This window comes from Clarias gariepinus, chromosome 11 (assembly GCF_024256425.1).
Source record: "Clarias gariepinus isolate MV-2021 ecotype Netherlands chromosome 11, CGAR_prim_01v2, whole genome shotgun sequence".
Taxonomy (NCBI): domain Eukaryota; kingdom Metazoa; phylum Chordata; class Actinopteri; order Siluriformes; family Clariidae; genus Clarias; species Clarias gariepinus.
In genome coordinates, this window is record NC_071110.1 from 15,305,748 (window position 1) to 15,377,836 (window position 72,089).

At 39.7% G+C, this 72,089-nt stretch overlaps 2 protein-coding genes across 2 annotated transcripts; both read right to left on the minus strand.

Moving 5' to 3' along the window:
- Positions 1 to 36,441: 36,441 nt before the first annotated feature.
- On the minus strand, positions 36,442 to 37,395 carry LOC128533528 (olfactory receptor 52K1-like). Its single transcript, XM_053507812.1, has one exon. It carries the CDS (start codon positions 37,387 to 37,389, stop codon positions 36,442 to 36,444), a length of 948 nt encoding a protein of 315 aa, XP_053363787.1. The 5' UTR covers positions 37,390 to 37,395.
- A 29,210-nt stretch (positions 37,396 to 66,605) lies between these two features.
- On the minus strand, positions 66,606 to 67,562 carry LOC128533529 (olfactory receptor 52K1-like). Its single transcript, XM_053507813.1, has one exon. It carries the CDS (start codon positions 67,548 to 67,550, stop codon positions 66,606 to 66,608), a length of 945 nt encoding a protein of 314 aa, XP_053363788.1. The 5' UTR covers positions 67,551 to 67,562.
- Positions 67,563 to 72,089: the final 4,527 nt, after the last annotated feature.

Genomic DNA, 72,089 nt, shown 5'->3' on the forward strand with positions numbered 1-72,089 from the left:
GAAAAGGCCCTATGTTCTGCTCCAGCGCTGGGCCTGCCCAACTATCAAAAACCGTTCCATCTAAAGGTCTGTGAGCACGGGGCACCGCTATTGCTGTATTGGCACAGGAACATGGGGGGGAGTGAGACCATGCGCTTCCTTATCTAAAACTTTAGATGCTGTGGCACAAGATTTGCCTGCCTGTCTCAGGGCTGTGGCCACCTGTGGGGTGATGGTACAAGATGCTGAGAAGATTGATCTCTCTTGTCCTTTAATTTTGTATTCTCTATATCAGGTTAAACAAGTGCTACAGAACCTTCAAACACAACATATGAAGGCTTGGGTCTGGGTATGAGATTATCCTTTGTCCTACAAGTAACTTAGAGATAAAATCCACCTCTTCTTTTGACACCCTCAGATATGCTCTGGCACGCTTGATCAATGCACAAGATGGCAGGCTAGTAGAAAGAGATCATGACTGCTGCTTAGAGATTGTTCACTCCACTAGTATACGTCCTGATATGTCTTCTACATCAACAACTGGTGAATCTATGGACATCCAAGGTAATACGCTAGCTTATAGTGTTGCTAAAGAAGCAGCCTGAAAAGAGATTTTCTTTCCTGACTCTGGTTCTGATTTGATCAATACATCCTTTCTTGCTAGCTCTTTGATTCCTGATGTAGATTTATTTTCTTTACAAGCTTCAGAATGATTCCTCTTTTTGGCAAGCTCAAGGTGCCTACGTTGCTTCTGATAGTTTATGGTATTGTGCTGATGGTTGTTTGTGCCTGCCGTCTCATTGTCTTCCGTTTCTCGTGCGTGAGTTCCATGGTGTTACACATCGCGCGCGAAGGGGGGTTAAGGAAGATATGAAAGAACTCTTTTACATAGCTAACATGCTTGGAACAATTGATTCATTAATATCTAGATGCTTGGTGTGTGCTCAGAATAACGTGACAAAGGGTTTAGGTAAACACGAAAGTCTTCTATTACCTACTGCCCCATTTGCAGAGTGGCAAATTGATTTTACGCATATGCCTGCATGTGGCACATTTAAATATCTTCTGGTTTTGGTAGACAAGTTTTCTAGGTGGGTGGAAGCTTTTCCGTGTGCTCGAGAGAATGCAAAGGTGGAGTCCTAGTGAAAGAAATAATATCTCGTTATGGCGTGCCTTATGCTATTGACTCAGATAAAGGAACACCTTTTACATCACAGGTAACACAGAATTTGTGTAAATATCTTTCACTGTCCTGGTATTCTCACATTCCTTATCATCCACAGTGATCAGGTATAGTAGAAAGAACAAATAGGACACTGAAAGAAAAATTGACTAAAGCAATGCAAACTATGGGAGTAAAAACTGGGTTGATCTGTTACCTGCTGTTTTAGCTGAAATAAGAATGACACCATTAAAAGACGTGCACATGTCACCATATGAAATTATATTTGGCAGACCCTTTCCCGTGCCATGGAGGAAAGGTAAACCCGCGATAGGAACAACTGATCTTGATGTACATATTGCTGAATATTCTGCTGCTCTAATAGATACTCTAACTAAACATTATGAACAAATTGCTGATGTGACTTTAATACCCTCAACAAAACCCACACATCCTTTTAATGTGGGAGATACTGTTCTGGTAAAATCTTTGACCCCCAGAAAACTGGGAGATTGTAAATATGACGGACCAGCAGAAATAATCGCAATTACTCGTATTGCTATCCTAACTGATCTTTTTCCACAGTGGATTCATGCTACTAGGCTGAAGAGATGTCCTGTCGGCGTGAGACCAAAAGATGAATAAATGCGTGTGTATTATTATCTTTCTGTCTCTGTGATTTTTGTTTCCTAGACTAAAGACGTGCTGCAGTGATGTCCAACCCATGACATGACCTTGATGGAGTGACGTGACACAGAGGGATCGCCTTGGATTGCCACGGGTCGACTTTTTACTTTTGCTATTAGTGTACCATTCCTGGTGGTGTCTTAGCGCCTCGTGAGGTGGGACGAGTGCAGATTGGGCGTGCCCGCACTCTGAGCACTGTAGCGTCAAGAAAGGCAATAGTTCACCACTAGTAGTTATTTATGAGTTTGACATTGTGAACAAGGTTTTTTGACACACACGAGTTTGCACTCAACCTGTCGTTTCTGTGTATTTTTCGCTGTGTGCAAAATTCTTTGTATGAGTATGTTTCAGGGTATGTTCCTGCGCCGCGTCCGATGGCCTATTGTCCGCCGGCGACTTCTTAAAAGCTCTGAGTTTTATTCAACGATGTTTCTTATGAATAAAAGGGGGGAATTGTAGGAAATATTTAATTCTTAGTGTGTTTCATGATATTCTGTGTGCGTGAGAACAGATTGTCTTTCTTTTACCACGACACAAGCTGCACTTTCAATAAACAGATTCTATAGTAGTTTATGTTAAAGGTCGTAAAACTGTTGAACGCTCGTAAATGCAGAGCTACTCCTAAATTTATGTTCTTCTTTACCTTATCTTTTAAAAGCATTCCAGACTGGATGTAAACATTCCCACATCCACCTTTTCTTTGGTTCTTTGTGTGTGTGCGTATATATACTCCTGTCTCCCACAATAAACTTTGAACGTCTCACTGAACACTGACTTGTGTGCTTCATTGAGGGGTTCCCTGAGCTCAGGCGGGACAGCAGAATACAGGCGGAGCACTGAGTAGACCAAAGGGGGTCTACCAAAATTCAAGAAATCCTTACAACAACTAAATTGTTTCTCTTTTTAAGAGTTCTTGCAGGAATTATAAAGAACTACGCTACAAGTGAAACGGTCATAACAGAAACCTGAATTGACTATGTCACCAGTAAAGTCTTCAATAGCCAATCTGCAGCACAGATGTGGTACCTTTCTTCGGGCAGCCAAAGCCTCTTACTTTATCTTGAAACTTCTTTGACTTTTGTGTTAAGCCAGATCTACTTTGGAGCTTGTCCAAAAAATATCTGTATGTTTTCATTAGCATGTGCCATTGTACTCACTGCTCTTGCTGAGAGAGCCCTCCACCTCGGGAATCTCTTAACACCTTGATCTAGCAAATGCCTTGTTCCATTGAAAAACTTAAGCAATGTTCCATTAAATGATTCGAATGGAAATGTGGATTGCCCACAGTGGTCCCCAGTTGCGGACACTTGCTGCTAAATGCATTAATAAATACACATTGAAAGAAACATTAGCAGCACCATAAAGTTCCTTAAAGTTACATATAAACTTTCGAAGAGCTCGTTCTGCCATATTCACATGGTTTCCTTTAATGGCATCATGAAGAAGAGTGTGCATTGAAAACACTAATAAAAAAGATGATTCCAGTACTTCTTTTTCAAAATACCACTTAAGACAGGCAAAGAGTAAAACAGCAAAAAAAGACCTCCATTCAGATACTTTCCAGAGTTTTCGGCCTTCCTGATCTTGCGGCCCTTGTGACTTCCAAAGGTGGGTTAATGGCCATGAGTCCCTAGTCTATGTCATTGATCTTTAAGCCTAAGTACCAGTCTTCCTTATGGTGTTTACTGTCCAGCCACAAAGATGTCATCTGTTTAGTTACACCAAGGCAGACACTATGCTGGTACTCTGGAACAAATCCTGTGATCATGTTAAAGCTCTGAAGTTCCATCAGAGGTGATGGTCCTTTTACACTCATTACTGCTTCAGCAGGTGTTGCCAGCATAGCATGGCGGAAATGATCTGTCTCTGTCCTTAAAGGTGGTTCTGGTGTTTCCCAAATATATGGGCCACCACCATAGTGGAGGCAAAAGTCACATCCATATTTTCGATTAAACTGCTTCGTGTTTCTCAGGAGGGGCCGGGCAATTGAATCAGAAGAGCAGAGGAGTGAATGAATTTTGCTTGTATGTTCTACGTTTTTAGAGTCCCTCCATTTGATTCCAATATGTTGTAGTTTCTTGAGTTGTGCCACAAAAGCAGTTAAAAATGTCATCATATTTGGCTTGCTGTTTCCAACCCATAGGCATGGTATGCATATGTTCCTTTGACAATCACTTGGTGACAGCTCAATAATTTGACACTGGATTGGCCATATCTGAACATTATTACTTTTAAAAACAGGAATTCCATCACAATTCCACAAGATTGCTATGTCATTAGGCCCCATTTGTCCACTCTGCTTGATCTTTTGATATTCTGCCCCACACTGAATATCAGAAACGATGTCTGGAATTGATTCTGCTTTATTCAAGCAAACGTCTGTTTTTTCCAAAATGTCAATTATTTGGGCTGATAAACTAAGTAGTAGAAAGTAACATCCAACCCTTAGGTTTTTCTCTGCATCAAATTTAGCTCCACAAGAAGTACATTTTTGTTGTGCCGTCCCAGTAGGTCCCAAGTAACTTTCACAGTTGATACAATAGAAATGTGGCACATACTGACCAAATTGTCCATATGCTTTATGGAAAAGATATGAAGTTGCTGGCACCAAGCCAGGAAAATGTTCATTAAACATAGTAAGAAGATCCTGAAGAGCCACTTCTGTCAAATTATGACAAAAAAAAAAAGGTCAGCGGCCAAAATAAATCAGTTGCATTTCAAAGTCATTCGTAAAATGGCCGCCAGGTGGCGCAAAGTGACATTTTCGCTCGTTGCCGTAAATACAACAGTGACCGTTATACAGCGTATCTCTGTATCGGTTTATTGTTATAAGGGTTCTGAATTATTTCAGGTACTTTAAACACATTGTTGGGTTGCTCATGTTGGCTCATATGAGATGTAGTTTACAAATGAACACCTGGTTGGGTTATTTTGACCTAACAACTGGTTTATTCATTATTCTTTCCTTTCTCCAAATATCAGCCTGCAGGATGTTTGAAATATTACTGTTTATTGTGTTACAGGTGTAGTTTTAAGAGTTGTTTAGGCAGGAATGCGTGTGTATACAGCTCAAAACCTCCATCAGTTATTAAAGATAGCGGCTATTTAGAAAACATGCCCAGTGATTTTTGAGCTTCAGGAAATCTCCCGGCGCTCTGCGCATAACACCGGGCCAACTCATGTCGGAAAAGAATTTATAAACGGTTTCTAAACATGGGCTATTGTTTTTTTACTTATAATATTTGTTAATTTAATTTAAATGAGGTTTGGGCTCAGGATTTCGACTCGGCATCGTGATTCTCCTCTTTAATTTACTCCATAGTTTTAATCAGCGCTCAGCGCATGCATGAAGTTTTCCAGAGCGCACCGGCAGAAGTAGACTAATGATTATGAACGCGTCGGGAAAACAGCAAGCAGACTGACTCTGACCATTTATAAAAACGTTTGCGTTCATTTTCTGACGCGCTAAAGTTCACCAAAAACAATACAGAACAGCGCAGCTTACAACACTTACAAAATCACAACGTTTTCGTTATTGTGAGTGCGCTTAAATAAAAGTTGAGTCTTATAAAGGCATGTAGTCTTATATAGTTTTATTATATAGTTTTTGCACATTAATCTGACACAGTTTTTTCAGCCTGTCACGGCGTGCGCCCAAATCAATATCGCTCCTCGCTCACTAGTTAGGCGGCCTCCCCTTCAGACATGCGAAGCAGCGGGACCGCAGAATTACACATGACTGGTGAGCTATCGTTGCTATCGTTGCCCGGGCTTGCACCCCGCGCTATAAAATACTTAGGGTTTGTTGGGCTACAGTGGATTTTACTACGCGCTGTGTATGCAGCGCGCGTGCAACAATGCAGAAGTGCGGCATGCAAGCAGGGCAAATGGAACGCGCCCCAGGGACTTCAATGGAGCGAGAGGTGGGAGGGGCCGAGCCGGCCATTTGCGGAGAGCAGAGTCAGTGCGAGCAGACGGATGGCCATTGCACTCACACCGCGTAGTAAAATCCACTGTAACCCAACAAACCCCAATCATCACCAGCCGTGCCTTATTCCGTCATGTCATGTGGGCATTATAAGCTTTGTATTGAAAACTTCTAACTAAAAAGTGGCAGCTGGCACGCCTTATTTTGTTAATAGTCTAAATAAAAACCCTCCGATTTAATTTCCTATAGTCTAACCAGCGCTCAACCGCACGCATAGTTTTCCCGAGCGCGAGGAATTTTTTTGTGCTAAATAATGTTTATGCAGTATAAGAATTCCTATTAGTCCTGGGTTGTTCTTTTAGTGTCACTATAGTGCTTTACAATGCCAGACAACATTCAAATACAAATTATTCACCCCTTCCCAGGTGTGAATCGGCTGTTCTCACCTATACATTCAAAGGAACTGAAATGCACTTCTCCCCACTTTAAAAACCTCTTGAATCTGAGGCTCTTCTGAAGACTTTCAGTGATTTCAATTTGTGTAATTTTAATCTCCTGGATTCTAGATTCTAAAGTTGACATTGTTACCTTTTTTAATCATTGGAATGGAAGAACTTATTTTCCTTATGATAGCATAAATTGCATTGTTTTTAATCAGTCTATACACAACAATATTATTTGGTTTTTTTTTTTTTTTTAAACGGGTATGGGGGCTATCTTGGTTCATTAATCTCCGTGCCTGGTTTAGGTTTAGTATTCAGTGCGCATCTGTTATATTACAACTATCATAACACTCAAATACCTTTTATTGGGGGTTGAGTGACTGATGTGCCTAACATTTTTCAGCTGAGCCTTTGTTTAACTGAAAACGACCGCGACACCCCTCTCTCTCTCACACACACACACACAGAGCCGACCAAATCATTAGCACGTCCCTCCCCCAAACAGCACAGACATTTACTTTCTATCCATTTACTTACACCTGAACTGAGTTGTTTGAGTAACATGGGTCGAACCCGTTACAAATCATAACAGTCTACTGCATTTCATTCTTATAATAACGCAAAAACACAAGCGGGGCTGAAAGACCGACATCTGCTGACGCAGTAGAACGTCCTAACACTGTTTTAATTTTATGGTAATTTATTTCAGTTAATAAATCTACTATAAATTTAAAGAACACAAGAAATAAGATGACACAAATCCATACACGCTTTTTTTCTAATTACAAGTGATAAAATCAAAAGGCTCACTGCCTCACTGGCTCACACATTTATTGTGCTTAAATTTGATCCTAATAAGATTTGATTTAATTTGAATTTTAGAACAGTGGCAGCTGGAACACCTAAAACAGATGCAGGATTATTTTTTTATAATCTAAATAAAAATGCTTTTTTAAACGTGGGCTATTGTTATTTAAATGCAATATTTGTTAATTTAATTTAAATGGGGTTTGGTCTCCGGAATGTTGAGCATCAGGATCCTCTTCTTTACTTTCCTATGTAGAATCAGCGCTTAATCGCACGTATAAAGTTTTGTAAATTCGTTTAATGTTTAATAGCAAATAATGACCCCCGTTGCGCTGTACCATCGCTCGGAAAACCTTATGAAATACAAGTTTAGGACAATTATGATGATCTGCCACGGCGTGCGCGTGTGATGGGTGTACGCCCAAATCTACTATAACTACTCCCTCACTCCGTAGGCTCCCTGAATAGGCGGCAAAGGGACGGGGCCGCTTATTTGTGCCGGCTGGCGATAATTAATGTTAATATGATCTCGGGCTTGCTCTGCATTATAAAAGCAAGGCGCGGAGGTTTGTCTGCGGTCTGGGAAGTACGTGATGTAATGGAAAATAAAAAAATTAAAAAAAAAGCATGTCAGTGGGGAGATGTGACGCGGCCAGGCACTTTAAACAAGGACACTAGAATTCCGCCCTTTGATCTCCGCGCTGAGGACAGCGCGAGAAAGAGCTGCGCGAGCTCCCGCGGCATCTTCACTCCCGCACCGTGCCCGCCCTCGCAGCCCCGCTGCCGAAGAGGAAAAGGCTGCGAGGACGTTTGTGTTAAGTTTTTACGTCAGCGAGAACTCGCGCCGGCCATCGACAGCGGGAGAAGCGCTGCCTCCGCGTGCTCAGTTCTGCCACTCCGCGCACCGACACTTATTGTCAGCTGTGTGCCCGCATGCCAGTGTGGCACAGCCCCCAGAACTGCACATGCACAATCTTTATCCCTTTCTTTCCTTTCTCCCTCCTTCAACACTTTCCTTCCCCATTTTACCTAAATAAATTACCCTTTTCCCGTAAGACCTCGCCTCGTGTCCGTGCTTTATGGTGCCGCCCGTGCAACATGGGTCGAATCCGTTACAGATCATAACAGTCTACTGCATTTCATTCTTATAATAACGCACAAACACAAGCGGGGCTGAATGACCAACATCAGCTGACGCAGTAGAACGTCCTGACAATGTTATAATTTTTATGGTCATTTATTTTAGTTAATAAATCTACTATAAATTTAAAGAACACAAGATATAAGACGACACAAAACCCTACACGCGTCTTTTCTAATTACACGTGATAAAATTTAAAGGCTCACTGTGTTAACATTTATTTTGTTTAAATTTGATCCTAATAAGATTTAATTTAATTTAAATTCTACATTTGTATCGTCATTTTAGTTCTGTGATTATAAATTTGTTTAACTACAATGTTTTACTTGATTTTATCCGCTACTACGTGTTGTTCTAAAACTCTGTGTCTCATTAATCCAGCAGAGAATGAACTAAGGCATGAGGCGTCAGCCTGTAGTTATATAGCGCCACTCAACGGTAAAAGCCAGCAAACGCACAAAGCCAAACGGTACCGCCGAGCACGGCGACGGTAGGACCTACATTCCGATTGATTAACCACTGTATAGGTGAAAACAGCTGATTCACACTTGGGAATAGTAAATAATTTGCATTTGAATGTTGTCTGGCATTGTAAAGCACACACACACTAAAGAACAACAACCCAGGATTAATAGGAATAGGAGTCACTAAAGAGGAGGATTTTTAGGCGTGCCAGATGCCACTTTTTAGTTAGAAGTTTTGAATACAAATCTTATAATTCCCACATGACATCAAAAATTCCCCTAATATTTTAACTATTACCATCCGTGCCTGATTCCACGGTCCCGCTGCTTCGCATATCTGAAGGGGAACTAGTGAGCGAGGAGTGATATTGATTTGGATGCATGCCGTGACAGGCTGAAAAAACTATTGTCCTCAAAAATGTAACAGATGTGGACTTAGATTAATGTGCAAAAACTATATAATAAAACTATATAAGACTACATGCCTTTATAAGAATCAACTTTTATTTAAGCGCACTCACAATAATGAAAAAACGTTGTGATTTTGTAAATGTTTAAAAGCAAATAAGGTGTGCTGTTCTGTAATGTTTTTGGTGAACTTGAGCGCGTTAGAAAATGAACGCAAAAGTTTTTTTAAATGGTCAGAGTCAGTCTGCTTGCTGGTTTCCCGACACGTTCATAATCATTAGTCTACTTCTGCCGGTGCGCTCTGGAAAATGCTACCGAAGATGGAAAAAAAATACCGAAGATGCTTTGGCTGCTTTAGGAGAACAATTTGTAGCTACTAGTACAATGACCTGGCAAAATAGACAAGCATTAAATTGGTTATTGGTCGAAAAAGGAGGTGTATGCATTCTGTTTGGTGATCAATGTTGTACATATATTCCTAACAACAAAGCACCCGAGGAAACTTTTACTAAAGCCATGAACCAACTAAAAAATCTAAGATTGGAAGTAACTGAAAATGCTGGGAGGGATAATAAAATATGGGACTGGTTAGATCTAAAACTGGGAGCTTTGGGAGCATGATTTGCTATATTAATAGGAGGATTGTTGTTCTGTTGTGTACTTCCTATATTAAAATCTGTGATCATAAAAGCTACAGTTCAACAAATGGGGGTATTAAAATGGCAAGATGAAAAAATACCCCTAAACAATGACAAAGACATTTACGGCTCCGACTGTGATTCACAAGAATCAGAAGAAGATTCAGGCACGATTCGAGGACGAGGACGAAGAAGATGATTAACGATGAGCCATGCCTTGGGTGAAAGCACTGGCCGGGCCTCTCCCCAAAAGGCGATCCTCTACAAAATATCCTCTGCAAAGTATCTGGGTTGAAGATCCATATATTAGGACACAGCTGTTTAAAATTATATCTGCTTTTAAAATTGTACTGTATTATGCATGCTTCAATTTAAACTATATATATGTTATTCAGGTTATTTAGCTTAATGTAATCCTAGAAAATCACTGTATTACTCATATATTCATGTCATGTTATATCTTCGCTAGAGTACAAATACATAGGTTGGTCATTGATAAAAGGCCAGTGATTTAAATTAATCACTAGCTAGTGTAAGAAGGGCTAGCACATGGATTTGCACTCTAGATAACCATTGATATGGGACTTATAAGCCCCAGAGGGGGGGATATGGAAGTAAATTTCATTTGATTTTATGTAACTTTACTTACTTTTAAGAAATAAATGGTACCCCATATGAAAGTACACAGAGATGTGCGTGCGAAGCTGCACGTATAGGCCTGAAATTCTGCTTGCATAAGCGATTTGATATATATGTTGAGGCCCCCTAGACTGGGGAAGCTTAATAAACCCCAGATGTTTAGGATGACATCATTGCATGTAGAACGAATTCTTTTGTCCTGGTTGACTATATAAGGGGAGAGCAGATGGGACAGTGTGGCGATTCTGCAGTCTCCCCCGGCCATTATTGCATGATAAATAAAGGTCGAGACCTTCTGAAACCAAAGCCTGGGTCTTCAATCAATTTCCACAACAGCGGGAGGTAAATCTGACATCCGAGGAAGGACTGGGTGAGCTCTCCATCTCTGACATTCTAAACAGGTGCATTGCTTTTTCCGAACAGCTTCCCGCCCCCGAAGTATCCAGTACTTGGGACGTAGCTCCCCAAAAAGTCTCTCAGAACCGGGGTGGTTTAGGTTACTGTCTACATGCCAAATGAGCATCCTGGTCACAGGGTGCTTCGGATCCAGAACAATTGGGTAAACTTTTTCTGATTCTAGCTGGCTACACCTATGTAGTCTACTTTCAACACGAATAATGTATACCTCTTTGTCCAGTTCAGGGGCCAGCAGTGCCAGACGGCTTGATGGTGGTACTGGTTTACCAGCAGTAAGACAACAGGTCTCTTCTGGGAAACTCTCTCTCTGAGAGGCTCTGAAGATCTCTATTTCTGCTTTCTGGTAAGTTTCAGCTGGAGGGCCTTGTGAATCAGATGAGGTTGCATCATGTAGGTACCCGGCAGTGGCCTTTATTAGGTCTGTGAAACCAAGGAACTCTGTAGGGTCAGGAGGTGGCGGCCAAGTAACAGTGTTGAGGCAGGAAAGGGGTTTACGTAGCTCCTCTGCTTCCACTTTCCTGGGGATTGTTGGGGTACTCAGGCAGTGCTCACGAGATAGCCGCAGAAATGACGGCCCTTTGCTCCATCGATTTTCACCTGCCAGTTCCAACAGGGTCTTTCCCCTTGTGATGTCGTCAGCTGGGTTGTTTAAAGAGTCAACATAATACCAGTCTTTGTTATTAGTCAGCTCCTGTATTTTGGCAACTCGTGTCCCCACAAACACCTTGAAGCGGCAGGAATCTGACTGGATCCAGTGTAGGGTAGTAGTTGAGTCTGTTCACAAGGTAACGCGGTCGATAATTATAGTAAGTTCTTTCTGCAGTAACTGAACTAATTGAGCACCAGTGAGGGCCGCACACAGCTCCAACCGGGGCATTGAAAGCTGTTTCTTTGGCGCTACTCGTGATCGAGCTGTTATAAAGGCCACCTCGACTTGACCATCTGGATTCTCGGTATGAAGATATCCGACACACCCGTAGGCCCGTTCTGATGCGTCACAAAATATGTGGACCTTTTTGTTGCAGCTAGGGTGATCTAGGGCAAGGCTGACATACAGATCTGGCCTTTAAAAACGCACGTTTTCGGAAAAGGGATCCCACGACTTGCCGCGGTTGCGCACGGCAAGCTGTGAAAATGCCCTTCAATACCTGTAGGGAGCAGTCGTGTTTCAGTCTAAAGTATTGTGTGTCTACTGAATCAAAAAATGTTTTGTCTCTTAGGCGCCCATTGACGGCAAGCGACAGAACTCATAAACGTGTCAAGCTCAAACTGTTATGTATTTATTCATCATTTTCATTCAGAATTATTATTATTAGTAGTAGTTCTCAGAATTTATTATTATTATTATTGCAACGCACCCGCGCGTGTGCAAAAGGACTACAAAGATGTATGATGTTAGCCTATAACAGTATTTATGCGCTTTAAACGCAGACGGGTACTGGTGGCTCAGTGGTAGGTGATTCGCCCGCCATGCGGGAGACCCGGGTTCGATTCCCAGCCAGTGCTCAATATGCTGGTGCTATTCGCTAAAATGCCATAGATATAGCCATTACATTATCAACTTATGCTTCAGTACTAAATGCATGTTTGCAATTGAGAATTTTTTTTTGCTTAAGCTATGAAACACATTAGCACTCACCTCACAGTTGCTATAATTTAATGATTATCATAAGCAAAAAGTGTAAAACAAAGGATTCACATTTATTACATTTTCACCCAGAGCGGGATTCGAACCAGGGTCTGGACGATTTTATAGGATATACGGATATTATACGGATTTTATTTAAGCAACGCCACACCACGTGGAAAGCAGCAAAAATGCTTCAATTTCATTGGCTGTCACTGAGTGTCAGCTATTCACGACTGGCCCCCGCGGAACACAGAATCCCCGGGCTTTGACTGCACTTTCTCCATTCGTTATTACTGGGGCGGACTGGGACCAAAAAGTGGCCCTGGACTTCCTGGCCCACAGCAGCCCACACCATAATACATTGGCTTATTAATGTAGAGATACATTTTTAACACCAGTTACTAGTATAAAAATATAACACAATACAGAAATCAATGCTATTTAAACATGGTATTTGAAGTATCACTGAACATATATTGGGTCAAAGAAACAAACAAAAAAAAGAACATCAAGACAAACAACATATAAATCTATAAAGACAATATTTTTTATTTTATTCTTTAATTATTATGGTAGTCAATATTAACACGAAATAATGCTGAGAAACATTATTTCAATTAATATTGACCACCATTATAATAACTAGCACAAGTTAATGCTGCTACTAATTTTATTCTGTTTGATTGCCATTCTTTTTACTTGGCTCTGGTAGATCAGGGGAGATGTGTTGGTCATCATCAGCATGTATTATGATGTGGGATGTGGTGCGCTGCTGGGTCCAGCCTCACTGTCCCTGACCTGTTATAGGCAGAATCTGTTCATTTGAAGCATTTCACAGCATTTACCTCTAAAGCTTTTTCTTATTTTCGCGTAACCTTTTCTTCTTCCTCCTTTTCATTCATGGAAATTATTATTAATTTGCTCAGAAAATTCGCTGCATCGAGAAAGGATCAATATCTAAAAATTGCCCACGTGTGTGGACAAAGAATACAAAAATGTATAATCTTTAATAAAGTTAATCTATTACAATGTTGTTTTTAATGCTGAAGCAAACATGATTTAGTTTTAGTCTATTCATTGAATACAACGCGACAGCGCGCTCCGGGGTGAAGCGCACCCACAGTTACTGTAATCCCCCATCTCACCTTTACAACAGGTGTGAAGTCATCAAACCGGTTTCGCTGCTGGGGGAATTCACAGAATTGGGGGTTTTAAAACAAATTAACAAGACCGAGCAGACTTCAGACAGGGGGTTTGGTTGGTTAGAAGTGGCGCTGACGGGGGTGGGGCGGGAGGGAGTCTTGCCCACTGCCTATTTTCCACCACATCACGTACTTTCCTGATCTCCATCTCCGCGCTTTGCTTTTATAATGTGGAGCAAGCCGGAGATCATACAGTGGTTAATCAATCGGAATGTAGGTCCTACCGTCGTGGCGCTCGGCGGTACCGTTTGGCTTTGTGCGTTTGCTGGCTTTTACCATTGAGTGGCGCTATATAACTACAGGCTGACGCCTCATGCCTTAGTTCATTCTCTGCTGGATTAATGAGACACAGAGTTTTAGAACTGCACGTAGTAGCGGATAAAATCAAGTAAAACATTGTAGTTAAACAAATTTATAATCACAGAACTAAAATGACGATACAAATGTAGAATTTAAATTAAATTAAATCTTATTAGGATCAAATTTAAACAAAATAAATGTTAACACAGTGAGCCTTTAAATTTTATCACGTGTAATTAGAAAAGACGCGTGTAGGGTTTTGTGTCATCTTATATCTTGTGTTCTTTCAATTTATAGTAGACTTATTAACTAAAATAAATGACCATAAAAATTATAACATTGTCAGGACGTTCTACTGCGTCAGCTGATGTTGGTCATTCAGCCCCGCTTGTGTTTGTGCGTTATTATAAGAATGAAATGCAGTAGACTGTTATGACCTGTAAACGGGTTCGACCCATGTTGCACGGGCGGCACCATAAAGCACGGACACGAGGCGAGGTCTTACAGAAAAAGGGTAATTTATTTAGGTAAAATGGGGAAGGAAAGTGTTGAAGGAGGGAGAATGGAAAGAATGGGATAAAGGTTGTGCATGTGCAGTTCCGGGGGCTGTGTCACACTGGCATGCAGGCACACAGCTGACGATAAGTGTTGGTGCGAGTGGCAGCGCTCCTGCACGCTCCCTCGTGACGGCGCTTCTCCCGCTGTCGATGGCCGGCGCGAGTTCTCGCTGACGCAAAAACCTAACCACACTTTTCCTCTTCGGCAGCGGGGCTGCGAGGGCGGGCAAGGTGCGGGAGTGTAGATGCCGCGGGAGCTCGCGCAGCTCTTTCTCGCGCTGTCCTCAGTGCGGAGATCAAAGGGCGGAATTCTAGTGTCCTTGTTTAAAGCCCCTTGGGCGCGTCACATCTCCCCACTGACATGCTTTTTTATATATTCTCCATTACATCACGTACTTCCCAGACCTCAGACAAACCTCCGCGCCTTGCTTTTATAATGCGGAGCAAGCCCGAGATCATATTAACGTTAATTATCGCCAGCCGGCACAAATAGGCAGCTCCCGTCCCTTTGCTGCCTATTCAGGGAGCCTACGGAGTGAGGGAGTAGTTATAGTAGATTTGGGCGTACACCCATCGCACGCGCACGCCGTGGCAGATCATCATAATTGTCCTAAACTTGTATTTCATAAGGTTTTCCGAGCGGTGGTACAGCGCAACGGGGGTCATTATTTACTATTAAACATTAAACGAATTTACAAAACTTAATGCGTGCGATTAAGCGCTGATTCCACGTAGGAAAGTAAAGAAGAGGATCCTGATGCTCAACATTCCGGAGATCAAACCCCATTTAAATTAAATTAACAAATATTGCATGTAAATAACAATAGCCCACGTTTAAAAAAGCATTTTTATTTAGATTATAAAAAAATAATCCTGCATCTGTTTTAGGTGTTCCAGCTGCCACTGTTCTAAAATTCTAATTAAATCAAATCTTATTAGGATAAAATTTAAGCACAAAAAATTTTAACACAGTGAGCCTTTTGATTTTATCACTTGTAATTAGAAAAAAAGCGTGTATGGATTTGTCATCTTATTTCTTGTGTTCTTTAAATTTATAGTAGATTTATTAACTGAAATAAATGACCATAACATTAAAACAGTGTTAGGACGTTCTACTGCGTCAGCAGATGTCGGTCTTTCAGCCCCGCTTGTGTTTTTGCGTTATTATAAGAATGAAATGCAGTAGACTGTTATGATTTGTAACGGGTTCGACCCATGTTACTCAAACAACTCAGTTCAGGTGTAAGTAAATGTCTGTGCTGTTTGAGGGAGGGACGTGCTAATGATTTGGTCGGCTCTGTGTGTGTGTGTGTGTGTGTGAGAGAGAGAGAGAGAGAGAGGGGTGTCGCGGTCGTTTTCAGTAAAACAAAGGCTCAGCTGAAAAATGTTAGGCACATCAGTCACTTAACCACCAATAAAAGGTATTTGAGTGTTATGATAGTTGTAATATAACAGATGCGCACTGAATACTAAACCTAAACCAGGCACGGAGATTAATGAACCAAGATAGCCCCCATACCCGTTTAAAAAAAAATAAATAAATAAAAATACCAAAGAATATTATTGTGTATAGACTGATTAAAAACAATGCAATTTATGCTATCATAAGGAAAATAAGTTCTTCCATTCCAATGATTAAAAAAGGTAACAATGTCAACTTTAGAATCTAGAATCCAGGAGATTAAAATTACACAAATTGAAATCAATGAAAGTCTCCAGAAGAGGCTCAGATTCAAGAGGTTTTTAAAGTGGGGAGAAGTGCATTTCAGTTCCTCTGAATGTATAGGTGAGAACAGCCGATTCACACCTGGGGAGGGTGAATAATTTGCATTTGAATGTTGTCTGGCATTGTAAAGCACTATAGTGACACTAAAAGAACAACCCAGGATTAATAGGAATTCTTATACTGCATAAACATTATTTAGCACAAAAAAATTCCTCGCGCTCGGGAAAACTATGCGTGCGGTTGAGTGCTTTTTAGACTATAGGAAATTAAATCGGAGGGGTTTTATTTAGACTATTAAAAAAATAACCTGCGTCTATTTTTAGGCGTGCCAGCTGCCACTTTTTAGTTAGAAGTTTTCAATACAAAGCTTATAATGCCCACATGACATGACGGAATAAGGCACGGCTGGTGATGATTGGGATGATTGGGAGGAGTGGATTTTACTACGCGGTGTGAGTGCAATGGCTCGCGCTGACTCTGCTCTCCGCGGATGGCCGGCCCGGCCCCTCCCACCTCTCGCTCCTTTGAAGTTCCTGGGGCGCGTTCCATTTGCCCTGCTTGCATGCCGCACTTCCGCGTTGTTGCACGCGCGCTGCATACACAGCGCGTATTAAAATCCACTGTAGCCCAACAAACCCCGAGTATTTTATAGCGCAGGGTGCAAGCCCGGGCAACGATAGCAACGATAGCTCACCAGTCATGTGTAATTCTGCGGTCCCGCTGCTTTGTATGTCTGAAGGGGAGGCCGCCTAACTAGTGCGCGAGGAGCGATATTGATTTGGGCGCACGCCGTGACAGGCTGAAAAAACTGTGTCAGATTAATGTGCAAAAACTATATAATAAAACTATATAAGACTACATGCCTTTATAAGACTCAACTTTTATTTAAGCGCACTCACAATAACGAAAAAACGTTGTGATTTTGTAAGTGTTGTGATTTTGTAAGTGTTGTAAGCTGCGCTGCTCTGTATTGTTTTTGGTGAACTTGAGCGCGTCAGAAAATGAACGCAAACGTTTTTTAAAATGGTCAGAGTCAGTCTGCTTGCTGTTTTCCCGACGCGTTCATAATCATTAGTCTACTTCTGCCGGTGCGCTCTGGAAAAATCCATGCATGCGGCTGAGCGCTGATTAAAACTATGGAGTAAATTAAAGAGGAGAATCACGATGCCGAGTCGAAGTCCTGAGCCCAAACCTCATTTAAATTAAATTAACAAATATTATAAGTAAAAAACAATAGCCCATGTTTAGAAACCGTTTATAAATTCTTTCCGACATGAGTTGGTCCGGTGTTATGCGCAGAGCGCCGGGAGATTTCCTGAAGCTCAAAAATCACTGGGCATGTTTTCTAAATAGCCGCTATCTTTAATAACTGATGGAGGTTTTGAGCTGTATACACACGCATTCCTGCCTAAACAACTCTTAAAACTACACCTGTAACACAATAAACAGTAATATTTCAAACATTCTGCAGGCTGATATTTGGAGAAAGGAAAGAATAATGAATAAACCAGTTGTTGGGTCAAAATAACCCAACCAGGTGTTTATTTGTAAACTACATCTCATATGAGCCAACATGAGCAACCCAACAATGTGTTTAAAGTACCTGAAATAATGCAGAACTTAAATAACAATAAACCGATACAGAGATACGCTGTATAACGGTCACTGTTGTATTTACGGCAACGAGCGAAAATGTCACTTTGCGCCACCTGGCGGCCATTTTACGAATGACTTTGAAATGCAACTGATTTATTTTGGCCGCAGACGTTTTTACGCGGCGGTGAGCGCGACGGTAATAACCATTCCAATTGATCAACTACTGTATTAACGTAGCATTCATCATTCAAAGTTATTCATATCAGTGTATAGTAAGTGTGATTTGAAAAGTGCTATAACTCCACCTGCTACAGTTTCAGCCCAGTGGAACAATCTGATTACACGTGAAGTGCCATGAAAAAGTATTTGCCCCTTCCTATTTTTTTTCTTTGCATATTTGTCACACTTGTATAGGTGGAATTTTACCTAAACACTTTAGGTGAGAACGTATAGGTTAATATGTATAGGTGAGAACAGCTGATTCACACTTGAGGAGAGTGAATAATTTGCATTTGAATGTTGTCTGGCATTGTAAGCACACGCAGTGACACTAAAAGAACAATAGGATTAATAGGAATAGGAGCCACTAAAGAGGAGGATTTTAATTTGGACTATAAAAATTTTTACCTGCGTCTATTTTTTGGCGTGCCAGCTGCCACTTTTTAGTCTTATAATGCCCACATGACATGCTGGTACAGAGCTGGACATAGCTCATCCATGCCAATGATCCCGGGTTTTCACCCTGCGCTATAAAATACGAGTACGACGGCCATCCGCGGACAGCAGCTCCTGCCTCTGTCCGCTCGCGCTGGCTCTTCTTTGAAGTCCCTGGGGCGCGTTCCATTTGCCCCGTTGGCATGCCGCACTTCCGCGTTGTGTGCGCGCGTCTCACTCACACTGCGTAGTAAAATCTACTGTAAACCAACAAACGCCGAGTATTTTATAGCGCAGATAAACCCGGGATCATTAGCAAGGAGAGCTCTTCTTCACTATTCGTGCTCAATTCCGCAGCCCCGCTTCGCATATCTGAAGGAGAGGCTGCCTAACTAGTGAGCGAGGAGCGATATTGATTTGGGCGCACGCCGTGACAGGCTGAAAAAAAACTATTGTCCTCAAAAATGTAACAGATGAGGACTCTGATTAATGTGCAAAAACTATATAATAAAACTATATAAGACTACATGCCTTTATAAGACTCAACTTTTATTTAAGCGCACTCACAATAATGAAAAAACGTGATTTTATAAATGTTTGAAAGCAAATAAGGTGCGCTGTTCTGTATTGTTTTTGGTGAACTTGAGCGCGTCAGAAAATGAACGCAAACGTTTTTTTAAATGGTCAGAGTCAGTCTGCTTGCTGTTTTCCCGACACGTTCATAATCATTAGTCCACTTCTGCCGGTGCGCTCTGAAAAACTCCATGCATGCGGCTGAGCGCTGATTAAAACTATGGAGTAAATTAAAGAGGAGAATCACGATGCCGAATTAAAGTCCTGAGCCCAAACCTCATTTAAATTAAATTAACAAATACTTTAAGTAAAAAAAAAAACAATAGCCCACGTTTAGAAACCGTTTAGAAATTCTTTCCGACATGAGTTGGCCCGGTGTTATGCGCAGAGCGCCGGGAGATTTCCTGAAGCTCCGAAATCACTGGGGCATTTTTTCTAAATAGATGCTTTAATAACTGATAGAGGTTTTGAGCTGTATATACACGCAGTTTTGAGGGGTTTAAAACTAATTAGTCTGAGCAGACCTACATGAAAGGTGAGAAGTGAGTAACTGCACGCGCTGTCGTGCTGTATATACTGTACAACACACATTTATCAACCTTTTGATAAAAACGCTGCCTTTTGTAAAGGGAAAGTACTTTACAAAAGACAAACTGCTTTATTTTAGTCATGAATTCACAATCACATCACATTCCAGCTATTATTTCCAGCCGTGGTTAAATAATGTATGAAATAATTATTAAATGCTGGACACAAACAGCAAATATGATGATTATTATAAAAAGCCCGAAAAAGTTTGTGGTCATAAGATAATATTTACTTAATAATTTTTTTACGTTTTAAATAAGATATGTTGGCATATTCACGAATCAGGACATTCGCATAGTTAAGACTATCAGATAGCCTACTATCAGGAAATTAAATTAATTTCAATACCATGCAAACCGAGACATTGCCATGTCTTTCACTGTTTTGTCCCTGTTAAAACATTACAAAAAATATATAAGAAACTTATTAAGAATTTTAAAGCACGAATTTGGGCACCTCATTTCATCATTTTGAAAATAATATGAAGCACATATACACACATTTATCATGAAAGATCTGTTGTAAAGCAAAATAAAATTCATGTTTGCTTCAGCATTGGGAACAATATTGTTTTAGACTAAGTAATTATACACAATTCTTCGTTGTACAGTACTTGGTCCGGCGTTTAAATAAAGTCCTTCCATGCGCCATCTGGCGGATATTCAGTGAAGCACAACACATTTATTTAAATTCCCGAATGTTGCTTACGGCAAGTCGCGGCGCACCACGCACTAAATTGAGGCATCTCGCGGGAAAACACGCGCAGTCTTAATGACCACATCTGTAACATCGCGGCAAACTGATTTTCTCCAAATGCTGAAGTTCGCCCTCCCATGCCTTCCAAGCTTTAAGAATATCATTAGGGAGTAGGGGGGTCATCCCATTCTTTCTTATTATTCCACAACACCTGAACGAGAATTTTGGCCCTGGTTATGAAGGGGGTGAGGAATCCAACGGGGTCATATTGGCTGGCTAGCACTCTATAGATATTTCTCATGGTTGGAGGGCTTGCTTCTTGTAGATGGGCCTTATATGTCAGTGTGTCTGATCTACATCTCCAGCGTAGCCAGAGCAGGTTCCTGTGGGTCCATTTGACTTTGGTTGAGCCACTGATCACTTTCTTGTGACAACAAGTCTGGAGGAAAGTGTCTTATGACATCTGGAATGTTGCTCGCCCATTGCCTTAGTTTAAATTCTCCGCTAGCCAGCAGTCCGCTCAACTTATAGACCATTGCTTTGGCTGCTTCTGGGGAAGAGAAACTTGGGAGCCATTTATCCACATAAAAGTGTCTTTTGACGGCATTCCGTACGTTCTCTTCGTCCAAATAGTGGTCAGTGACATGTTGTTAAAGCGCATATGTTGCACAGCATGGGGAGCAAGTGGTCCCAAAGGGCAAGACTTGCCATTCATACACACTAGGCAGGGTGTCTCTCTTACTGCTTAATCTGGCCACATGCGATCTGCACTGAAGTTCAATGAGTCCCTCCTGCTTCAGCTGTTCTAGCATCCCCACCAAAGCTCTGACTCTAAGCGCAAATTTGCGGAATCCCATGGAATCTCCTGGACGGATAGGGGGTCCATCCATCAACTCTCCAATTCTCCGCAAAGCTAGTTGGTGAGGTTGACCATAATGCTGAATGAGAGATTCCATTGTGTCTGAGTAAGGGTACGGAGAGTTACTGTAAGAGTCAGCGATAAAGAGGGCTTCTTCGAATTTGAGGTGGTCCAGCAAGATTTGGTATTTGAACCTCCATTTCATCCATGGGAAGAATATTTTCTAAGGATATTCGTAATCCTGCAAACTCTCTGGGGTCGTCACACGTAAAGTCTGGGATGGACGGCTTGGGACCCCTATATGATCTCTCCTGGCTACGTGGTTGTGCACCAGTGGGACTATAGTCCCTTGGAGGTTTCAATGGAGGAGCGGCAGTATTAGTGAACTCAGACCCTGAGTCTAACTGTTGATAATTGCTATATTGCTGTTGATAGTCTGGCGTGGACGGGGAGGCTGGCTGATTCAGTTCTAGTTTAAGGATGCTATCCTTTAGCTCCTCCAAAACACCTACGATCCTGTGATCAGGATTGAGCTGTCCTGCTCTTTCATCTGAGGTCACAGGTGGAGGGGGTGGTGGCCAGTCTTCGTCCTCTACTGCAATAGCTAATTGATGAGCGGGCTGAGGCAGGGTACCAGCTACAGTTAGCTGCTTTGTTGGGTCAATGGGAGTATAGTTTGATGCTAATGGCACAGAATGTTGAGATAACAAAGCATAATTCCTGTCTATTTGCCGTTGCATATCCAATACAATATGCTGTAGCCTCCTGTTAGCCTCCTGCAGCTGTTGAAGTACTTTTAACATAGGCGATGTAGGCTGGTATGATGTTGGTGTGCTCTCATAAAGGGGAACAGGAGCGGGGGCAGAGGGCATTCCTTTTGTGCCTTCTATGCTCCAGTTATGTGGAACGGAGTGCAGGGGGAGAGGCGTCATCTCGAGGGTCTCTCTCTCTGTCTCCTGCTATCTATAATTCCCGCAACATGCTGTCTCGGCTCGTCCAATACTACTGGGTGAGGGAGATCAACCTCATATTCCTTTAACCAGAACGGAGGTTTCCTTTGTCGGCGAGAACGAACATGGTCTGGTCTGAAATCTTCGTCTAATGGGGCATAAGCCATCTTTATCCACAGTAATCACCTAATCCGGCTCGGAGGACCAATTTGTAATCTGGTATTACGTTTGAGTTGCTTAGGTTAGAGTTATGATCACTGTGGGGCATCGGTTAGAATGCACAAGGCTTGGTTCTGTCACGGAGGGGAAAAAGGCAGGAGAGAAAAAGACCCAATAGCAGACACAGATACTCTCAAGGGAATTTATTAGGGGATTAAAGGGTTAAGTTACAGCCACAGGGTGTGTGTGTGTGTGTGTGTGTGAGAGAGAGAGAGAGTCAGCGCGCAGCAGGGGGCGGCGCGAGTATGTGTGTGTGTGTGTGTGTGAGAGAGTCAGTCAAGGCGTGCACATGGGTGCTTTGGGGAATACCTTGTGACGTAGCGGGAGTCCGGGCAACGACGTCAGGGGATCCTCCGTGAACCCGGAAGTGGGAGCGCACGAATCATCCTCGGATGTAGCGCAGAGAGCGGCCAAGCGCTATGCGGATTCCTGACGTGGGTCCGCTTTGCGGTCGAGGATAGAGGTGCAGGGGTTTCCGACTTACGTCCGTGAGAAGTATGAGCACGGCGCGCATTGAGGGGGGTTCTCCAAAGAGGCAGAAGTCTTCTTGCGCCGCGGCAGGGTGCGTCACTGGCCGTGGACCGAAGAACACAATCGGCGTCTTTAACCAGGTAAGAGTCGATAACCAGTAGATCCAGCCGCATGAACAAACAAATCCAAAGGGCGAGTCTGAAGTCAGGAAACGAATACAGGCAGGGTCATACACGGGAATCAGTCCGAGAATCAGGCAAGGTAAGCAGAAGGGACGAGACAAAAGAGGAATCCAAAGGGGAGCTGGGTCGGCAACGAGACAAAATCCAAGGAATCAATAATATACACAAAGACGTAAGGCACACGAGCGAGACACTGCGGCACCAACAGGTGTGCTCAGCTTGCTTTTAAAGCCTAGGGGTGATCCGTAATCAGATCCAGGTGTGCCGTGATGAACGCTGGGCGTGCTGAAAACTCCGGGGTGGAGTTAGGATTGCAAGGTGCTAGCAGGAGGTGGCTGGCTCGTGACAGGTTCTCCTTGAACCACTCTCTTTATTCCAGCATTTCTTATGTTAATCAACAGGTGGACAGATATGTGGTTCTATATAAAGAAATAAATAAGATATGCCATATGAGTCACTTAAACAGTAACAAGAACAACAATAGTTACTAACCAAATTATACATTCCTAGATACTGAACAACAGATATAATGCAAACACCAATTCTAGCATTATCCTTCTTGCATCATTACTAACGACAAACAGTAGGTGGTTAGAATTACAGTAAAGTCCTATCCTCCCAACATATGTAAAAAAATTAATGGATTAATACTCACAATATTTGCACGCACAAATTCACCAAAACAAGATTAACTGCATAAACAAACAGTTAAAGAGCTGGTTTCTTTCTACCCATCACTACACCAAACAAACAAACAAACCTCTGTGTTAAAACACGATGGAATGTCAAGAAACATCTAATAACGGTCTATTGGTGACCCCTGCTGGACTGACCCACACTTTCCTTTACAACAGCTACTGTAGGTCATATAGGTGTTTTTAGCTAGTAAACACGGACACAAAATGCAATCTAGTAAACACAGGTGCAAAACTCAATATACAAAAGTAGTTGTTCCTGACATAAATCATAAATTTGCTCATGGAAGAGATACATTTAACATAGAAATGATATGAGTTTGCTTTCTTACCTGTTGTTTTCTTTGAAAAACTATGGCTGCCAGCAGAACGTGATTCAGTCCGCAAAAATACTACGTCATGAGGTCACGTGACATGGCAAACTTTTGGTTTGAAGCACAAATGTCCTTTGAGTGAACGGATACATTTAAGTTAAAACAGGGGCTTCGATGTTTGCTTTTAAGCAGCTTAAAAATATTAATTTCGTATAGAAAATCAAAAATTTCCATCAGATCAATGTAGAAACATACTTTGTATCAATGACACAGCAGTTTCACTTTTTTCAGTGTCAGCTAAAAACAGCTAGACTGAAAAAAATTATTTTTGGGATTTAAGAAATGAAATAAAAATGATTTAAGAATTTAGTATATAATATATTTATATAGTATATAAATATTAAAGAAACCAGCATACTTACATAAGCATATATGTATAATTATAACTTACCAGGATTTATATGATTTTATTACAAATATATAACAGTATGAATTGTGCAACAACAGTAAGTACTTCTGCAGACTGGTAGTTATTGTCAGGTGTATTTCCTGTTATTTTTGCTATGCTTCCAATAGACTTTTTAACATCTCTCTTTTTTGACTTCTTATAAAATAAAGTACTTCTCTTGTATACTCCATTTGATTTGTGCGCTGAAAGCAATATTGGCATGAGATACATTCATGATGTACTTTTATTAAATAATTTGGGTTTAATACATGTTCATTGTCTGATGAAATGCAAAGAATAAGTTGTATGAACATGCCCTCTAACCTTACCTCTTTTACTTTAACAGATGCTGTTCTTGTGGAGTTCCCAAACACAAGCGCATCTGATGTGTGAGCTGCCATAAGACGCAAGTGCAACAATGAGCAGTTCAGAAAAAAAATGCTGAAAAAGCTAAAAAAAAGTTTATTTACTGAAGTTTATGTGGTTTCAATGTTCAAAATTTTTTTGATGTTTGATTCTTTCACCTTAACTTTTATGTAAAAACATGGTGCATTTTGATTGGCAGTGAGATTTTAATAAACGCTGTTTGAGTTGTTTATTATGTGCATCTGTCTGTTATTGAAGTTATGTATTTATTGTAATGACCCTGATAACAAGTCCATTCAGCATTGGGGGTTAGCATATTTTTACTTACAAATAATATATTAATATTTTATTGCTAGTGTGTTTTGAAGACACTCATAATTAATTCATAATGTTTTTTTTAATACAAAAAAATACACTTTATTAGCACTAATTAAGCATGCAGGCATATCTTTAAAGTGTACTAAGTATACTTAAAATTGTCTCAATTCAGCACATAAAAGTACACTAAATACACTTAAAGTTGTGCTTTACTACAACTTTATTACAATTAAAATATATTTAGCACAAAATTAGTATGTCAAAAATAGCACACTTTAAGTATACTAAACATTAGTCTGCTGCAAGCATACTTAAATATGCTTGGATTTATTCTACTTAGTATTTTTTTTTGACAAGCGATGACTTGAATTAATCACTTTACATCAGGTCCCACTGGCATGTTGGAAAAGCCAGCGTTTATCTAGCGAATAGACTATATATTTGTGTTTGTTGTATTTCTGGGTGTGTGTGTCTGCATTTTAATCGCTAAATTGCACCCGTTTGATTATCCTTTTGTTTAAAGCGCTGCCTTTTGTTAAATGAAAGTGCGAGCCACAGGTTTACACATGCCAATGAATGAATTTTAGATGGATTTTAAAGCACAATAATAATTTTATTATTATAAACATAATTTATGAATTACACTCAAGTGGGCGGTAGAGCTCTTACGCGGTGGAGATCATTGTCTGGAAATTAAATCTAGATAAAACACACTACACCTATCCATAAATTTAAAAAAAAATGTGTTTTTTGCATTGAGTTTAATCATGTAGCACTTTTAGTATTCATGGCAAAAGCAACCCAACAGTGCCATTAAAGTACCTGAAATAACAGAATTTTGACCCAGCATAAACAACCCAATGATGTGTCTACAGAAACCCAGCATTTTTTTTTGTGTATAACTACAATTTGTTTTGTGTATAACTAATAATGAATGGAGAAAGCACAATCGAAGCCCAGGGATTCTACATGCTGTCGCGTTGTATTCAGCAAGTAGCATTTATTTTTTGTGTTTGTTGCAGTTCTGGGGAAGTATGTCTGCAGTTTTATCAATAAATCTACTCATATCTGTGCACGTGTTTATCAGCCTTTTGATCAAAAAGCATGCACATGAAACTCACATTCACTTTGCAAAAGACAGTGTTTATTGTTTAGTGTACATTTAAAGCGCATATACACAATAAAACAGTATTATTTTAGCCTAACTTACCAAACATTTTCGTATTCTTTGTTGTACCTCGTCTTTTTCCACATGCGCGGGTGCGTTACAATAATAATAAGAATAATAATCAATTCGGAGCACTACTACTAATAATAATACTGAATAGAGAAAGCACAATCAAAAAAGTTTTATCATTGAAGGGGAAAAGAAAATAAAGAGTTAAAACATATTAGTATTTACAGTTTGAGCTCAACACATTTATGAGCTCTGTCGCTTGCTGTCAATGGGCGCCTAAGAGAGATAACACATTTTCAACTTCAGCAGACACACAATACTTTCGATTGAAACACGACTGACGCCTACAGGTAAAGAACAGCATTTTCACAGTTTCCCATGTGCTGCCGCGGCAGCTCGCAAGATCCCTTTTCTCAAAACGCGCGTTCTTAATGGCCAGATCTGTAGCTCTGCATTAGGCCAAGCATTGAGATGACCAATCAACAAGGTCATCCATCTTCGTCAGCAGGTACGCATCGAACGCCAAAGTGATAGCACTTCCTGTGTCAAGCAGTGCTCTGTTCTTACAAACATAAGAACCATGAGAATAACTTGTGGGCACCGGCATATGAAATTATGTGATTCTCTAAGCATGGGCTCATCACATGGCATTTCCAACCATGGCACTCACCTGAGCCAAATTTGCTAGTTATCTTTGTTAAAAATAGTTGTGTCCTCAATTTAGTTCTTTGTCTTGCATCTGTTCTCCTCTATTCTGTTGTGTTATTCTGCTTTAATCTTTTTTGTCCAGTCTCAGTGATCTGTATTGTTTTGTTACCTGCAGTTATTATTTTTTATTTTTTTGTGGTTATGTTTAAATCTTAATTCAAATCTTAACCTCTGCACATATGGGTTATCGCACTGCAACAATGAGCAGACTAATGCATTAAAGAGGTGAACATGTGTTGTGCTGTGCAAGACTGGGAGCATATGCAGACTCTGCTGGAGAAAAGTGGAATGCAACCCATTCAACCCATTTAAGGAGCAGAGTTGTCCAACATTCAAAGCCCAGTCTGAAAAAAAAAATGAGGTTGATCTTTACCTGTTAGCTTTAGTGTATGCCCTGAAGTTCCTGTTAGCCTCAGTGTAGGCCCTAAAGTTCCTATTAAGCCTCAGTAGGCCTAGAAGTTCCTGTTAGCCTCAATATAGGACCTAAAGTTCCTATAAGACTCAGTGTAGGCCCTGAAGTTAACAATGCTCCAACCCTATAAACGCTGCCCCGCCCCATGCGCTTTCTAAAAAGATGGTTGCAATGCTGTATAATCCGGTCAGATGGAGCACTGACTGCTTCAGTTAACTGCAGTGTCCAAGCAGCCGTATACTACAGTATATTCAATGTATAACATAACTTACGTCAACATAGTTTCATAAATAGATGATGTGGTAAAAAAGAGGGAAAAAAACAATTAATAAGATTTAAATCACTCAATACACAACCCATGATGCTTATGCTATTTTTAATTAATTAATTAATTAATTAAATACTTATTGCAATATTTTTCATGACATCCTTAATTATCCTTGAAGGCATGGTACTGTAACATGTGTAATTTATCTATACCGGGTGTTGTAGGCACGGAATACAAGTGCGGGCAATATACAGTATACAATACAGTATTTTACATTACAGTGTATTTTATCTATTTCAAATTATATACTCTGAAACGTTCAATTAAACATTTAAAAATATATACAAAAACATAAATATAAAAACAATCAACTATTACTGTTAAAGTCAGCCCGTGGCTGTTCAGGGTCAAGTTTATGGGACTTTTCAGTCTTTTGTTAATTTTACTTCTGACTCGAAACCAATGTGGCTTATTAAAGATGCATTTTTGTTGGACATGGCTGTTTTGTAATGTTCAGCTAAATAAATACTGTCTACGGTTTAAATGTACTATGGACATCTCACGATGTAATAAAGACAAGTCTCATTAGATCCTTCTGCACTAATGTTATCGTGGTGTAAATTATTAACGTATTGATGTATTCCACTTGCGGACAAAATAGACCATGTGTCGCAATCGCTATCTTCAAAGAAAAGCCACCGCCCCTTTTCATTCAAACGCATTAGCGAGTGTTTTTATTTTCCTACGTTCGGTTTTGTAAACACAGATGCGTTCAGTTACACGATGGAACCAATTACCCTAACAGGAGCAACAACAACTATTATGACCAGACTTTGTTGAATTTATATTGCTTGAATATTTCGCAGCTTTGTCCTCTTTTCATTGCTACGTGTTTATTTACTTCCTTTTCGCATCACACGTACAGTAGTTACTCAATTGGAAAGGTTATTACCGTCGCGCTCACCACCGTGTAAAAACGTCAGCGGTGTGAAGTTGCATTTCAAAGTTATTCGTAAAATGGCCGCCAGGTGGCGCAAAGTGACATTTTCGCTCGTTGCAGTAAATACAATAGTGTCTGTTATATAGCGTATCTCTGTATCCGTTTGTTGTTATTTAAGTTTGTTATCTTATTTCAGTTACTTTAAACACATTGTTGGTTTGCTCATGTTGGCTCATATGAGATGTAGTTTACAAATGAACACCTGGTTGGGTTATTTTAACCCAACAACTGGTTTATTCATTATTCTTTTGTTTCTCCAAATATCATCCTGCAGAATGTTCGAAATATTACTGTTATTGTGTCACAGGTGTAGTTTTAAGAGTTATTTAGGCAGGAATGCCTGTGTATACAGCTCAAAACCTCCATTAGTTATTAAAGATAGCGTCTATTTAGAAAAAATGCGTCGGGAATAAATACGTCGGGAAAACAGCAAGCAGACTGACTCTGACCTTTTAAAAAAAACGCTTGCGTTCATTTTCTGACGCGCTTAAGTTCACCAAAAACATTACAGAACCGCGCACCTTATTTGCTTTCAAACATTAACAACATCATTAAGTTTTTTCGTTATTGTCTTATAAAGGCCATGTAGTCTAATATAGTTTTATTATATAGTTTTTGCACATTAATCTGACAACAGTTTTTTCAGCCTGTCACGGCGTGCGCCCAAATTAATATCGCTCCTTGCTCACTAGTTAGGCGGCCTCCCCTTCAGACATGTGAAGCAGCGGGACCGCAAAATTACACACGACTGGTGAGCTATCCTTGCTAATGATCCCATGCTTGCAACCCGCGCTATAAAATACTCGGGGTTTATTGGGCTACAGTGGATTTTACTACGCGCTGTGTATGCAACGCGCGTGCAACAACGTGGAACGGCGGCATGCAAGCGTGGCAAATGAAACACGCCCCAGGGACTTTAAAGGAGCGAGAGGTGGGAGGGGCCGGTCCAGCCATCCGCGGAGAGCAGAGTCAGCGCGAGCGGACGGATGGCCATTGCACTCACACCGCATAGTAAAATCCACTGTAACTGTAATATACTATAGTGCTTTACAATGCCAGACAACATTCAAATACAAATTATTCACCCTCCCCAGGTGTAAATCAGCTGTTGTCACCTATACATTCAGAGAAACTGAAATGCCCCACTTTATAAACCTTTTGAATCTGAGGCTGACTTTCAGTGATTTAAATTTGTGTAATTTTAATCTTCTGGATACTAGATTCTAAAGTTGACATTGTTACCTTTTTAATCCTTGGAATGGAAGAACTTTAAATTTTCCTTATAATAGCATAAATTGCATTTTAAACACAAGCGGGGCTGAAAGACCGACATCTGCTGACGCAGTAGAACTTCCTGACAATGTTTTAATTTTATGGTCATTAATTTCAGTTAATAGATCTATATATATATAAAGAACAAAAAAAATAAGATGACACAAAACCCTACATGCCTATTTTCTAATTACACGTGATAAAATCTAAAGGCTCACTGTGTTAACATTTATTGTGCTTAAATTTGACCCTAATAAAATTTTATTTAATTTGAATTCTAAAACAGTGGCAGCTGAAACACCTAAAACAGATGCAGGATAATTTTTTTATAATCTAAATAAAAATGCTTTTTTAAACGTGGGCTATTGTTTTTTACTTGCAATATTTGTTAATTTATTTTAAATGGGGTTTGGTCTCCAGAATGTTAAGCATCATGATCCTCTTCTTTACTTTCCTACATAGAATCAGCGCTTAATCACACGCACAAAGTTTTGTAAATTTGTTTAATGTTTAAGAATAAATAATGACCCCCATTGCGCTGTACCACCGATCAGAAAACCTTATGAAATACAAGTTAAAGACAATTATGATGATCTGCAATGGTGTGCGTCTGTGATGGGTGTGCGCCCAAAACTACTATCGCTACTTGCTCACTCCGTAGGCTCCTTGAATAGGCGGCAAAGGGACGGAGCGCTTCAAGCGCTCCCTCCCTCAAGCGGGGCTGAATGACCAACATCAGCTGTCGCAGTAGAACGTCCTGACAATGTTTTAATTTTATGGTCATTTATTTCAGTTAATAAATCTACTACAAATTTAAAGAACACAAGATATAAGACGACACAAAACCCTACACGCGTCTTTTCTAATTACACGTGATAAAATCTAAAGGCTCACTGTGTTAACATTTATTTTGTTTAAATTTGATCCTAATAAGATTTAATTTAATTTGAATTCTACATTTGTACTGTAATTTTAGTTCTGTGATTATAAATTTGTCTAACTACAATGTTTTACTTGATTTTATCCGCTACTACGTGCAGTTCTAAAACTCGTGTCTCATTTATCCAGCAGAGAATGAACTAAGGCATTAGGAGTCAGTCTGTAGTTATATAGCGCCACTCAGCGGTAAAAGCTAGCAAACGCACAAAGCCAAATGCTACCGCCGAGCGCCGCAACGGTAGAACCTACATTCCGATTAAGTAACCACTGTATAATGCACTCTAAAATCAACACTATCAAACCTGGAAATGATATAACATCCAATCAAACATCACGTTATAAAAAGTAACGAATTCGTCACTACTCTTCGCTTATGCAGCACGGCTAAAAAGATAATTATTGTCACGCTCTCAGTGCCTTCGCGCTAATCAAAGACTTTTTGACATTTTCTTTCACACGCTGTCAGGCTCTCATCATGTTGTCATGTTTTTCCACGCTGTCATCACCCCTTACGGACAGCCCTGCCGGTACACCGGTTTCTCATCTGGTGCTGATTTCATCCAGCTTATAAGGACGTGAAGCGCGCTGTCTTGCCGCTGAATTATTTTGTGTTGTTTTACCGCAGTTTTCTTGCGTTTCTGTTCATTTTTTTTTTACGTTGCCGATTTCGCTTTGTTTCTCGTTTTGCCCCTCGTCTCACGATTTGGATTTATCGCCACGCTTGGATTTAACGGCTTTAAACTTTCGCTTTCTCGACCACGGTCTTGCTTCGCGTTTGTTTTAGCTCGACGCCCTCGTTGACTGATCACACGGCTTTAAACTCTCGCCCTCACCTCCTCGACTACGGCTCAGCTTCACGTTTTGGCACGACAACATCGCAGACGGACTTCACGGCTCTGATCTAACACTTCCACCTTCACGACCACGGCTCTATCTCACGTCCCGGCGGCAATGCGATGCTACGGATCTCGCATCTCACTACAGCGGCACCACAGAAGAACTGGGAGACTCATGACCCGCACATCCACCTGCACCTGGGTCCATCTTCACAGCCCACGATCCGCTACATGCAAACAGAATAATCCAGCCATCACTATGGACCCAGCAGGGTTAAACGGGATGAGACGGGCACTGGAGAGCCAAGGCATGCTCCTCGAGAAGAACCAAGAGAAACTCATTGCCACTAGACGGACTCTAGCTGACGTCATCTCCCAAGTACAGCTTCTCCAGGTACCTACAGCTCGGACCGCAAACTTTGAAACCCAACGAGAGCCACGCCCCTTCCACTTATGGGGAAAAACCAGGAACTTGTAGGTCATTCCTCTCACAAAGCTCACTGATTTTCAAGCTACAAGGGTTTTTTTCTGGAAGGGCTATAAGAAGCTCTTAAGGATGAGCTCATCTCTGATGAACCTCCCACGGACCTCCACAAGTTCATGGATCTGGAACTCACCGGGGGGGTCGACTCACATCTTTATTTAAGATAACCATCCAGAAGGGTACCCCCCGCCAGGAAATCACCCCAACCCAGAATAGGGCACGCGCCTCCTAGTCTGCAGCAGATGGATCAAGAGGAGCCCATGCAGCTAGGCAGGACTTGCATCTCTGAGGAGGAGAGACGCCGACGCCGTCTATTGTTTTTACTGTGGAGGTTCAGGACACAGGCTTAAAGACTGCCCATTAAAAGGGAGGCGCCCCCTAGTCTGATTCAATTCAATTCAATTTTATTTATATAGCGCTTTTAACAATGGTCATTGTCCCAAAGCAGCTTCACAAAAAAAAAAAAAAAAAATTTAAAGATTTTTTTTTTTTTTTAGAAAAGAAAAGAAAAGAAAATATTTGGAAGTGTGTATGTGTGAGAAAAATGTGTCTAGATAATAATGAAATGAATGAATGATGAATGAAATGTCTCTGATGAGCAAGCCAAGGGGGACGGCGACAGTGGCAAGGAAAAACTCCCTGAGATGGCAATAGGAAGAAACCTTGAGAGGAACCAGACTCAACAGGGAACCCATCCTCATCTGGGTGATAACAGATAGAAATAACATCAAGTGTGTTGTGCAGGTGAAAGTTCAATATATCAGAAGTTGTGTAGATTCAGTTCAGCAGTAGGTGCAGAGGGCAGATGGGGTCAGGATCACTGGAAGCACAGGAGCAGGATGTGTAGCTCCAGCCATCATAAAGCAGAATCTAGCTGGAGCAGGTCCTTCTCAAGATGCCTTAGAAACCTCGCAGGGTTGGCCTTTGTCTACTGAAGCTGGCACAATCTCCAGATGTCTCAGGATGGGTAGAAAAATACAGAAAAGATGGAGAGAATTAGCGTAGTTGCCATTCAGGATAGGTGTACTGGAGTATGAGATTATGGGATGAGTTACGCGTATGCCAGATTAAAGAGATGCGTCTTGAGCCTACTTTTGAATTGGGAAACCGTGTCTGCTCCCCGAACAGTGTCTGGAAGGCTATTCCAAAGCTTTGGAGCCAAATATGAAAATGCCCTGCCCCCTTTTGTAGATTTTAAAATTCTGGGAATTACCAGAAGTCCGGAGTTTTGTGATCTTAAGGGACGTGGTGGATTATAGCGTATCAAAAGACTGGTTAGGTATGAGGGAGCTAAACCATTTAAAGCCTTGTATGTAAGTAGTACTATTTTGTAATTAATTCTAAATTGAACAGGTAGCCAGTGCAGGGATGATAATATAGATGTTATATGATCATATTTTCTGGATCTAGTGAGAACCCTGGCGGCTGCATTTTGGACTAACTGTAGCTTGTTTATTGAGGATGCAGGACAACCACCTAGTAATGCATTACAATAGTCCAGTCTGGAGGTCATGAATGCTTTCATAGCTTTTCTGCATCAGATACGGATAGGATACTCCTAAGTTTGGCAATATTTCTAAGATGGAAAAAGGCTGTTTTTGTGATATTGGAAATATGATTTTCAAAAGACAAGTTACTGTCTAATATCACGCCCAGGTCTTTTACTGTTGAGCTAGTAGTAACAGTACATCCTTCTAAACGCAGGCTGAATTGTGAAAGCTGTTGTGTGCTGGTTTTTGGGCCGATGAGCAATATCTCTGTCTTATCTGAATTTAGTAAAAGAAAGTTATTGGTCATCCAATCTTTTATGTCCTGGACACACTCTGTTAATCTAGACAACTTGGGTATTTCATCTGGTTTTGTTGAGATGTATAATTGGGTATCATCAGCATAACAATGGAAACTAATCCCATGCCTTCTAATGATGTTTCCCAGGGGAAGCATGTAAATTGAGAACAGGAGAGGTCCTAAAACTGACCCTTGTGGGACCCCATATTTCACTGGCATTACATCAGACGGTACTCCATTTAGATCTAGTCAGACTGGGAGCACTAGAGGGCTCTCCTCCTGATAGATTTCCACAATCATGTCCCCTACTTCCCGTAAACCAAATCATCGGTGGTCAGGCCCACCCGATTTAGGCACTCATTGACTCTCAGAACTTGATCAGCATTAAAAATCCCTTGTGTACCGCTAGACACTCCGCTCGCCGCTCAGGCCTTGGATGGGAGCCGGCTTCCACCCATCACACATAAAACTCCTCCGTTAACTTTAAGGACGTCAGGGAACCACCTCTCGATGTGACCTCCAACAGTTCCTGGGGTTCGCGAACCTCTATCGCCACTTCATCTGGAGTTTCAGTTCCATTGCCGCCCCCTCATCTCCTTGACTTCCTCCAAGACGCGATTCTACAAGAACGAGGAGGCAGACAAGGCCTTCACAGACCTCAAGAAGTGGTTCACCTCAGCCCCCATACTCACCATACCTGACCCATCTCGCCATTTTGTGGTAGAAGTGAACGCCTCCAACACTGGCATTGGGGGAATCATCTGCCAAAGATCTCCACAAGACAACAAGCTGCACCCCTGCTCATTCTATTTCCGCCCTCTATCTCCAGCTGAGAGGAATTACGATGTAGGAGACTGAGAGCTCCTGGCCATCAAGGTAGCGCTGGAGGAGTGTAGACATTGGCTGGAGGTGACCGAGCTCCTCTTCATAGTGTGGACCAATCATAGGAACTTAGAGTACCTGCGCACCGCCTAAAGACTCGATGCCGTCAAGCTCGGTGGTAGTTGTCTTCTCTAGGTTCAATTTCACCCTGTCCTACCACCCAGGTTTTAAGAACACTGAGCCTAATGCCCTCTCGCATCAGTTCTCCCCCGCACAGGATCCCACACCATGCAACTTTTCATCTTTATTCAAGCAATGTTCCCCCAAATCGCCTCTTTGTTCCCCTCTGTCTGCGCCCACAGGTCCTGGAGTGGATTCATGGATCCAAGATAGATAAATATTAAGTTAAAATGCATGATACTTAAATTAGCAAATTTATATTTATACTTTGTTCCTATCGCTTCACAACTCATGAGAACAGACCGAAACCAGAACCTAACCGCAGATTAAGCATGCGCATATAACCGTTGGTATTTTAAGTGTGAATAAAAATACAAGAAATAGCTTAAACCAAAATATCATGACTAAACATCGCTAAACAGCAGGTGACATGTTTAGTATTTCATTTCTATTTATATTTAGATGGGAATTAATTTCTGCTTATCTTTTCCACACGCCTGCAAAACGTTTTCAAAGCGATGTTTGCTCTTATAGCTGATGCTGCAGCTTCTTATTCACATACCAGCAAATTTTGGATGATAAAGATACGTCGTATAGACGTTGTATAAATGTAAAGATGATGTATCACTTAACAGCTCAAACAGGTGATCTACAGACAATCAAAATACTACTATTAACAAAATGTGATGTTTACCAGAGGACACTCTTTGGCAGATGTCTCCGCGACGTACCTGTGCTATCTGGGTATGTCCTAGGTTTGGTTCTTTGTCTTCCATCTGTTTTGTTCTATTCTGTTATGTTATATGGTTTTGATCTGTTCTATCCAGTTTTAATAGTCTGTGCTGTTTTGTTACAGTATCTGCAGTTATTTCTGGTTTCTTTTTGGTTATGTTTAAATTTTAATTAAAATCTTGATCTGTGCATATATGAAACGCCTGGTATCCTCAACCCGTGGGAGTAGATCAAGATCAAGTCTGAATAAACAAAATGCCATAGTAAACTGTCATCAGGAATTTAATATCATATTTACAAAAAAAATACTCCATCTGTGAGCTCATGTATGTATGTATGTATGTATAAAAAGGCAGATATTCACTTCATTAATCTATTCAAACATTGTCATTTAATTTATTACGCTGTATAAACAACAGTTTGAAAAGATATAATGAATTAAATACTTTGCCCTAGCTAATGTATAATTTCTATGAAAGTAATAGGGATTAAATTTGGAGGTTACACATGAATAGCCATAGTCACATAGAGCTGCAACACCTGTTGAAATGTTAAATCTGTTGCAAACAATTTAATGTCTATATTATAGCCACTAAATGAAAGTCTCAGTTTCAGTACATTTTCAGTTTGTTGTAAACTTCTAACATTCATATGTTTTAATTTTAGTTAACTCTATGTATACACACCCACAATGCAATTACATAAAAAAATGAACTTTATTATAAACTAACTTAAATGTTTATGTGATGCCATATACATTATATGGTTACTTTGGAAAGACCTTAAAATGGTTAATCAATTTCAGAAACTGTTGTCTTATTTCTTTGGTCCTTACTCCATAAATAATTGGATTGAAACAGCTTGGAAAAAGTAAGTACATTGTACTCAGGAAGACACGGCTGGAGGGAGAGAAGTTGTTTCTTATCCTGTATGACATAAAAGCAACTAAAGCAAAAGTCAGACTAACTGTCATGACAATTATATGAGTAAGGCATGTATTAAAAGCCTTTAAACTTGTTTTACCAGATCTCAAAATAGAAAAAAGTATTACTATATAGGATATGGTAATGAAAATAAAATCAGCAGTCATGGTGAGGAAAATAACTGAAAGCCCCAATATATTGTTAATGGTAATATCTTCACATGCCAGCTGCACCAATGCCATGTGTTCACAAAAACAATGATCTATTTCATTTATTGCACAAAAAGTTAATTTTCCAGCCCAAAAAAACATTATAGTAATTAAGAACACATTTCTGATAACTGGGAATATTATGTATTTTAGAAAGTTGGTAATTGCCATGTATTTGTGGTAATTAAGAGGTTTACATATAGCAAAAAAACGATCTACAGCCATCCAAAGCAGTATAGTACATTGAAATGTACCAACACAATGAATGCAAAACATTTGCACCAAACAGCCCACAAGTGAAATTTCTTTCCAATTGAAAAATAAACTTATCAGCATATTTGGTATAAAAAATATTGGCAAAGAAAGGTCCACGACTGCCCTAAGACCAATTAGAACACACATAGGATTGTGTAGAGACCTCTGAGATATTATTATGTATATGAGTATAAGGTTTGAAGTAGAGGACAATAAAAACATGAGAAGATAGGGAATTGATAGAAATGGCCCCCATTCTCCCAAATCATGAAAACCAGTAAGTGTAAATGTTGTAAATGAAATATTTTTTAGAGGAGCCAACATCATCTAAAGATTTCTAAAGTTTTGGATTTGCTCTAATTTCGCTAAGTCTGTGGTCGTCAAAAATGTTAATGCTTTATACATGAATGCAAATTTAAATTAAATATTTGTCAACATTTAAAATTATTTTAACAATTTACCATATTTTGTTAAAAAAAAGACCTTGCAAGCTGGACAGTTCCTTCAGGGTGCAATTATTATCAGAAAATATTACGTTACGTTATGGTTGCCAAAACTACTACAAAAGCAATTATGTTGTTCCCAATTACATAGTATAAAGGTGATATATAAACCTTTTTAACTTGTTCATAGAATAATTATCAATATAATTATTAATAAATAGATAATAATTTTCAGCTGAAAAAAATATTATAAATACACAGCTAAAGATAAATTACACTCCAAACTCACACTGTGCAAAAACAAACAATCTGGAATATGCTTTTTTAGTTTTTTTTTGCAAAATTGATAAATAGACTTTCTTTGTTCCTTCTGGACATTCCAGAATCTTATTTCTCTAATCTTGGTCTCTTTATATACTGTTCTTGCAGTCCCTTGTGGATCCATCATTTGTTTAGAATATTATGAGGCAACATGATGGATTAGCCCCTTCGCTCCATACTAGTGCTAATGAATTTTTTTGGTGGTTGTTGTAGATATTTTTTTTAAATAATAAGATGCTTCAAAAGTCAAACTCAATGATTTTCAAAAAAAGATGGAATGCAGCCAAGACAGGAACCACAAGGAAAAATCAACATTAATTAAACAGGTGAAATCAACTTCAACCTAATAAACAAATAAATAAACAAACAAAAAAGTGTGCAACAAAACAATAACACAAATACATAGCCTTTTAAGCTAAATTGAATGAAAAATAAATAAATTAATTAATTAACTAAAAAATATACCCTTAATTGGCCCAACTTATAAATACAGTAAAATTTAAGATAGTGGGAGCTATATGGTTAGACAAAACCTGTGTAGGCAAAGCAAAGTTAAACACTGCCTAAGCAGACAAATCAATGTTTGCTAAAATCCATCTAGGCAACTAAGAATAGATAAAACGATTGGGGGGAAAGCAGAGTTACATTGAAACAGTGTTAGTTAAACACTCTAAGAGAAAGCAGACAAAGCATGAACAAAGCATGTGTGATATATGAACTTTTTCAATAACAAAATCATAAATATTAGGCAAAAGATTTTTTTTTTTAATTTAAAACCAGACAATTTAAGTGATACAGATGATAAATTAATCGCATCACATCAGAACCTAGAATACTTTACTCTCCTTAATGCGAGAGAACTAATTTCACTCATCTCCCCGTCAACCTGTGAATTAGATTAAATACCGACACAATTTCTCAAGCAGATAGTTCCAGAAATAACAGAACCCCTTTTGAAAGTAATTACTTGTTCACTCAGCGGTGGATTTTTTCCTAAATCCCTTAAATTAGCAGGTATTAAACCAATAATCAAGAAACCGGACCTTGACCCCTGTCAGCTTTCCAATTACAGGCCGATATCAAACCTTCCCTATATCTCAAAAATTCTGGAAAAGGTAGTATCACAGCAGCTATGTTTATATCTACATAGAAATAGCATAAACAAACTCTATAAGTCAAGATTTAGGCCTCATCACAGCACAGAGACAGCACTCATTAAAGTAGTAAATGACCTTCTAGTGGCCTCTGATCAGGGTTGCGTCACTATACTTGTGTTACTCGATCTCAGTGCAGCTTTTGACACTATTGATCATAGTATTCTCTAGAGGGTGACGATTCCTCATGTTCTCAAGTTGAGTTTGGTGTTCCACAGCGTTCTGTTTTAGGCCCACTGCTTTTTTTTCACTTTACATGCTTCCTCTGAGCAACATAATTCGTAAACATGGTATTAGTTTTCATTGTTATGCTAATGACACACAAGTATACGTTTCAGCAAAACCAGATGAGAAAAAAACAGTTTACTAAAGGTGAGCAATGTGTGCAGGACATAAGAGATTGGATGGTACTGTAATTAATTTACTTCTGCTTAATCCTGATAAGACAGAAGTTCTAGTCATAGGACCACAAGCAGCTAGAAGTAAGCTTTCTGATCACACTGTGATTTTAAATGGCCTTTCTGTTCCATCAAGTGAAACAGTAAAAGACCTTGGTGTGATTATAGATTCCAGCCTTTCATTTGAAGCACATGTAGATAATATTACCAGGATAGCATTATTTCATCTCAGAAATATTGCCAAGATAAGAAATATATTGTCACCAAATGATGCAGAAAAACTAGTTCATGCTTTTATCACATCTAGGTTGGATTATTGTAGCGCCTTACTGTCTGGTTGTTCAACAAGGTGCTTAAACAAGCTTCAATTAGTCTAGAATGCAGCAGCGAGAGTCCTTACTCGAACCAGAAGCTACGAGCACATCACTCCTATCTTATCCACATTGCATTGGCTTCCTGTGAAATTTCGCATCGATTTTAAAAGACTACTGTTGACATATAAAGGATTAAATGGTCTCGCGTCGCAGTACTGCTAGTGTCTTACAATCCGCCATGCCTACTTCGATCAAAGGATGCAGGCTGCTTGTCAGTACCACGTATTACTAAAACTATAGCAGGGGGCAGAGCTTTTTCTTACAAAGCCCCAAAGTTATGGAATAGTCTTCAAATTAATGTTTGGGACTCAGACACAGTCTCAGTGTTTAAGCATTTTTGTAAATAGATTAGCCTTAGGTAAAGGAGCAAGATCTGGGGGACTAATGGACGTAGAGTATTAGGTAAACTGGTATGTTTAGATGCTGTCTTCCCCACTCTCATTGATCACTCAGGTTTGTTGATGATGAGATGATTGGTTGCTTTACATCTCAGGAAGCCCTTATGTCTGTGTTTCCTTCTGGCTCTCCCTTTTTAGTTATGCTGTCATAGTTAGTCTTGCCGGAGTCCCTGCTTGCACTCTGCACTAAATATACATTCACCTTATACATTGTTCGACTGTGACCATACCTAACTGCCATCTCTCCATCTCTTTTGCTCTCTCCTCTTCTGCTCTCTCCTCTCTCTCTCTCCCTCTCTCCTTTTTCCTCTACCTATCTCTCTGTCGAGCTATACATGTCGCTCCTGAGCTGCCAGTGATCCAGACCTCCTCTGCCCTCAGGACCTGTCTAACTCATCCTGGAGTCTTGCTTCTGGTTGGAGATCTCATCACATGGATGCCCTGTGTGGTCTGCCTGGGATGCGTGTGGTGACTGAAAAAAACCCTTCTTTAAAACGAAAAACTTGGTGTTATGCAATTAAGCTGATGAATGAGTAGATTAAAAAAATACAAAAATAGTGTAAGACATTTATTTTATATCTCATTTTCTCTTTATGTCTCTTTCTCTTTCTCTCTCTGTCTCTTTCCCCCTCTTCCCCTAACTCGAGCCAACACCTCCTGATTTGTCTCTGGATGGAGACTTATCTAACTTCCACTCATTTGTTTTTCAGGATCTCATTAGGACATTTACAATGGGTAATGTCCTTTGTAGTTACATATGTCCATGGCACAGGCATTTGGTCAAAAATATTGACATCTATCTTTTGCTGTTAATAAACAGAGACCTTTCTGACAGAGAATGTGTGTGTTTGACTAAGTCTCTTCTGGTGCCAGAAAAGCTCATTGAAGCACAGCGAACAGACCGAGCGACTTGTTACTACTAGGTAATTTTTACAATCTAGGGGCTTATCCAATCTTTTCTCTCCAGGAAGGTAAGTTGAGCGCTACCGCTACTCAAGCGGTATCTCTGGTTTTACCATCATGTCTTACGGCGGTAGCATTCGGGTTTGTGCATTTGCTGGCTTTTACCACAGAGTGGCGCTATATAACTATAGACTTAGGCATCAGGACTTCATATATAGTTCATTCTCTCGAGGATTAATGAGCCGCAGCTCATTTAGAGCTGCACTTAGTAGCGGATAAAATCAAGTGAAACATTGTAGTGAAACAAATTCCTAATCAAAGTACTAAAATTAGACTACAAACTTAGAATTTAAGTTAGATTGAATCTTATTAGGTTAAAATTTAGGCAAAGTAAATGTTAACACAGTGAGCCTTTAGATTTTATGTAAAGATTTTTGTAAAGATTTTATGTAATTAGATAAGCTACACATGTAGGGTTTCGTGTCATCTTATATTTTCTGTTCTTTAAATTCGTAGTAGATTTATTAACTGAAATAAATGATACTAAATATCAGGATGTGCTACTGCGTCAGCAGATGTCTGTTTTTTTTTTTGCGTTATTATAAATGCAGTAGGCTGTTATGATCATCACAATGTTCTTTAATAAATAATAAAATACGTTTTAATAAAATTTAATTTTTACATCTCAGCACCCCTGTTGCACTGTACCACCACCGGCAAAACATTATAAAATACAAGTGAAACGTTAAACAAATTTACAATCACAGTACTATAATAACAAATTTAGAATTTGAATTGAATATAGGCGTTTATTTGCATCGGATGTAAGCAAAGGAAATCATAAGACACTAAGACTTTATATTTTATCATGTGTAAAACTCGCGTAGCCAGAAAATTCTGGGTGTGCAAAAGAAAAAGTAGGTGAGCCACAGGTGTTTCAGATTAATGTGCAAAAACTATATAATAAAACTTTGTTAAAAAAATGTTATATAAAAGGAGTTATTTCTACTCGCCTGCTCTCATCCTCATAGATCTGATATTAACGTGTAAAATTTTCCCTGCTGCTATCTCCTCTTGCATCTGTTCTTAACACACTTAGTGATGAAGTCGGGCTGTAACTTGTAACTTCAAAGTCAACTGGTTTTATGCATCTTGCCACACTGAACTCGGACAATTGATGCAACTCTTGTAGCCAGGCCTTTTTTTTTTTTTGCAAGGAAGCCCAAGTGGTCATAAATTGAACTAGTAATTGACAAGAATTCTCTTCTGGTCACAGGCTGCTCTTTTAAACTAATCTTAAACTTGAGCATGTCTGAATTGATGCACCACAACACCCCTAGAGCTCTCTCAACAGGAAGTGCATCTTTACTCAAATTCAAGTCTCTCATGTCTTTGATTCTTTCACTCTCAGGAATAGAAGTCAGTAAAGCACGACTATTTCTTGCCCACTTGCCCAACTACTTGCACAAAGGTGATGCTTGATCATGGCTCGAAACAGACTTCAAACAGTCGTCTACATAAAAGTTTCTAAGTATTGTGTTGACTGCCTCAGCAGATGCATTACTGCAGTTTTCTTCTGCTGTTTTCCTAAGGGCGAAATTAGCAACACTTGGAGACGGTTTTGCACCAAACAGATAAACTACTATCTTGTACTCGACCAAAACTTGATTCACATCTCCATTTGGCCACCATAGAAAGCGCAGCGAATCTGTGCTTTTTCCGGAACTCACACCTAATAATACATGGCTTCCACATCTGCCATCATGGCAACTTCCTCTTGTCTGAAGCATGTAAGCACTCCAATGAGTGAATTCATCATGTCTGGTCCCTGTAGGAGCTCTCTATTTAATGATACTCCCTGGTAGCTGGCAGCACAGTCAAAGACCACCCTTAGCTTTTTCTTTTGAGGATGATATACACCATGGTTAGGTATATACCACACTTGGCCATCTTGTCGACTTAAGTGAGGTGTAGGGACCTTGACTGCATGACCTTGTTCAAACATGTCGTTCATGAAGTTTGAATACTCCTCGGGAAAAGAGCGGTTATTCTTGAATTTTCTTTTGAGATTCAGTGCGTGCTGCATGGCTGCACTTCGGTTGGGCATTTGAATAGCTGCTTTCTTAAATAAAAGATCGATGTAGAAGTGATTAAGTGGGTAAACTGCAGAGAGTTAGACACAGAGTCTAAAAACTGATAATCCTCTTGTGACAATTCGGCCTTATCATCACAATTTCATTCAGGAAAATTGTCTCGGGTTACTTTGCTGTAACTAAACTAACTAAATGTTGGCATATATAACCTTAGTTAGGTGACGTCATCTGATGAAGCGCACCTGCAGGTTATAAATAGGAGTGAACCCGGAAACATTCCTCAGATCAATTTTGTCTAAAAAGGACGTTCAGTCACGCAGGCAGTGTGGCATTGGAGCGCAGCATCTCATTCCCACCTTTTCAGGGAACAGGGTTACAGCAAAGTAACCCGAGACGTTCCCTTTCAAAGGCTACACTCGATGCTGCGTGAAAACGCTATGGGAACGAGAATACCAACGCCGCAGCTCTGTAAGTTTCTGGACCCCAAGGTTGTGACTTCTATCCTGAGAGTGAAAGAATCAAAGACATGAGAGACTTGAATTTGAGTAAAGATGCACTTCCTGTCGAGAGAGCTCTAGGGGTGTTGCGGCTGCGCGCGGCAAGCTGGGGAGCAATTCAGTGTAAAACCGCCACTGCCTATTCTCCACCACATCACGTACTTCCCGGACCTCAGACTAAACACCGCGCTTTGCTTTTATAATGTGGAGCAAGCCCCAGATCATATTATTGTTAATTATCGCCAGCCGAAACGAATAAGCGGCTCCGTCCCTTTGCCGCCTATTCAGGAAGCCTACGGAGTGAGCGAGTAGCGATAGTAGATTTGGGCGCCCATCACAGGCGCACGCCGTAACAGGTCATCATAATTTTCTTTAATAGTAAATAAGGCCCCCGTTGCGCTGAACCATCGCTGGCAAAACCCTTATGAAATAGAAGTTAAACAAATTTACAAAACTTTATGCGTGGTTAAGCGCTGATTCTACGTACAGTAGGAAAGTAAAGAGGAGCAGTGGCGGACTGGCCATCTGGAGCACAGGGAGTTTTCCCGGTGAGCCGCTGGCCAATGTGGGCCAGCCCAGTCAGTACGCAAATATATGTAGGCTATATATTTTTTAAAAATTACGGAAACCATAATAGCATGCATCTTTTTTCTATGCATATGGACAGCGAGTGCGCCGCCGACAAAGAGCGCGTGTTTATGTTACCGCGGATCCAGTGGAACAATCTGACTACATGTGCAGTTCCATGAAAAAGTATTTGCCGCTTCCTAATTTTTTCCTTTGCATATTTGTCACACTTGTATAGGTGGAATTTCACCTAAACACTTTATGAGTAAACACAAATTGGCCTTTTTGATTAAAAACAATGCAATTTATGCTTTTATAAGGAAAATATCAATTTCTTCCATTCCAAGGATTAAAAACGGTAACAATGTCAACTTTAGAATCTAGAATCCAGAAGATAAAATTTACACAAATTTAAAAAGAGGCCTTAATCACTGAAAGTCTTCAGAAGAGCCTCAGATTCAAGAGGTTTTTAAAGTGTGGAGAGGTGCATTAAAGTTCCTCTGAATGTATAGGTGAGAACAGCTGATTCACACTTGGGGAGAGTGAATAATTTGCATTTGAATGTTGTCTGGCATTGTAAAGCACACACACTAAAAGAACAACAACCCAGGATTAATAGGAATAGGAGGCACTAAAGAGGAGGATTTTTATTTACACTATAAAAAAATTTACCTGCGTCTACTTTTAGGCGTGCCAGCTGCCACCTTTTAGTTAGAAGTTTTCAGTACAAAGCTTATAATGCCCACATGACATCAAACATTCCCCTTGTTAATATTTTAACTATTACCATCCGTGCTTAATTCCACGGCCCCGCTGCTTTGCATATCTGAAGGGGAGGCCGCCTAACTAGTGAGCGATGAGCGATATTGATTTGGGCGCACGCCGTGACAGGCTGAAAAATCTTTTGTCTTCAAAAATGTAACAGATGTGGACTCAGATTAATCTGCAAAACTATATAAGACTACATAGCCTTTATAAAACTTTTATTTAAGCGCACTCACAATAACGAAAAAACGTTGTGATTTTGTAAATGTTTAAAAGCAAATAGGGTGCGCTGTTCTGTATTGTTTTTTGTGAACTTGAGCGCGTCAGAAAATGAACGCAAACGTTTTTTTAAATGGTCAGAGTAAGTCTGCTTGCTGTTTTCCCAACGCATTCATAATCATTAGTCTGTAAAACTGTAAAACTTTATGCATGCGGCTGAGCGTTGATTAAAACTATGTACTAAATTAAAGAGGAGAATCACGATGCCGAATCGAAGTCCTGAGCCCAAACCTCATTTAAATTAAATTTACAAATATTATAGGTAAAAAAACAATAGCCTACGTTTAGAAACCGTTTATAAATTCTTTCCGACATGTGTTGGCCCGGTGTTATGCGGAGAGCGCCAGGAGATTTCCTGAAGTTCCGAAATCGCTGGGGCATTTTTTCTAAATAGATGATATCTTTAATAACTGATGGAGGTTTTGAGCTGTATTCACACGCATTTTTGTGGGGTTTAAAACGAATTAATAAGTCCGAGCTGACCTACATGAAAGGTGAGAAGTGAGTAACTGAGCATGCTGTCGCGTTGTATACACTGTACAACACGCGTTTATCAACCTTTTGATAAAAACGCTGACTTTTGTAAAGTGAAAGTACTTTACAAAAGACAAACAGCTTTATTTTAGTCATGAATTCACAATCACATCACATTCCAGCTATTATTTTCAGCTGTGGTTAAATAATGGATGAAATAATTATTTAATGCTGGACACAAACAGCAAATATGATGGTTATTATAAAAAGCCAGAAGAACTTCGTGTTTATAAATAATATTTACTTAATATGATAATATATATTTATTGTTTATTCATGTCTTCTGGTGATGTCGACACATTTTTACGTTTTAAATAAGACATGTTGGCATATTCACGAATCAGGACATTCACATAGTTAACACTATCAGATAGCCTACTATCAGGAAATTAAATTAATTTCAAGGCCATTTAAACCGAGGCATTGCCATGTCTTTCATTGTTTTGTCCCAGTTAAGACATTACAAAAACTATATAAGAAACAAATTAGGAATTTTAAAGCACGAATTTGGGTATCTCATTTCATCATTATTAAAATAATATGAAACATATATACACACATTTATCATGAAAGATTTGTTGTAAAACAAAATTAAATTCATGTTTGCTTCAGCATTGGAAACAATATTGTTTCAGGCTAACTAATTATACAAAATTCTTTGTTGTACTTTATCCGGCTTAGATAAAGTCCTTCCATGCGCCACCTGGTGGATATTTAGTGAAGCACAACACATTTATTTAAATTTCCGAATGTTGCTTACAGCAAGTTGCGGCACGCCGCAAGCTAAATTGCGGCTTCTCGTGGGAAAACACATGCAGTCCTAATGGCCACATCTGTATGTATCCATCCATCTGCAACCGCTAATCCAAAGTCGGGTCGTGGGGGTAGCAGTTCCAGCAGAGAACCCCAAACTTACCTTTCCCCAGCCACCTCAGCTAACTCTGACTGGGGAATCCTGAGGCATTTCCAGGCCAGTGTGAGGATATAATCTCTCCACCTAGTCCTTGGTCTGCCTCGTGGTCTCCTACCAGCTGGACATGCCAAGAAGACCTCCCTAGGGAGGCGTCCTAGTGACATCCTTACTAGATGCCCGAACCACCTCAACTGTCTCCATTCCATGTAAAGAACTAGTGGCTCTACTCTGAGTTTCTCACAGATGACTGAGCTTCTCATTTTATCTCCAAATGAAAAGCCAGCTACCCTTCTAAGAAAACCCATTTCAGCTGCTTGTATTCACGATCTTATTCTTTCGGTCATGACCCACGCTCATGACCATAGGTGAGAGTTGGAACGAAGATCGACTGGTAGATTGAGAGCTTTGCCTTTTGGCTTAACTCTCTTTTCGTCACAACAGTGCAGTAAAGTGACTGCAATACCGCCCCCGCTGCTCCTGCCAACCTCACGTTCCATTATTCCATCACTTGTGAACAAGATACCGAGATACTTTAACTCCTTCACTTGGGGTAACACCTCGCTTCCTGCTGAGAAAATGGCCACAGATTTTGAGGTGCTGATCCTCATGCCTGCCGTTTCACACACAGTTGCAAACCGATCCAGCAAATGCTGCAGGTCACAGACTGATGATGACATCAGGACCACATTGTCTGCAAAAAGTAGCGATGCAATCCTTAGCCCACCAAACTGAAAACCCTCTCCTCCACGACTTGGCCTTGATATCCTGTCCATGAAAATCCCAAACAGGATTGGTGAAAGGGCACAGCCCTGACGGAGGCCAACACCCACTGGAAACAAGTCTGACTTACTGCAGAGAATCCAAACACAGCTCTCACTTTGGGTATAAAGGGATTGGATGGCCCTGATAAGTGACCCCCTCACCCCATACTCCTGCAGTACCTCCCACAGAAAATCCAAAGGGACCCGATCATATTTCTTCTCCAAATCCACAAAAACTTTGTAGACTGGATGGGCATATTCCCAAGCCCCCTCCAGGATTCCTGCATGAGTAAAATGCTACTCTGCTGTTCCATGACCAGGACGAAATCCACATTGTTCCTCCTTAATCTGCGGTTCAACAATCGGCAGAACCCTCCTTTCCAGCACCTTTGAGTACACTTTCCCAGGGAGGCTGAGTAGTGTAATGCCCCTATAGTTGGCACACACCCTCTGGTCCCCCTTTTTAAAAAGGGAAACCACCACTCCAGTCTGCCACTCCTTAGGCACTGTCCCAGACTTCCATGCAATGTTGAAAAGGTGTGTTCTCCAAGAGAGTCCCTCAACACCCATAGCATTCAGCATTTCCGGACGGATCTCGTCAATTCCTGGGGCTTTGCCACTGTGGAGTTGTTTGACTACCTCCAGCTCTGTCTCTGCAACAGAGGGTGAATTAGTCGGGTTCAGGAGTTCCTTAAAGTGCTCTTTCCACTGCCCGATTACCTCCTCAGTCAAGGTCAGCAGTGTCCCATCGTTGCTGTACACAGCTTGGGTGGTTCCCCGTTTCCCCCTCCTGAGGTGCCGGATGGTTTCCAGAAGCACCTTGGTGCCGCCTGAAAGTCCTTTTCCATGGATTCTCCAAGCTCCTCCCACACCCATGACTAGACAGTCCATGACTAGCACAGAAATCCAATAACAAAACACCGCTCGGGTTTAGACCAGGGAGGCCTCCCAATCACGCCCCTCCAAGTATATCCGTCATTGCCCACATGTGCATCAAAGTCCCGTATAAAGACTATGGAATCCTCTACTGGAGCCCGATGCAGTACTCAATTCAGAGTCTCCAAGAAGAAAGAATACTTTAAACTGCTGTTTAAAGCATAAGCACAGACCACAGTCAGAGTTCTCCCCCATGGTCCTCAGGCGCAGAGAGGCGAGATGTCGTGGCACTCAGCCGGGGACTTGTAATTATCCCCACACCCGCCTGACGCCTCACACTCTGGGCAACTCCGGAGAAGAACAAAGTCCAACCCTTATCCAGGAGTATGGATCCAGAGCCAAGGCTATGCGTCGAGGTAAGCCCCACCAGATATAACCGATAATGCTCCACCTCCTGCACAAGCTCTGGCTCCTTTCCCCACAGAGAAGTGACATTCTGCCGCCTGGGTCTGGTCCTTCAAGGCCCTTTGTCTTACTGCTACCCAAACAACAGCGCACCCAACCCTATTGGTTTTTGTCGCAGGTGGTGGGCTGTGCCCGACCGGGCCCCATGGCAGACCCAGGAGAGCATGCAAACTGCTTCATATATATATATATATATATATATATATATATGCTTCCGTGAAATATCAACAATTCGCCATTCATTCCCGCGTTGATAATCAGCGATATTTTATAAGGAGAATAAAGTAATTTAGCTCTACTTAATTTTATATTGTTTTGAAAAAAATCATTAGTTCGTTTATTTTATTTGCAGCTTCTGAACGTCTCGGATGGAGCGGGAGCAGTGATTTAGTTCTAGACTAGCTTCCGTGAAATTATCGCTAAAACAATATTAAATTTGAATAAATCAGATCTACCTGATAATAAACTATGCTATGTCATAACTGAAGCAAACACCACAATTATGCCTCGTTTCGTTCAGTGTTGCTAGGCAACGGACCAAGCGCCTAATCTGCGGGAATGTGGTTCACTTGGCTGCGGTGTATTATAAACCTGCAAAATGTTTCACTGCTTATGCTCACATAAGAATCATGTAATAAAAGCAAGAGAAATGTGGAAGTGATGTGTGGCCACTCAATGAGAACTAAACTAAAGATTTCGGTAACTACACTGAATGTAACATCTGCATAGTGACACTAAACAGCAGAACAACTTCACTTTTCCGTCTACCGTCTTTACAAGAAGTACGCACGCACACACACACGTCCCCTGAGCCCTCGGTAAACATCCAATCACCGTCTGTACATAATGAGTCAAGACATAGCCTAATGTAATGTCGTGTCAGATTTCAGTGGTCACGGAGTCGAAAGACTTTAATTTAATTTCCTGATGATAGGCTATCTGATAGTGTTAACTATGCGAATGTCCTGATTTGTGAATATGCTGACATATCTTATTTAAAACGTAGAAATGTGTCGCCATCATCAGAAGACATGAATGAACAATATACAGTACAGTAGTTGATCAATTGGAATGGTTATTACCGTCGCGCTCACCGCCGTGTAAAAACGTCAGCGGCCAAAATAAATCAGTTGCATTTTAAAGTCATTCGTAAAATGGCCGCCAGGTGGCGCAAAGTGACATTTTCGCTCGTTGCAGTAAATACAATAGTGACTGTTATACAGCGTATCTCTGTATCTGTTTATTGTTATTTAAGTTCTGGATTATTTTAGGTACTTTAAACACATTGTTGGGTTGCTCATGTTGGCTCATATGAGATGTAGTTTACAAATGAACACCTGGTTGGGTTATTTTGACCCAACAACTGGTTTATTCATTATTCTTTCGTTTCTCCAAATATCAGCCTGCAGAATGTTCGAAATATTACTGTTTATTGTGTCACAGGTGTAGTTTTAAGAGTTGTTTAGGCAGGAATGCGTGTGTATACAGCTCAAAACCTCCATCAGTTATTAAAGATAGCATCTATTTAGAAAAAAATCCCCCACGATTTCGAAACTTCAGGAAATCTCCCGGCGCTCTGCGCATAACACCGGGCCAACTCATGTCGGAAAGAATTTATAAACGGGTTCTAAACGTGGGCTATTGTTTTTTTACTTATAATATTTGTTAATTTAATTTAATTTAAATGAGGTTTGGGCTCAGGACTTCGATTCGGCATCGTGATTCTCCTCTGTAATTTACTCCATAGTCGAAATCAGCACTCATGAAGTTTTCCATGAAGTTTGATTATGGATGCGTCGGGAAAACAGCAAGCAGACTGACCATTTAAAAAAACGTTTGCGTTTATTTTCTGACGCGCTCAAGTTCACCAAAAACAATACAGAACAGCGCACCTTATTTGTTTTCAAACATTTACAAAATCATTAAGTTTTTTCGTTATTGTGAGTGCGCTTAAATAAAAGTTGAGTCTTATAAAGGCCATGTAGTCTTATATAGTTTTATTATATAGTTTTTGCACATTAATCTGACAACAGTTTTTTTAAACTGTCACGGCGTGCGCCCAAATCAATATCGTTCCTCGCTCACTAGTTAGGCGTCCTCCCCTTTAGACATGCGAAGCAGCGGGACCGCAGAATTACACACGACTGGTGAGCTATCGTTGCTAATGGCCCGGGCTTGCACCCCGCGCTATAAAATACTAGGGGTTTGTTGGGTTAAAGGGGATTTTACTACGCTCTGTGTATGCAACACGCGTGCAACAACACGGAAGTGTGGCATGCAAGCGGGGCGAATGGAACGCGCCCCAGGGACTTCAAAGGAGTCAGCGCGAGCGGACGAATAGCCATTGCACTTAAACCGCATAGTAAAATCCACTGTAACCGAACAAACCCTAAGTATTTTATAGCGCGGGGTGCAAGCCCGGGATCATAATAAGCCATGCCTTTATTCCGTCATGTCATGTAGGCATTATAAGATTTGTATTGAAAACTTCTAACTAAAAAGTGGCAGCTGGCACGCCTAAAAATAGACGCAGGTTATTTTTTTTTTATAAAATTAACCCTCCACTTTAATTTCCTATAGTCTAATCAGCCCTCAACCGCACGCATAGTTTTCCCGAGCGCGAGGATTTTTTTTGTGCTAAATAATAATTATGCAGTATAATAATTCCTATTAATCTTTGGTTGTTCTTTTAGTGTCACTATAGTGCTTTACAATGCCAGACAACATTCAAATACAAATTATCCACCCTCCCAAGGTGTGAATCGGCTGTTCTCACCTATACATTCAGAGAACCTGAAATGCACTTCTCCCCACTTTAAAAACCTCTTGAATCTGAGGCTGACTTTCAGTGATTTAAATTTGTGTAATTTTAATCTTCTGGATTCTAGATTCTAAAGTTAACATTGTTGCCTTTTTAATCCTTGGAATGGAAGAACTTCCTCTTAATTTTTTCCTTATAATAGCGTAAATTGCATTGTTTTTAATCAGTCTATACACAATAATCTTCTTTGGTATTTTTATTTTTAAAAAACGGGTATGGGGGCTATCTTGTTTTATTAATCCTTGTGCCTGGTTTAGGTTTGGTATTTAGTGTGCATCTGTTATATTACAACTAAATACCTTTTATTGGGGGTTAAGTGACTAATGTGCCTAACATTTTTCAGCTGAGCCTTTGTTTCACTGAATAATCAACCACCCCTCTCTCTCTCTCACACACACAGAGCCGACCAAATCATTAGCACCTCCCTCCCCCAGCACAGCCATTTACTTTCTATCCATTTACTTACATCTGAACTGAGTCGTTTGGGTAACATGGGTCGAACCCCTTACAAATCATAACAGTCTACTGCATTTCATTTTTATAATAACGCAAAAACACAAGCGGGGCTGAAAGACCGACATCTGCTGACGCAGTAGAACGTCCTGACAATGTTATAATCTTATGGTCATTTATTTCAGTTAATAAATCTACTATAAATTTAAAGAACACAAGAAATAAGATGACACAAAACCCTAGACGCTTCTTTTCTAATTACAAGTGATAAAATCTAAAGGCTCACTGTGTTAACATTTATTGTGCTAAAATTTGATCCTTATAAGATTTGATTTAATTTGAATTCTAGAACAGTGGCAGCTGGAACAACTAAAATAGATGCAGGATTATTTTTTATAATCTAAATAAAAATGCTTTTTTAAACGTGGGCTATTGTTATTTACTTGCAATATTTGTTAATTTAATTTAAATGGGGTTTGGTTTGGAATGTTGAGCATCATGATCCTCTTCTTTACTTTCCTACGCAGAATCAGTGCTTAATCGCTTAATAAAGTTTTGTAAATTCGTTTAATGTTTAATAGTAAATAATGACCCCCGTTGCGCTGTACCACCGCTCGGAAAACCTTATGAAATACAAGTTAAAGACAATTATGATGATCTGCCACGGCTTGCGTCTGTGATAGGCGTGTGCCCAAATCTACTATCGCTACTCGCTCACTCCGTAGGCTCCCTGAATAGGCAGCAAAGGGACGGGATCCGCCTATTCGTGCCGGCTGGCGATAATTAACGTTTATATGATCTCGGGCTTGCTCCGCATTATAAAAGCAAGGCGCGGAGTTTTGTCCGAGGTCTGGGAAGTACGTGATGTAATGGAGAATATGAAAGAAGCATGTCAGTGGGGCGATGTGACGCGCCCCAGGGACTTTAAACAAGGACACTAGAATTCCGCCCTTTAATCTCCGCGCTGAGGACAGCGCGAGAAAGAGCTGCGCGAGCTCCCGCGGCATCTTCACTCCCGCACCGTGCCCGCCCTCGAGGACATTTGTGTTAAGTTTTTACGTCAGCGAGGACTCGCGCCGGCCATCGACAGCGGGAGAAGCGCTGCCTCCGCGTGCTCAGTTTTGCCACTCCGCGCACCAACACTTATCGTCAGCTGTGTGCCCGCATGCCAGTGTGGCACAGCCCCCGGAACTGCACATGCACAACCTTTATCCCATTCTTTCCATTCTCCCTCCTTCAACACTTTCCTTCCCCATTTTACCTAAATAAATCACCCTTTTCCCGTAAGACCTCGCCTCGTGTCCGTGCTTTATGGTCCGTTCGTGCAACATGGGTCGAATCCGTTACAGATCATAACAGTCTACTGCATTTAATTCTTATAATAATGCAAAAACACAAGCGGGGCTGAATGACCAACATCAGCTGACGCAGTAGAACGTCCTGACAATGTTATAATTTTATGGTCATTTATTTTAGTTAATAAATCTACTACAAATTCAAAGAACACAAGATATAAGACGACACAAAACCCTACACGCGTCTTTTCTAATTACACGTGATAAAATCCAAAGGCTCACTCTATTAACATTTATTTTGTTTAAATTTGATCCTAATAAGATTGAATTTAATTTGAATTCTACATTTGTATTATAATTTTAGTTCTGTGATTATAAATTTGTTTAACTACAATGTGCAGTTCTAAAACTCCGTGTCTCATTAATCCAGCAGAGAATGAACTAGGGCATGAGGCGTCAGTCTGTAGTTATATAGCGCCACTCAGCGGTAAAAGCCAGCAAACGCACAAAGCCAAACGGTACCACCGAGCACCGCGACGGTAGAACCTACATTCCGATTGAGTAACCACTGTATATATATATATATATATATATATATATAGAGTAGTAAGTAAATATTATTTTATGAACATGAAGTGCTTCGGGCTTTTTATAATAATCATATTTTTTGTTGTTTGTGTCCAGCATTGAATAATTATTTTATCCATTATTTAACCACGGCTGAAAATAATAGCTGGAATGTGAATTTATGACTGAAATAAAGCTGTTCGTCTTTTGTAAAGTACTTGCACAGTATATACAATGCGACAGTGCACTCGTATGAGGCGCCATATAGGGCTTAAATTAAACTTCCCTCATGCACACACAGATGGAACATTTGCATACACATATATGAAACAGTCATACATACATATATACTACTAACTGCTCAAACAACTACATATAAAATGCGCACACACACACTTATGAGATGCGTGCACATACACACAAACTATTCATGCACACCAATGAGACGCGTGCACATACTGTACACACCCACGTCTTCGGGCACACACACACTTACGTGATGCGCGCACATACATACACAAACTCTCCGTGCACACACAACTGCACAGAATATCGAACTTTAGCGGTGTAGGGAACTAGTGAACAACGGATCGTCACTTTAGCGGAAAAGGAAATAAAAAAATTATCAGTCATTACATATCGCTGGAGCGTGAAAAAAAATTTAAGAAAGATAAAGAAAAATTATTTATATATTTATTATAATCATTATCGAGGACGACATCATATAAATAGGACACAATAATTTAAATTTTAATTTAATTTAGAAACCCTAATCTGTAAAAAAATAAAAAATAAATAAATACATTTCCGTACATCTAGTAAATTAATCGAATCATTTTTGATAAGTTATAAACGTTTCAATACGTTATATATTTCATAATGGTATCAGTTTTTGTTTCAGTAAATATTTTATATTTAATGTCCATAGCGCGAAATTTGTGTGCATGTGCGCACGTCTCATAGGTGTGTGCACGCGCATTTCATATGTAGTTGTTTAAGCAGTTAGTAGTATATATGTATGTGTAACTGTTTCATATATGTGTATGCAAGTGTTTCATGTGTGTGTGCATAAGTGAAGTTTAATTTAAGCCCTATACGGCGCCTCGGATACTGTAATCCCTCTTCTTACCTTTCATGTAGGTCTGCTCAGTCTTGTTAAAAATCGTCTTGTTAAAAAAAAGCCCCTCAATTCTGCGAATTCTTTAGCTGGTAAAGAAAATACAACCTCTGGTGGGCCTTTTTAACAATGGAGTCAATGTGAATGTCCCACTTCAGGTCCTGAGAGATGGTCGTGCAAAGGAACCGGAATGACTCCACTGCTGTCACAGTGCTGTTCATGATGGTGAGTGGGGGAAGTGCAGGTGGGTTCCTCCTAAAGTCCACAATCATCTCCACTGTTTTGAGCGTGTTCAGCTCCAGGTTGTTGTGACTGCACCAGACAGCCAGCTGCTTGACGTGACTTCTGTATGCAGACTTGTCACCGTCCTAGATGAGGCCGATGATTGTAGTGTCATCTGCAAATTTCAGGAGCTTGACAGTGGGGTCTGTGGAGGTGCAGTCGTTGGTGTAGAGGGAGAAGAGCAGTGGGGAGAGAATGCATTCCTAAGGGGCTCCAGTATTGGTGGTTGTTGGACATGAATTTCCCCATTCTCACTAGCTGCTGCCTGTCTGTCAAAAAGCTGGTGATTCAGTGACAGATAGAGCTAGAAACAAAGAGCTGGTTTACTTTGGTCTGAAGCAGTGCTGGGATGATCGTATTAAAGCTGATAAAGTCTATAAACAAGACCCTTGCATAAGCCCCTGGTTTGTCCAGATGTTGAAGGATGAAGTGCAGTCCCATGTTGACTGCATCATCAACAGACCTGTTTGCTCTATAAGCAAACTGCAGGGGGTCCAGTAAGGGTCCTGTGATGTCCCTCTCTTCATCATCTTTTTCAATCATCTCTTTTCATTCAGCGAATGAGAAGGAATCTCATTTCCGTTTATTCAGCGAATAGACTAAAACAAAATCATGTTTGCTTCAGCATTGGAAACAATATTGTATAAGGCTAACTTTATTAAAGATTATACACTATTGTATTCTTTGTACTTCGTCTTTTTGCACACACAGGCGGGTATCTTTAAATTTAAACAGAAAATAATAGTGGGCTGGTAGGCACGTTATTTTTCTTATAACTTAAACGGCTGATTGAAGTTAAATATACACAATACATTAATAATTGCGTTTGCTTTACATTTGAGCACTCGTGTACATAGCTTTTTAATTGTATATGCTACCATATGATATATTTGTGTCTAATACTGTTTTATTCATATTTTACAACATTACATGCAGTTTGTAATTTACTTGCGATTGCACTTTTAAAATGTAACCTACATATCTACAGTATAAGCATATTTAACCCTTAGGCGTCTGAGGGTGTTTTGGAGTCCTAAAGAGATTCTGACATGTCCTGACATTTGTGTATTTTTCAGTTACTTATAAACATATACATGTCTAAAGTCTAATAACATTTTATTTAGCAAAACTGGGCAACAATAATATATGAGCAGTATGTATGTACAAGTTTGTATTTTGGAGAAAAAAAAACAGTTATGCGTGATTTTTGAAGACAACTAAAAAATAAGTCACTGAAATAAGACCACAAAACACATTCATGACATTTGTGTACAAGACTTTTGTTACCTGGATCTTGTAGTGTAGAGGTTTTACTTCAAAATGATGTGACAATCATCTCGCTCACTCATTTACAGAAAACAATTCATTTATTTACATTTTCTAACCCACTTTTTGTTTAGAAAGGCTTTATGAGAGTAGGCATGAATGATCATAAATAATGCTGTAATTGACACCAGAGAGGACAAAGACCTGCATAATGAGCTGTATAATTACCCCTTTCAGTCAGGTATAGGACAGAGGAAAGTGTTACAAAAAAATTATTTGAGGACAGAAACATATTTCTTTGTTGGTGGTTTATTTACAATAAAAAAACTGCAACTGGACCAGTAAAAAAAAAAAATTAAAAAAGAACAGTGCAAGATAATATAAAATAAAAACTGTGCAAAACATACATGCAGGGTAAGCATTGGTGGCAGCAATGTCCAAGAACTGTAGAAAAATCTTTCTGTACCACTTTATTGTTTTGTGTTGTGCAGTGTAGTACTGTAATAGCTGATCAGAGAGATCAACCCCTCATGTGCTGGTTGTACGCAGTCACAGGTGCAGGACATGGAAATGTCTTTGTAGTCCATGTACCATTTAATTTCACCCTCATCTTCAACATGTCTACTGTATAAGCAGAATGGATGGTAAAACAGACAGATACTTCTCGTGTGTCCATCCACTTCACAAACACAAGAGGTCCATCTGAACGGTGCTTGCATGTCCTGATGTGAGGTGCTGGTGAAGGCAAGGGTGATGCAGACACATTTCTAAAAACAAATAAATAAAAAAATGTTAGTCTATACTGTTCAGAGTAAATAAATATGTAATTAATAGGTATGGACGCACAATATATACAGAGAGATCCGAAAAATTTATCCACACTTTATCATAAAAAATATACACCTGTCTTCTGTAGGTCACATGACTGCATCAGTGATGGTTATACAACTGACATTAGATAATACTACACACTGCTGCCATAATTCTATTTGAGTTTTGAAAAAGGCCATAGATAACAATTGTGAAAGTGTGTATACATTTTGTGCCCCTTTGTTGATGGGCAGTAGGCTGGACAAATATCTGTTGATGGGCCATAGACCATGTACTGTAGTGCATCTCAAAAATTTACACCCGAGACATTAGCAAACACCATCCACTGGACATGCTTTACATAGATATATAACCCATTCTAAACATTTACACCTAAACAGGTATTTGTGAATACATGCTAAACAAAAGGGATTATATACATTTACACCACAATGTTGTCACGCGGCTGCCTGATCAGCCAAGTACATCCAGGGCATGATTTCACCTAAGAAAGTCCCGCCTCCCTAATCAATTACCTTCGCACACCTGCAACCCATCAGCAATCCACCTCTGCCTTTAAAATAGAGCTTAGAAGTTCATTTAGTGCCGAAGTATCTTACTTGCAGTGACTTTTCTAATCCCTCTAGCGAAAATTTTTTTAAAAAGCGACTAGCGACAAATCTGGCGACTTTTTCTTGTGTTACTGGAGACTTTTGGAGACTCTGATGTGTCTGTACTGACTCTCCTCAACTTGCCACAGCGGCTGCCGCCGCCGGCCCCTCCCCCGTCCCAAAGCACTCACAGACAGGCCTGTCCTCTCGCAGGAGTCCCCCCCCCCCAAAGCTGCAGTTACAGCAGGAGATGCTCACTCCTACGAGACTACGAGTCTTGACTGCAAATGAATTGCCCATGCGCGAATCCGCCGTTAAGTGATCCCGCCTTGACGACTTTTTTTTTTTTTTTTTTTTAAGCGCCTAGTGACAAATCTAGCAACTTTTGGACAAACCTTAGCAAGTTTCCAAATGTCGCCAATACTGTCCTGTAAGCACGAGGTCTTGCTTTCCCGGTACAGTTACTCATCTCCCTGTGTCTGCTCTGATCAGTGAGCGCTAGCTCCAGCTGAAAGGAGCAGCATATTCCCGTGACTGTACAGCAGCTAACATGGATGTGAATGAGCTGCACATGTGCAAACGGTGTTGCAACGGACCTATCACTTACCTGCTTCTCCTTTGCTTGAAATAAAACTATTTAATTTGACCATTTTCTTTTTTTTTTTTTTTCTTCCGATGCACTTATATTACTCACTGTTACAAAGCTTAAGTACATAATTATATTGGACACTTGAGGAAGGATTAGGGAAAACACGCAAAATGCAAATACGACGTAATTACGTCATCAATATGCAAATATACGCATGACGTCATCTAGCGAATTTTGGCGACTTTTCGAGCAGACTTTTACGGAGCCCTGGAAGTCACCTAGAGGAGAAAAAAAAAAAAATCTGTGGCAACAGTTTTGTAATTTGTGCCCTCAGTTTAATAATCCGTTCCCACAACTTCTTAAACTGTTCCCTCAGTTTAATTATCCGTGCACTCAGATTTTGTAATCCGTACCCACAAATTCATAACTCTGTGCGCACGCTTTTGCAATCTGTTCTCACAGGTTTGTATACAGCCTTCTTTTAGAAGAACAGGAAGCTTCCCACTACATGTTAATGAATCTTATTATCCTATTTATTATGGATTGTTAAGTGTAATACACCGAACTGTCTTACAGCATGCTTACAGTTATTTTCTAGCTATCAAATGATTTGCATTAAAATCGTGTGATAATCAGTACATATTATAATTATTATTGTTGTTATTATTATTATTATTGAGATTATTATTAAATGAGGAAGAAAGTAATTAGTCAACAGTCTGTCATAAAACACGAATCCGGGTTTATTAAATATTAATAATAATTCTTTTTATTTTATAATGATAAAAGATTACATTTAAGTACACTTATTATAAATTAATTCAGAAATGCTTTATTTATAAATAACCTGAAAATTAGTCCAAATCTGTCTATCCTATAGGGTGAGGAAAAAGTAAGCTCAAGGTGGATGGAAGCCTAAGGGTAGACAGAGACTGTCATTGGGCAGCAATTCGTATGATGTATATAAACCGTAAGATGCTGAATTGACTTATTTACTTTTACCTTTTATAGTCGGAAAAACACATTTCCAAAACTATAATAGGTAAGTGTATAAAATGTAAGTCGCTCTGGATAAGAGCGTCTGCCAAATGTAAATGTAAATTACTACTACTACTATTACTGCTGGTAGGTATTTTGTTACATTTAGGCTATGCATTTAGAATAAGTTTTTATCCAAAAGAATTCCAAAAGAGAAAGAAAGCAATTAATAAACAGTTGGTTACAATACACAATGCCAGGTTTATTAAATAATGACAACAACAACAATAATAATAATAATAATAATAATAATAATAATAATAATAGTAACATGCTGATTATCACAAATTATCACAATATTTTAATGCAAATCATTCTTATTACCTCAAAGCTGCTACAATTGATATCTAGAGAATTACTGTAAGCATGCTGTAAGAGAGTTTGATGTATTACACTTAATAATCCACAATAAAACAATATGTAATAAGATTTATTAACACGTAGTGGGAAGCTTCCTGTTCTTCTAAAAGGAGTCTGTGTACAAACCTGTGGGAACAGATTGGAAAAGCGTGCGCACAGAATTATGAATTTGTGGGTACGGATTACAAAATCTGAGTGCACGGATAAGTAAACTGAGGGAACAGTTTAAGAAGTTGTGGGAACGGATTATTAAACTGAGGGCACAAATTACAAAACTGTTGCCACAGATTTTTATTTTTTAATTTTTTCTCCTCTAGGTGACTACCGGGGCTCCGTAGACTTTAGCTACTGTCCGTTGAAAATAGTTGGCAACACTGCTTACTTACGCGCCTCTCGTCTCGTCTGTCTGTGATTTTCTTGTTTGGATTCCACTACGTGTATGACCTCGCCTGTTACTCGACTTTGAACTTGGATCGCGCTACCGGATTTCGTCTCTCTCGCTGCTGGATAACTGTTACCAACCCTGCCTGTCCCTTCTACCTCGACTCGCGCTGTTTCCCGCAACCTGTGTGTGCTTGCGAGCACTTCCGCGTTCGCGGACATCGCACAAGAGTGTTTTCGCCGAGATCCACATTCACTCTCAGACGAATTCCCACTTCAAACATCGGGCGCCGCGATCACGCATACTCTGCCTTAGTCAAGGACTCACGCTCTACTTCCAAGGTTGTGGAATTCCCCTCACGTCACCGACACGCCTCCTCTCTCGTCACAGGGGATTTCCCCATTCATTCTGCTCATTCACATGCACAGCCTCTCTCCCCTCTGCTCCTGCCACATAGTGAAAGATCCTTTGTGCCTTTCTGTTAACAAAGCTGTTTGTCTGCAATTGGGTTCACTTCCGTTCAGTCACGTCCCTAACAAATGTTTAATATTCATAAAGCTACATGGCAGTATTTCAGTCAACTGGAGCTAGCTTGTTTATGCTAAATACCATTACCGATAGCAGTGTTATAAGCTAACCAAAACGGAGCTAAATACATATTAGCAACCATAATGTTAAGCTATCCAAAATATGGTGAAATATATTAGAACATTTATAAACATCTGTAAACTTCATAAGACATTAGCTTAGCCACCGGGAAATAACATGTTTGTGCTAAGCTACATAAGGCAGCATATTAGCAGTGTTCTCTACATGCTACACTAAACTATGCAAATGGCATTAAAAGCCAATGTGTCACACAAGCTGACAAGAGCTAGCTAAAGTGAGGAAAATATTTACTAACATTTGTTTAATATTATCAGAATAAGAGTTATATAAGACTTAATAACTTACCCACTGTCGTAGCAGCTTTCTTGAACGTCCTCTGCCGTATCTGTTCTCTCTTCAAAATGCTATTGTTCGTCACACAGTCTTCTTCTGAGGTAAAGGTAAACTCCTCCCACTGTCCAGAACATTCTGAAGAGTCCCACAAGTTTGCACTCAGTTTCCACGCCCATAAATCCATGCTACCTTGGTGCTAAGACTTCGGTTGACAGTGAGTTTAAACCGCTTTCCTTTGCTTACTTTGACCGAAACATTTGAGTTTCTGCATAAATTGTCATAAATGAGCCTTAACGTTAAGTAAAAAAATAAAAACTTAGAGCTGAAAACTATTGTGGAAAAGCTTTATTACTCAATTTAAACACCTACATTTACAACTTTTTGTATACTTAAGCTCTTCTAATAACATTGAACGTCCATAGTGTACTTTTTAAATAATTTTGGTCAGCATTTATTAATTTACAAAAACCTTAGTAACAATAAGTGCGAATGAAGTCCTAACTAACTTCTGCGCCATTACTCTGCTGATTTATTTAAATTCAATATTGTTTCAGTAATAATTTCACAGAAGCGAAATCACTGCTCCTGCTCCATCCGAGACGTTCAGAAGCTTCACATAAAATGAATGAACTAATGATTTTTTTTTTAATAATATAAAATTAAGTCGAGATTTTATTTTTGTTATAGTACAAAGCCCCTTGATGGACAAAGGAGGAGAAAAAATGGCAGAAAAAATCATGCGAAAAACTTTGGGATATAATGCAAAACATGACTTGTTTTTTTTTTCTTCTGCTGTTTTTTTCCCTTCCTTTGTACCGTTAGAGACTCTGTAGTAGGTTTTTTAAGTTAAATATGAAAAAGAATATCGCTGATTATCAACACGGGAATGAATGGTGCATTGCCCAAGTGCAAGTTGATCTTGGTGCTAAACTATTTGCTTTGGGTAAAAGCGCCATTTAGCGATCATTGTGTGTCAGCAACAGCTTCCCATTTAAAACAATAGGCGGTTAAAATGACCGGTGAACCGCGTTAAAAATAGGTGACACTGGCGCGGTGCTTTAAGTGTAAATGAAGCGATGTGGAACGCCATTATAAGTAATGTATATGCCGCTTAAATAAAAATAAGTGATGTTATGAGCAGTCATGTGCTGGATTTAATAATCTACTTTAAACAGGGAGTGTATTTGGCTGAAGATGAAAGATGTACAACTTAGCATAAACAAAGCATAAGATACTTAATCTTATGATATTTTATTTTTTTCATATTAATGAGTTACAGTAGGCAGAGAGTTTTGCTGAATAGCATGTACAGGCAGACATATTTCACATGCAGTATGTAACTGGTCCAAAAATAATGTTCAAAAACAGCCTGTATTTGCTGGGAAAAGTATGCAAACAAACTGTGAATCTGCAGGCCACTAGCCCAGACAGCAGATGCCCATTCCAGCGCCTTGCCGGTAAGTAGCGACATAACAAAAGCACACTTTGTTGCTTCACTATGATATGCTTCTGGCTGGTATTCAAAAAAGATTAAGCACTGGCATAAAACCCCCCGGCATCTATCTGCATCAAACTTGTCAGGTAGGGCCAGTCTTATCGGTTCAATTCTTGGTGGAGGCAGGGCTCAAAGATATTGCATGAGTTGGTCGTTGGTAGCTCAGAACACGTGTAACTGTTCCTGGTAGCCCTTTAGCATCTCACTCTGGTACTGAATTGCTGTCTGATGCTGAGAAATCCCTGCTGGATTCATATTAGACAAAGTATTTTGTAAGAGATCCATCACCAGAGGCAAGTTAGAATCCATGAGCAGGGTTTTATTGATTAAGTCACAAGGTAAACAATAACCAAATACACAACCAAAAGACGCAGTCAATGTTCGGGCAAAGTAAAAAAACAAACAGGCCGGCAGTAGCAAACAATATAAATTAGTAATCCAAAAGTCTGGTCAAGGACACGGGAGACAACCTAACTAAGAAACATAAAAAGATTAGTATGCAAATGAATCAATAATACTTTGCACAGAGGGTCGCTGGAAGCATGCTTAAGTATGCAACAAACAAGAAGTGTACTCATGACCTAGGAAGTAATGAGTACTCTGGGGAGGGCTCCCTCTGGTGAAGGTATGGCTGATTCCAGGACTGAGGTGTTACACTAGTACACCTAAAAATAGAAGCAGAATTATTTTAAAAGTTTTTAAAGTTTTTTATTTTTATAGTTTTATCCACTTTAGTCCAAACTTGGGCTATTGGTATTTACTTACACTATGTATTAATTTTGTTTAAATAAGGTTTGGGCTCCAGGATGTTAAGCCGGCATCGTAATCCTCTTCTTTAATTTCCTCACTCCCTCAGTCACTTATCTTCTATACCGCTTTATGCTTTATCCTGTATTTAGGGTGTCCAGGGTGTACCCCGCCTCATGCCCTAAGCCTTCTGGGATAGGCTCCAGGCCCCTGTAACCCTCAATACAGGATAAAGCGCTATAGACTGAGTGAGTTTTTGCACATTAATCTGACAATAAATGTTGTTTACACACACACTTTTTCTGATGCATACCCAGAGTTTTCCTTCTACTCTAGTGTCACACATGATAAAATCTAAGGGCTTACTGTGTTAACATTGACTTTGCTTTAATTGAATGCAAATAAGAAACACCTACAATTAATTAAAATTCTAACTGTAAATGTACTGTTATTTTTGTAGTGCAATTATGAATTTGTTCAATATTTCTCTTGTAATTATCTGCTACCACCTCAGCTGTGGCTCATTAATCCTTGACAGAATGATCTAAGTTTATAGTTAATAGTTAGCAGTTTAAGCCCAGAATTAACCATTGCTATACAACATGCCAAAAAAAACCAAAGGCTGAAGTTCCGGTTCAGAGGGAGGTTGCGCGCTGGATGGACCAATCAGTGGTCGTGTTACAGGATGCACTTGGCGCAGACTGGGACATGTTCCAAACAGCTCCGTTGACGTCAGCGTGTTTATGGAAGCGGTTGTGGGATTTATCGGGAAACTAGTAGATGATACTGTGGAGAAAAAGACTATCAGAATGTTTCCCAACCAGAAGCCGTGGGTGAATAAAACCATCCTCGGTGCTCTGAGATCTCGCACTGCTGCCTACCCCTGCAGGACCAGGCGGCATCTCAGGTCGTGTTCTCAGAGCCTGTGCAGACCAGCTAGAACCTGTGTTCACAGAGATATTCAACCTCTTTTTATCTCAGTCGGTGATCCCCACATGCTTCAAAGAGTCCATCATTGTTCCTGTCCCGAAAAAACCTCATCCTGCTTACTTCAACAATTATTACCCTGTAGCCCTCACCTCAGTAGTGATGAAGTGCTTTGAGCACCTGGTCAGAGACTTCATCATTTCTTTACTACCCGACACACTGGACCCTTTACAGTTTGAATACCGCTCCACAGACGATGCAATCTCCAATTTCCTCCACACATCACTCACTCACCTGGACACTCGGAGAGGGAATTATGTTAAAATGCTCTCCCACAACCGATCACAACTCAGCATTTAATACCATAATTCCCTTCAAACTCACCACCAAGCTGGAGCACCTGGGACTCAGCCCATCTATGTGTCAGTGGATCTCCAACTTCCTAACTGGCAGACCACAGGCAGAAATTATGGGCGGACATGTCTCAGCCACCCTCACTTTCAGCACTGGAGCCCCCCAGGGTTGTGTTCTTTGCCACCTGCTGTACTCTTTGTACACCTACAACTGTGTGGCCACTACCAACTCCACCGCCATCATCAAGTTTGCTGACGACATTGTCGTGGTCAGCCTGATCACGAACAATGACGAGACAGCCTAGAGGAGATTGCAAATCTGGAGAACTGGTGCCAGAGGAACAATCTTCTCCTAAACGTCAGCAAGACAAAGGAGCTGATAGTGGACTTCAGTACAAAGCAGGAGAGGAACTAACAGACCCCAGTCATCAACAGGATGACAGCCCAGTAAAAAGAGTCGACAGCTTCAGATACCTCTGTGTTCATATCACACAGGACCTGTCATGGTCCTGTCACATCAACCCATTGTGTCCCATTGTGAAAAAGGCCCGGCAGCATCTCTACTGCCTTAGACGCTTGAGAGGCTTCAGACTGCCCTTCAAGGTGCTCAGGAATTTCTACCCCTGCACCATAGAGAGCATCCTGACAGGAAACATTACAACCTAGTTCGGGAACAGCATCATGCAGGACAGACTAGCTCAACAGTGGGTGGTGCGATCAGCTGAGCGCATCATCTGCACTGAGCTCCCTGACCTGCACTCGATCTACAGCAAGCGATAGCCAGGAATATCATGAAGGACCTCAGCCATCCCAACAATGGACTGTTCACTCTGTTGCGGTCTGGAAAGCGATTCCGCTCCCTGAAGGCCAACACAGAGAGACTAAGGAGGAGCTTCTTTCTGCAGGGGATAAGGTCTCTCAACCACAACAGCATGCAGAACTAATACAATCTTTTTAACATCCATGGACACTATGGACACCTTTACGCACACCTACACTTACATGTTTATGTTTACATTCTGGACAACTGCACAAAGACACTTTATTAAGGCAACTTAATAAAACACCTTTTATGCATATTTGCACACCCTCTTTCTTACACCAAATTTCTAAATTCTTAAATGTTCTATTGTACAGTATATTTCTATTTTTATTTCTATTTTTATGCACAGTATATTTTTATTTCTATTTTTATCCTAGTTAAATTTAATTTTCTATCGTATTTCTTTTATTCATATTTATTTGTTATCATAAGCTTAATTATCTTTTTAAGGTCATTGGCTGTCGTATAAGCATTTCATATACCCTGTGTATGACTGTGCATGTGACATATAAAATTTGAATTGGAATTTGATTTGAAAAACGCACACCCCTAATGCCCTCGTAGTAAAATATTTTTTTTCTCGTTTAGTACCATCTGTAAGCAGCAATTTGAAAACATATAGTGCATGTTAGATTTTGCTTTTACCAGTTGGTAGTTGTCATGTGACAGAAAAGGATAGAGTTAGACAGTAAATGAGGAGAAAACACTTCCAAAGCTGTAGCAAGTTCTGTTCACTCTTTTTAAAAATATTACATGTTATAAACAGTAAAATAATGTCTACATTCTCAGTTAGTTGTAAGCTGCATAATTATTTTATTCATTTATTAAAATGTTAATTTTAGTAAAGCATTAAAGTACAATTGTGTAACTTACAAAAACATTTTGTTTTATTATAAAGTATGCATTACAATCTAAAGTATTTGATTACTTTAGAAAGACGTTAAAGTGGTTTATGAATTTTAAAATATGTTCTCTGATTTCTTTGGTTCTTACTCCATAAATAATAGGATTAAAACAGCTTGGAAAAATCAAGTACATTGTACTCAAAAAGACACGGCTGGAGGGAGAGAAGTTGTTTCTTATTCTGTATGACAAAAAGGCAATTAAAGCAAAAGTCAGACTAACTGACATGACAATTATATGAGTAATGCAGGTATTAATAGCCTTTAAGGAGGTTTTACCAGATCTCAGGACAGAAAAAAGTATTGCTATATATGATATCGTAATGAACATAAAATCAGCAGTTATTATAAGAAAAAGAGCCAAAAGTCCTAAAGCATTGTTAATGGAAACATCCCCACATGCCAGCTGAACCAATGCCATATGTTCGCAGAAACAATGATCTATTTGATCTGTTGCACAAAAAGTCAATTTTCCAGCCCAAGAAACCATTATAGTGATAACAAGCACATTTCTGATAACAGGAAATATAATGAATTTTAGGAAGTTGGTCATTGCCATGTATTTGTGGTAATATAGAGGTTTACATATAGCAAAAAAACGATCCAGAGCCATCCAGAGCAGTATAGTAGATTGAAATGTGCCAACACAATGAATGCAAAACATTTGCACCAAACACCCCACAAGTGAAATTCCTTTCCAATTAAATAATACATTTAGCAACAGTTTTGGTATAAAAAATATTGGCAAAGAAAGGTCCACAACTGCCATTAGACCAATTAGTAGACACATAGGAGTGTGAAGAGCCCTTTGAGATATTATTAAGTATATGAGTATAAGGTTTGAAGTAAAGGACAATAAAAACATTAGAAGATAGGGAATAGAAAGAATGGGCCCCCATTCTTCCAACTCATGAAAACCAGTAAATGTAAATGTTGTGAATGATACATTTTGTACATGAACCAACATTATTTGAAGATTTCTAAGATTTTAGATTTTACATTTGTGTTCAATGGATTTTCTACAATATCCTATCAGAAATACCTTACAACTTACATAGTTTCTTAAGAAAAAATATTATTTAATATTTATAACATATCCCCATTATCATAAAATATTACATTCAATATGATAGAATTTCATTGCAGCATGTTCACCAAAGCTGGTGAATGTTACTACCAATAGCATATTCATCATTTTACATTGTTAATGTTATGGTGGAAATCCCAAAAAATCCAGTAATTTTAAATTCCTAAAAGGTAATTTACGGTTAAGAGCAAATTGGGTTTATTGATACTTCTGTAGAAGAACAAGTCTTACACAACAAAACCTTGCAGAAGGGTGATTTTTTTTTCTCTTAGACATTCCATTTTATACACCTACCTCTTTTAAAAGCACAATCTAAGCCCCGCACATTTTTTTTTAGATTTCCCATCATTTCATAATTTTTCCCCCAGTTCACAGCACAGCAGAGGGAGCTGTAACCCAAGGGATTGGGCACCATCTGGTACCAACATTTTAACAAACTCTTGGTTATTTCCATTGTACATGTATTCCAATATATATATACAATCATCATGCATGTGTACACAGAAGCAATATTTACATATTATTTAATATCATTTTTTTACCCCTTTAATGCAATGTAAATTTGACACTATTTTTAGTGCCCTTTAATTGTTAAGTGTTCATTAAAGTACCATAATTATAAATCTTTTTTTTTCTCCCTCATTGCAATTCTTGTTTGCTGCTTACTTGTTTATAAGTTTTATGTTATGTGAACTGGCTGCTGTAACAATACAGTTTGCCAATGGAATTAATAAAGCACTCACTCACTCTATCTATCTATTTATCTATCTAATAAAGGGGGAGTAATTAATCCCAAAGAAGTGTTGTTAATATTTGAACTCAACAGCCAAGAAACAATCCCCACACATACACTTGAGTGCTCCCGCAGAAGCTTCACCTCAAAACCCATATACGTACATCTGAACCTAGGGGAGAAATTGCATTAAAGATGAACTGCTACCTATAGGTACCTGTAGTACCCCTGGACTTTACCTCATTGCAGAGCAAACACATTTACTTTCACTTAGCAATGTAAGTGAATATTTTGCACATATTTTGCAAGTCAAGTCAATATTGATAATGATTTTACACATACATTTCTCTTTCATCATTCATAGAACCATTTTTGTGCCATTTTTTGCTCCTCAGGAGTCAAAGTTCACATGAGCATTATCACAGCCTTCCTCTTTCAAATGACTACCTATCGGAATAAAGTAAGTACAGCACACAGCAGCACTCCTTTAGTTTAAAGAATTTATTGCTAAAAGTATCCATTAATGTTTGGATGATGGTCACTGTTTGCTCTGTGGGGGTGTTAGGCTCTAGGCAAAATAGAGGAAAAGGCAGGACCTAAATGCAGAGCTCTCTGATGTAATGGGAGCCAAAAAGACTTAATGCATAAGTCAAGTGGCATTTCAGAGTCAAAATACCGGCAAGTGTCCTAGCATTTAAAAATATTTGACCATGAGCAAACTTAGTCAAGTGCAGATCTGTGCTCAAAGCGAATGAGGCACAGTTCAAAATCTAGAAGGTAGCCCCCATCGAGAAGATGAAGTGTAGATCAAAACCGTGAAGTTGTCAGGACCCAGATCAAACAAATTCAAATCTAGAAACAAAGAAATGCGGAGGTGAAGTCTAGATGAGCCTTATACAGGGTGCTTAATGATAAAGAAGTGAAATCGGGTCTGCAGAGAACTGGCAGCAGTGGTTCCACACCTTGGATTGCATAATTTGTTTTCCAGATGTGTGCTTGTATATCAAAACACTTAAATATCAAAGCGAATTTCCCCAATAAGAAATAATGGAAACTCTGATGACTTGTTCCACAACCCAAAAGAATTATTATAAAAAGTAAGTAATACAATATATAATTAAAAAATAAAACAAATTAAGTTTTACTTTCCACTTTTACCTATCATGGCTGTAGTGATTGAGACCAGAGAGAGGAGAGAAGCAGAAGAGTGATGAAAAAGTAAAATCAGGTGTGTGGAGAATTAGCAGCAGTGGAGAAGGTGGATCTGGAATGAAAATTTTCTGGAACAAATTATATTATACAGTGGGAGCCACGTCAAACAGCCGCCTGGAGCATGACAGGTCCATGACAGGACTGTGACAGGACCATGATCGATCCATGCACGGAATGTGATCCCCCGCGATGACGTAGTTAACTATGCCCCGCACCATAAACGCCCCCATGTGCTTTCTAAAAAGATGGTTGCAATGCTGTATAATCCCGCCAGGTGGAGCATTGACTGCTTCAGTTAACTGCAGTGTCCAGCAGCCGGTTACTCTATTAAATATATAACATAACTTACGTCAACATAGTTTCATAAATAGATAATGTGGTTAAAAAGAGGGAAAAAAAACGATTAATAAAACAGATTTAAAAAACTCAATACACAACCCATGATGCTTATGCTATTTTTAATTTATTAAATAGCCTAATAAAACTACTTATTGCAATAGTTTTAGCTAATGTTTTTTTCACTGATAGTCAAAAATTGGCATAACAAATCGATTAATAACGCATAATATCTGGAACAAATATCTGCCCATACGGATCAGTATGTCTTTAGTGATTTAACCAGCATAATGTTCCCCCATCAAAGATCTGATGGGACATTAATCACTTATCACAACGGTGAATAGATGCGGCAGCAGAGACAGATTAAATCCCCATAAACATTCACACCTGAAAACAATACTAACAGAACTAAACAGTTCCAGAGGGTCAGCGCCTGTTATCGCAGGACAGGAATCACCTACAGGATACTTCTATATTTTCACTGCTTATATATTTTTGCCATAGTTTAATTTGGTTTTACGCGATTTCATGTGTTATTTGTTTGTGTACACATTGTGTGTCTGTACATGTGTGTGAGAGAGAGTGAGAGAGAGCACGTGCGCGAGAGAGGGCTTATATTATGATTTATCCAAGGTTACTAAAGCCTGGCTTACTACTACTAATAAAAATTATTTCAATGTAACCCATGGGTCTCAATCACAAAATCAGCCAACGCTGTAAACAGATGACACAACAAATTATATACTCTGAAACATTCATTTGAACATTTAAAAATATATATTTAAAAAAACATAAATATAAAAACAATCGACTATTATTGTCAGGGTCAAGTTAACGGGGCTTCTCAGTCTTTCGTTAATTTTACTTCTAACCCGAAACCAATGTGGCTTATTAAAGATGCACTGTTTTATTGGACATGGCTGTTTTAATGTTCTGCAGAATAAACACTGTCTACGGTTCAAATATACTGTGAACGTCTTAAAGTCACTTCTCTTCAGATCCTTCTGCACTAATGTTAATGTGGTGTATTTATTTTGTAATTATTAATGTATCGATGTATTTCACTTGCGGACAGAATAGACCATGTCTAGTAATGAAAGTAACTAATTTGTCACTACTCTTCTCTTACGCAGCACGGCTAAAAAGATAATAAAAATTACACCAATCCTGCCATGATGCTACCCTGCCCATACACAACGCTGGCTGGGGAGATGAACTCAGACTTTCCAAAACTTACTATTATTTCTTGAAATGGAATCAAGCTAGGATGAAGAGCAAAAAAATGAACTCCCCTCTGTGCAATATCTAAGTAGAGTGTAACTGGAGCAGCCACAAAATGCCCCCCGTCTAACTCTGATTAGGAAAAGCTTACGAAAACAAGAAGAAGAAAAACACTCGCTAACGCGATTGAATGAAAAGGGGCGGCGGCTTTTCTTTGAAGATAGCGATTGTGTAATGGAGGGCAATCCGTGGCAGGTGGGGGGGGGGGGGGGTGTTTTAGGGCATAACACACCTCTGAACGTCTTTTGTTTTGTAAATGGTTATCTTCATTCACTTTCCAATCCCCCACAGCGCACACACTCTCTACACTGTTGCTATGTTTGTTGGGGCACTTGGTTATACACAGCACTTTAATGTATGAAACACTTACTTTCTGGTTTGTTTTATTTTAAATATTGCTTATTACCTATTCCTGCAAAATAAACAATGTTATCATTGTGTAAATTATTAACATATTGATGTCTTTTAATTGGGAACAAAAACAGACCCTGCACTTGTGTTTAGGACTGGTGCTGAACAGCTATGTTCATAGGTTTAATTAACGATTTACAAGATAACAGTTAAAGCGTTTGTGGATGAGAGGTGTGTATGTGTGCTCTTGCATTTCTCCGTTGGTTTAACACAAACATTTGCGCACAGACAAGTAAGTCTAAAGTACTCCCCCCCCCCACCGCCCCCCGCCCCCCGCCAAAACACACACACACACACAGAGCAATTAGCACCATGTCATAGTCAGTATTTTCCACTGAGGTTTCTTACCTTCCACTCCTTCTAAGTTTGTCTTTGCTCTTTTGATGACCCCCAAAAAATTTTATACTGAGAAAAAATGATTATGGGTCACATAATCACAAACA

What these genes read in the sequence shown, in the direction of transcription:
- LOC128533528 (XM_053507812.1), bottom strand. Translation starts at nt 37,389, where the DNA reads ATGATGTTGGCTCCTCTAAAAAATATTTCATTTACAACATTTACACTT.
- LOC128533529 (XM_053507813.1), bottom strand. Translation starts at nt 67,550, where the DNA reads ATGTTGGTTCATGTACAAAATGTATCATTCACAACATTTACATTTACT.